This window comes from Cryptomeria japonica, chromosome 9 (assembly GCF_030272615.1).
Source record: "Cryptomeria japonica chromosome 9, Sugi_1.0, whole genome shotgun sequence".
In the NCBI taxonomy this organism is placed as follows: Eukaryota; Viridiplantae; Streptophyta; class Pinopsida; order Cupressales; family Cupressaceae; genus Cryptomeria; species Cryptomeria japonica.
In genome coordinates this window covers 275,976,900-276,048,988 of record NC_081413.1, presented here as the reverse complement: position 1 = coordinate 276,048,988, position 72,089 = coordinate 275,976,900, and the positions used below count along the sequence as shown (strand labels likewise).

Sequence of the window (72,089 nt, the reverse complement as noted above, 5' to 3'; positions counted from 1 at the left end):
AAGACACACAAATGCCACTAAAGAAGTAGTTCTATGAAAGAAGCTTGAGATTTTATTTTTACTTTGTAGGAAGTTCCATTGAAATAAAAAATATAACTATATAATTGAAATGAATTTTTTACTTAAAATTGAAACACCACATTTATAGTTGTAAATTTTCAACACATAGTATAGAGGTGGTTTGAAAGTTTCCTCCACCTACTCATCAATTTTCATGTTTATGTGACAACTTATTGACATTTAAAAAAAAAAGTCTATTATTATTTAATTGCTATAATTTCTTATTTAAAGATTTTTTTTGATTAATTTTTTTAATTGAAAAAAAAATCACGAAATACCTTGCTCTAAAATAAACTCTTTAACAATTGATACTTCGGAATTTTAGTTCTATGCTTGTCCATACGACCATAGCCTAACTCCACAAGTAAAAAAAAATCTTTTTACACATAAAATCAATAAAAATTCTACATTATCTCCCTTGAATTAAGAATTTCAATTTGACATCTAATCTCTTCAAACTATAGGAATTCCAGTCTGATATCTAGTTCCCTATTATCTCCTTTGAATTATCCTCCTATAATTAACACTAAGGACAAACTCTTCTCCACTAAAGACATAAAAGGAAATAAAAAATTAGCTAGAGGAAAAGCTCAAGACATAGATGGATTACAAGTTAAATTCTTAAAATGGGGCATGCATGCTCTTGCATCACACTTAAAAAATATTTAACTAGGTAATCTAGGATAACTTTCTAGCAAATTGGACAACTATTGTCACTCCTCTCCTCAAAACCGCTGATATAATCAATCTAGCAAACTAATGCACTATAATAATCAATCCCCTTTTTGGTAAGCTCTTTGGAAGTCTGGTGAAACATAGGATTAGACTTTGGGTTGAAAGGAAGGAAAAAGGGTGAAAGGTCAAGTGGTTTTTCAGGCCAAGGCACTCTATTATTGACCATTGCATCACTCTCGAGCATTTGATTGAAAAGGTTTGGGAGAAGCAAGGAGAAGAGGTTTTTTGTTATTTTGTTAATTTCAAAAATGACTTTGACATAGTTCTTAGAAGCAAACTCTAGCACATAATGGAAGAGTTCGGAGTTCCAGAACAATATAAGGCATCAATCCATAGGCTTTATGAGTAAGTTCAAGCCAAAATAAAAAAATAGGATGATCTTTTAGAGAGTTTTGGGGGTGCATCTATTTGGTGTGGAGCTTGATTAGTCTCCAAGTGGGAGATTGTTGAGATGTGGCGACTGATCAACAAAGTACTGTACACTCAGCACGTATCCTTGCCGGGGTTTGGGGCCAGGTCAAGCCCCGGACAAGGGTTCGGGGGCGGCAACCCACGAGAAAAGTGGGGGTTCGAGGGTGGGAGCCCCCGAGAAATTTTCTTTTTTCGTTTTTCATTGATGAAAACCGACATTGTAATAGAACCCTAAAAAGGCCGACTTTGTTTGTTGCCTTAAAAATGCATGTTATAAGCGGCTGGGATGCTTATGGCATTGTAAGGTTGATGTACTATTTTTGCTGGATAATAAGAAAGATTGGATGGCTGTGTATGGTGGATGTAACCCATTCTGGGTGAACCACGTTAAATCTTTGTGTTATCTGTGTCCTATTTTATTTCTTTATCTTTTGTATTTAAATTTGCATATAATTGTTAGTTCATATTTGCTTCGGATCTGCTTGAAACTCTAACAACATCATAGTCAAACAAAGGTGTTTGTTGTCCCCCAATTTGTTTAGGATTTATAGAGACAAGTTAAAGGATTGGTTAAACAAGTCATGTGTCATGGGTATGCGTTTAACCATCTTTGTGATAAAAATAATGTTGTATGTTGATGACCTTGCTCTGTAAAAACAACACATTGTACTCAAGATCACCTAAGAGCACCAGAGTTATTTTGTAAAGAGGTAGAGATGCAAGTGAACATTGGAAAAGACAAAGTCACGATCTTTACTTTGAGAAGAAAAAATGAGCAAGTAAAATTTGAGTTTGATGGAAGCCCCTTTCAAGTGGTAAATGCATAAAAATACTTAGGCCTTGATTTTCATAGAAACCTTAGTTGAGAGGCATGAAGAGAAAAATGATACAAGGATGTTGGAAAGCTATTTTTATGCTTTGAAATAGACACAGATCAACTGAGTTATGGGATTGGAAGTCAAAGAAGATATTATATGGGTTGCTAGTCACACTGGTGGTGTTTCATGTTTGTGAGGCATGGGTCGACAACACCTCATTATCAAGATGGAAACAAATATAAAAATGAAAATATATTTCATCACAATAAATTTCAAAATTAAAATCATAGTCCCTTGTGAGATCATCTTAGTCAAGGTCAGACGCTTCCCAATTGAGGCAATGCCAATTAATTTGTTAGGATATTTGAAGAGAATAGAGGGTATGGATGGTCAACATTGGCCCAAAATTGTACATAGTAGAAGAAAAGATAAATAAAAGGAAAAAACAATTGGATGAAACAAAATGTCATGTATTTGAATAGATGGGGAATTAATATACAAGAATGCCCAAAAGTTAATGTAGAAATCCAAAGGTATGTGAGAGAGAAAGTCAAAGTGGCATTGTAGACGAAGCATCAAGGACAAAAAATGAAATACTATGTCAAGAACATTAAAACCACATGGGATCATCAACAAAAAATTTAAATAAATGTGGATATAAAATGGAAAGCTAAAATGTTAATAGCCCAACTAAGAACTAGCTCCAATAATCTTAGGTGTGAAATAGAGAGGTTGTAAGCCAAGAAGAATAATTTGGAAACCAAATAACCTTCACACAAAAAAATATCTAAGCAACCTTAAAGATGTTATTTCACCAATATAAGAAATGAAATTGAGATGATACAAAATGTACAAACATCCATATAAATAACAAACCCGTGTGATGAGGTATGAGCTGGCAACCAATAACTAGCAATTACAAAAAAAAAAATGCACTAAGCACAATGTTAAATACTAAGTGACTAATATCTAATAATGGGATATGAATCTATTATAAAGATAATCTATAATTTCATCTAAGTAAACTTAATCCATGTGATTGGGACAAAACCACATTCACACCAACACCCTTCCTTATGCGATATGGGCCTTAACAACTAGGTCATGCTAGATATCCATGTACAACTACAATGCAATGAAATCTTTCACAAAGAAAAGGAGAAAACCCCATGGGAGAAAAATCATCTCCAAATGAGAGAACATAAAGGACTAAAAATCCTCCAACACAATGTCACAAAAACAAGAGGAACATGAAGAACATCATTGAAGCATGAAGAAGCTGCAAACAACTGTCAAAGAAGACTGATATGGTGTTGTAACTGAAGATCAATTGAAAATATAGATGAATGTTGGTGTAAATTATGTCTCATAATTATAATTTACTTAAGTTGACTTAGGATAATGCATTCATTGTAGTTTGCATATGAGACACTTAGGGAATTGCAGATCTAGGGAAGATGGTTGTAGGAGAAATTGCACCTTTAGTGGTGTTATCTTTTATCACATTCCGCCTTTGGTGGGTGATCCACTTTTAATGGAATATTCTATTATTTCGCCTAACTATCCCTACCTACCCTTGCATCTCAGTGAGCCACATGTCATGATTGTGTGCTCTCATTTTCCTATAGCCCTGCCTTTATAAGAAGGCTCATGTACATTGTACTTAGTTGGGCATTTTTGCATCTTGATGAGAATACAATTTATTCTTGTCTATTTTATTCTCTTACTTTTGTGCTATTCATTGGCCTCTATATCTTGGGTTGCTATAGGCAAATTATCACGTTGTATTAGAGCCATTACAGTGCCATTCGTTTGCCATTTGAGATAAATTTGATGCAATTTGGGGTTTTGTATTTTGGAACTTTCTATTGTAGGTTATTATTGGAGCTTGTTGGGTCAAATCTAAGGTTACCAATGGATTGAGAAGGTTCAAGAAAGTTAGAATTGCCTTTTGTTTCATCCAAATCCAACACCAAAGGCCAAATCTACAATCGTTTGAAAATGGAAGGTGGTTACCTGTCCCAAGAGCAATCTGCAAATTTGGAGCATTTTTGGCAAAATCTAACATTGCCATCGCCCTTAGAAGGCTAAAAAACCCCAAGATCACTTATTCATTCGTCCAAATCATAGTTCATCATCTTGAGGTGAAACCCCCCCAGTCGTACAGACGTTGCATGTAAGATTTATTTAAAAAAACTAATAATAATTTTTTTAATTTTCTGCATTTAAATTTTTCGCAGTTTTTTTAATCATTTAAAGAAAAAATAAATTGCATTTTGGAGGGGGATTCATTTTTTTTAAAAATTTTGTTTAATTTTTTTTTTGTTAGGCATTTTTTGGGGCCCGTAGGCCCTGCTCACGCAAAGTACTATGTGGTTTTTTAATTTTTTAAAAAACTTTTAAAATTAAATTTATTTTGTTTTTAATATTTTTAATAAATATATGTTTTAAATTAAAAAACCAAAAAATGTTTTTTAATAAAAATAAAATAAATTAAAAATCTAAAAAACATTTTTTTTTTAAATTTTTTGAATTAATGTCAAAATAAAAAAATGGATGTATTTTTTTTTTTCGAAATTCAAAAATAAAAGAAATTTCAATTTTTCTTTATTATTATTTTTTAATAAAGTTTTTTTATATGGCTTTTTTAATAATATTTTTATTGAGATTTTTTAATATCTTTTAAAAATAATTTTTTTTATGAAACAAGCAAAATTGGAAACAAAATATTTGTTGTCTACCATACCTATCTTGCAATGTTCTCCAATTAACAGCCAGGGGGGGGGGGGGGGTGCGTAGGAGCGCAGGAGCTATGTTGTAATGCACTGATACAAAGTGCCACACTTCTTTGTACTTTGTCATTGATGACATATTTAATGTAATTCTCTTGTACTTCGTAGATTAGAAACTATCTTGTGAGACTTGGTGCATGGCTTCAATTGAGACTTAGATTGTACACATTGCGCATGGCTCCAGTGAGACTTGGATTGTACCAATCTACCACTAATGAGTATCTAGTCAATGCTCAAGCAAGTGTCTCTATGCTTGATCTTCATTTTGTTGTAGTGAGTGATTCATTAGTCATTCTTCAACGACTTTGGTACTTGGTTTTGTCACACTTTGACATTCTTGGTGCGACATTGGCTTTATTTCTTCCTAATTGGGAGGAGTTTTGGTCAACATTATTGGACCATCCTTATAGGAGATTCTACATTGAGGGGGGGCTTCATGGTCTCTCTTCTTCTTTCTTATGGGGGGGACTTTTTCCTCACATGGGGTTTTGTCCTTCTCATTCTTCTTTGAGATTTCTTTTTTATTTTCATCTCTCTTTTGGGGGGGAGATTTTTCCCATGTGGTTTTCTCCCTTTCTCCATTTGTGAGAGCTTGCATTGCATTTGTACATAGGCACCTAACATGGCCTAGTAGCTGAGACCCATCTTGCATTGTTAGCTTGAGTCTACATCCCCCTAAGTTGCACTTATGGGGGGGTTTTGGTGTAAATTATGTCTTATAATTACATTTTACTTAAGTTGACTTAGGATAATGCATTCATCATAGTTTTCATATGAGACACTTAGGGAATCACAAATCTAGGGAAGATGGTTGTAGGAGAAATTCCACCTTTAGTGGTGTTATCTTGTTATCATATTCCACCTTCGGTGGGTGATCCACCTTTAGTGGAATGTTCTATTATTTCTCCTACCTACGCCTACCTTCCCTTGCATCTCATTGAGCCACATGTCATGATTGTGTGCTCTCATTTCCCTATAGCCTTGGCTTTATAAACAGGATCATGCACATTGTACTTAGTTGGGCATTTTTGCTTCTTGATGAGAATATAGTTTATTCTTGTCTATTTTATTCTCTCTTTCTTTTGTGCTTTGTGCTATTCATTGGCCTTCAGATCTTGGGTTGCAATAGGAAAATTCTCACAATGACAAATGAATTTGCACGAGTGACTCCAATGACACTACTCAACTAATGAAGTTGCATGAGTGATCTCATCATCACTACTCAACCAAAGCAAGTAGAAAATATTGGTGCAATAGTCTAAAGAACCAAGATCAAAAGAGGATAGAAGGTTGCCTCCATAAAATAGGAATGCAAGAGTGCCTCAACTCACTCCAATCAAATCCAAGGAAACATTAGCATGAATAATATAATACCCCCATAATGCTGAGTAGGGAGATCAACATGACAAGTTCACTAAAATGGTGTGTCACCAAGCAATATATGAAGGAGATGATATATCATTTGAAATGACTAAAAGAATACCTAAAATCGAAAAAAGGGTGTGCAACAATAAGACACACATGCATGAGGCAAGAATCCCAAAGATCATATGGTTGTCGTGGAGGGATGCTCACTTGACAATGTTGTGATTGACAAACAAAAAAGACTACACAATCCCCCATGACACTTTATAATACAACGAGTAAAAAAATATGACACAACCCCCAAAATACATGAATAAGATGTGGCACTTTAGCTCAATGTGCCTATAAAAGAAAGTGCTTAAAAAAATGCTCAAATGATCCATAAGGACACAACATGTTGTATATACGTATGGTGCAATCAAAATGAAGCCAACCTAAATGTTTCCAAGTGCCAAAACAACTGAGTAATTAACCAATGTCAAAACACAAAATTTATAATTAATTGTACCTAGGGAAAAATTTGTAAAATATGCATGAATAAACTAAAAGTGCTTTGATACCATGCACATGTAACCCAAAAATAATAATTTGCAAACCGAACAACTTTCACACAACAAAAGAGAAGTTGCTTGAAAGATGCCATTTCACTAATATGAAAATGAAATTGAGATGATACAAAATGTAGAAACACCCCGTATAAATAACAAAGGTGCAATAAGGTATGAGATAAAAACCAACTAACTACTTATGACAAAAAATAAGTGCACTAAGGACAATATTAAATACTAAGTGACTAATATCTAATAATAGGATATGGCTACATTATAAAGATAATCTCAAATGCCACCTAAGTAAACTTAAGCCATGTGAGTGGAACAAAACCACATTCACACCAACAAAAAATATCCAAAGAGGAATGGGTTGATATGGTTTGTTGCCTTTGCACTTCAAGGTCAGTGGAAAGAGAATGACATTACATCATGGAGTGTTTGACATATAAGAGCAACATCAACATTTTCTTGCAGCGATGTAGCAGAGAGTGACCCAGGGCATTACAGGTGAGAAGATAGAGGTCACAAAGAATAGTGACCTCAGATCTAGTAGAGAGGGGACCCAACTTTATCGAATAGGGTCTTTTTCAACTCTCAACGTGTTTGTTAGACCCAAGTGTACCAAAATTGGTCTCACTATTTCTTTTCTTCTATCTCCACTTATTTATTTTGCATTTTCTTCCAAAATGGGGTAAAACAAAATTTCTACAAGTCAATATAACAACAACACACAAAATAGTATGGGGATTAATCTTGGTGAGTTAGAGGGAAACTTAGTATTGGTTTGTTAAGAGCCCAATATGAAGGGGTCTCATTTTTCAGCAAAAACCAATTTTTTTGATCACCCAGGGGTAATGGTGGGGGTAGGGGTCAATAGTAATATCCAAGCTCAATTGATGGGCTCAATGCTAAACCTTTGTTACTAAAAGGGCTAGAATCATTTTGCAACTCGACCTGAAGAACCTCAGCCTATGGCATCTTAAAAGGTTTAATAGGGTCATGGGAATTTGGCATGGCATATTTTCTCCAAAAACAAGTAGGTTACACATATGAAAGATTGATACTGGTAAATGTGAAACAATATAAGGGAATTTTAAGATGTAGACAAATTTGAAAACTAATGCAAACATATAAGAAATGGTTTGCAATGATTTTGTCAAGAGTGAACAATATATCTTGAAAAACTTACCAAACCACTGTGGAGCAATCGGTGCAAAAAGAGAACAGAAATGAGAGGTTACAAGAAAAAGCAAAAACTAATGAGAACCCCAAAACAAATTTGTTCCAAGCAGAAGTATGGACATCAAACAAAGATGACAACAGGGAAGATAAACAAGGTAAAACAATGTTTATAGTCCAACATCAACACCACTATTGTGGTCTTTTGAGTTATACATGGAGGAGCTCATGGATGTAAAAAATGGGCTCAATACTCTAGAAACAAGAAATTAAGAAGAAGAGAACAAAGTGTATGAAACAATAGAGTATACGAGAGCGAGAGAGAGAGAGAGAGAGAGAGAGAGAGAGAGAGAGAGAGAGAGAGAGAGAGAGAGAGAGAGAGAGAGAGAGAGAGAGAGAGAGAGAGAGAGAGAGAGAGAGAGAGAGAGAGAGAGAGAGAGCAAAATCTCAAACATGCAAATCAAAATGGAAATAGGACAACAAGAGTTGGATGCCATAAAACAAGAACTTGAACAATGGAAATCAAATAGGAATAAGGGACCAAAATTGATAAAAGGAGAGGACAGAACACAAGTAAAGGAGAATCAATTAGCCTTAGTTGACATGAAAACTAAAGAGTCTAAACTAAGGGAGCATATAGAAGAGGCTAAATCTTGGTCACAAGTTGTAAATGGATTAACAAATAAACAAAAGGGAATTGTTGAGCAACAAATCAAAATACAAATAAGGGAAGAACAAGACAAGCGAGGCAAGGCTACAAATATCATTATTAAAGGAGCAGACTTCATAGAAAAAGAGAGAACTGACATTCGAACAAGGGACTTTCTTAGAGATAAGCTGGAGTGGACAAGGAGTATCAACAAGAAAATATGATAGGAAAGAAGATAGATGGAGGAAGAGATAGGCATAGTAGAGTTACCCTGAGAAACATAGAGGATAAGAATATGATTCTTGGAAATAGAAGGCTAGTTAGAGGTTCACAATTCTATTTAGATGAAGATGTGACATTTGCTTAGTAGGAGGAACAAAGGAAGGAGTGGGATAAAGTAAAGACAACAAGAAATGAGGGAAAGTGGACATGGTTGAAGGATGGGAAAGTTCAAATTAGAGAGTGTTTCTTGAATAATAAATAGGAAATAGGGGCCCCATAGGACTGCTTAGGTGTAGTGAGTTGGAACTCTAGAGGCTATCCATGGAGAAGAGGTCCTAGGATGGGGCCCATAGTAGAGGGGAAAGATATTCATTTTTGTTTAAACTCGTGAGCATGATGGTTGCAAGGTCTCGAATTTTGAAGGTTACAAGAAATTTTCAATTTGGAACAAAGGGAATGGGACAGGTGAAGGACATGGTGGAATCATAGTGCTTATAAATGAGAAGTGGTATGGAATCATAAAAGTTGAAAAAAAGGACCCAAATAAACAATACATTTGGCTGGAAATAACAATGAATGAGATAATTTGGAGGTTGGTTGTTTTTTACTTCACTCCTAAAAACTCTAAGTTTTACAAGAGAGGGAATTTAGACAATGAAGACCCATTTATATTTAAAAAAAGATATCTCCCTATCAATTACCTTAGGAGAAATAATGCTAATAGGTGACTTCAATGTAAAGAGAACTAATAACCGATTTTTACAATTCAGTAGTGGTGAAAAAGGAGAAAATAATCCTATATAGTTGGAAGAAGGTGGGGGTCAATCTTGGGAAAGAGCCTCACAAGATAGTAATGGGGATGTCTCACACTTTGGGGTAGAATTATAGGGGATGTGTAGTTTGCTTGGCATGGTTATTTGCAATGATATGAAAGGTTGGCTAACTTTAGGGGGTATCACCTACAAAACCTATAATGGTTACAGTGTGGTAGATTACATTATTTGCTCTCAGAACTTTACATCTAGAGCGTTGGAGTTTGACAAACAAGTTCTTCATATGCAAAAGAAAACAACTATTAAAGGCAAAATCCTCATAAATCACGAAAACAATGACATCTTTATTGTTGTTTTTAAGCAACAATTTCATGAAATAAACAATATTTTGGTTGATGAAAGGATTAATAAGGAGAGGGGCCATGTTCATAGTAGTTTGTTGATTCCTATAATTCACAAGGCTTCAAGTGCATGTAAAAGGACTTGCAGTAGGAGGAGGGTCGCAAATATTTTTCTGGCAAACCTATGGTATGATGAAGAATGTAAGGCAACCAAGATATCTTTAAAGGGGAAAGATCCGAGCAAAGAAAACAAGAAGTATGCAAAATTGATTCAAGCAAAAAAAAGAAGATTATGTAAGTGCAAGAAGGAAGGAATTTATCTATCTTGGAAAACATGATCCCAGAGATTTTTTGAAGGAACTACAACAAAGGAGAAAACAAACTGAGAACATAAGTATAGATGTTCAATAGCTAGAATATGCAAAGCTTCTTTATGAGTGGACACACAAGAAAAACCTTCGTCCAATAGTGAACACATTGGTGGAGCTATTCACGGTGGATGATATTAAATAGGGAATAAAGAATTTAGCAATGGGTAAGGCTAGTGACATTGATGGGCTTCAAGCTAAATTTTTAAAATGGGGAGTTGATCTTTTTGCTCCTCACATATAGGGGATCTTCAATAGTGTCATTTGAGATGGTTTCCTGACAAATTGGACAACTAGTGTGGTCATTCCCCTGTTTAAAACTGGGGATATCAATAACCCATCTAACTACCGCACTATTATGGTCAACCCCCTTCCAGGCAAATTTTTTGGGAGAATGGTGGAATGTAGAATCAGTAGTTGGGCAAAAGATGAAGGAAAAAGAGCAAAAGGTCAAGCTGGTTTCAGGCCTAGACATTCCACCATTGATCATTGCATCACTCTTCGACATTTGATAGAGAAAATATGGTACAATCAAGGGGAATAAGCTTATTGCCATTTTATGGACTTTAAAAAAGCCTTTGACATGGTGCCTAGAGACAAACTATGGAACAAAATGGAAGAATTCCAGGGTATCCCTGACATGTATAGAGCAGCTGTGCATAGACTATATGAGAAAGTTAGAGCTAAAATTAGAACTAGTGAACGAATGTCTGAATGTTTCGGTACTGACATTGGTGTTAAGCAGGGATGCCCTCTATCCCCCACTTTGTTTGGTTTATACATTGATAAATTAGAAACATGGTTAAACAAAATGGATGGAGAAGGTGTCCAAATAGTAGGCTATGTGGTGAAATTACTTTTATACGTTGATAATCTTATCCTAATTTTAAAAATAGATTATGGATTAAGAGATCATTTAAGGGCCTTAGAGCATTTTTGTCAGGAGGGAGGGATGCAAGTGAACATTACCAAAACCAAAATCATGATTTTCTCTTTAAAGAGGAAAGAAAATCAAATCACCTTCCTTTTTGAAGGTAGTCCGTTGGAAATTGTGAAAGAGTACAAATATCTTGGGATTGACTTCCACTATAAGCTCAGTTGGGAGACTTGTAGAGCGAAAAGGCTATAGGGATGATGGAAAGCATCATATCTACTCCAAAATAGGTGCAAAAAAGCTGAATTATGAGTCTGGAAAACCAAGAAAACTCTTTTCGGTTTACTGGTCACACTAGTTGTTCTTTATGGTTGGGAAGTTTAGGGAGGCAGCATGTCAAATTGTGGATGGAGATAGAGAGAAATCAAAAACACCTAATCACAAGCAATATCAAAGTTAAAACATTAGTACCATATGAAATCCTTTTAGCAGAAGTAGGTACTTTTCTGTTGGAGGTGTCAGTGATAACACAATTAATAAGTTATCTAAAGAAGGTTGAAAACATGTATAACCAATGATGGCCCAAAATTGCAATGGAAGAAGGTCTGGAACGAAGGAAGAAAACTTGGATGAAACAAAACAAAAAGTGGTTGAACAAGTGGAACATCAAGTTGCATGAATGTCCTAATACCAATGAGGAAATAAAAAAGTTTGTCATAGAAAAGTTTCAGACTGCCATGTGGACTAACCACATTGGATGTAAAAAGGCGTATTACATCAAAGAGTTTAACCCAACTTGGGAACATAAAGAGAAATCATATTTAGGGGTAGTTATTAAAGGGAAAGCAAGGTTGTTAGTGGCGCAATTGAGGACTGGTTCACATCATCTCAAGTGCAAAATAGGTAGGTGGAAAAGGCCCAAAGAGGTATGGGAAGAGATAACTTGCTTGTTTTGTAGGATGGGTGCAATTGAGACATAATGACACTTTCTCATTGAGTGCATAGCATATGTTGATATTCGTGCTCAACACAAGATCATCTTCAAGGCTGACAACATGCACCATTTATTTGATGAGAGTAAGATCAACCAGACTGCTATCTTTCTAGTCAAGATACATAGCAGGAGATCGGACATTAAAAGGAATATTCAGATAGTTTAAGGATGTGAATCCTTGGTCCTATAAACTGATCGATCTCATGAATGTCAATAAAATCATTCATTCATTCTAAATTGAATATATTGATATTCTAAAAGTTGAGTCTTTGATTGCTTTGTTCTTTTCTTAGAAGAACAAATAACAAAGATATTAGATTACTTGGTCAAAATTCATGAAGAACCAAGATTAACAAATAATAATGGTCAAAATTCAAGAAGAACCAAAATTAACAAATAATAATGATCATTCTCAAATTGTAGTTGAAGTTTTATAGATGATTCTTTTGAATCCATACTGTTATTTACGATCATGAATCCCATATATTGCTTGATCTTATGATCATCATTAAGATTTTTCATTTCATGCCTACCAATAACCAGTCACTCCTTGTACCAAAAACAAGAACTTAGTTCTAATTTCAATAAAACAATCTTTCAGTACATTTCATTCATACAACAGTTAAAACCACAAAAACCCTGCTTGGGGGGTTTTCCTGCGTGATTCATTTGGCCCTTAAAAGTACAAAAAATGGCTGCTTCGTATGCAAAAGTTATAATTGGAAGGATGCAAACGACTCCACAAAACATCTCATATGTACTCGCATATCCGTTATCGTCAAGATTTCAATGGCTTCTAAAATCCCGTGATTACAGCACAGCAGCAGCAGAAGAATCGAGAATAGACAGGAACAATAATTCGGACGTTATATACACCCCACCCTCTGCACTTGGCGAATCATTTGCTACCGTGCCCATCACTTCAGCTAGTGGATCCATCATAGGCAAAAGGTTTTACAAAAAAGCCACAATAAGGGAAGCAGAAGATGGAAATGGATGGAATGTAATGTTGGATTATCGGACACTCAGGACGCCCTCTAAGAGGCCTCTCAAGTTGCCCACATTGGCCTTGGCTAGTGCTATCGCTGCCGAATGGGAATATCAGGTACTTTTTTAATTTGATAATTGGTAATTTCCCTTTTTTTCAAATCTGGGCTGGAACACATTATGTAGAAGCAGGGCTGTTGCCCCAGTCCCCAATATTCCCAGCAAGCTTTGGATTTGGATTTCTCTGGAAAAAGCCCGAATAAATGCCAACTTCTTTATCAGCACTTGTCAAATTATAATTAATCTACCCGGAAGATGTTTTTTATAAGGACTTCAATGCATTCTATCATTTATTATTTAAACCTGATGTTGGGTTTCAAAAGAGATTCAACTGGTCAAATGTCATTCGTCGAACCTTAAAATCATTAATGATTATATTACTATACTTGAAGGCCTCTGATACTAGTTGTAAAGATTATCTTTCGATCAATAATTTAGTTTTAAACAAGCACTACACAATCATGAAACTAATAAAATTGCTTCACTTATACAAAACACCTAGCTTAGACCCTTACATAATCTAAATTTTTTTTCACATAACGGTTGGTACTCCCGATTTTTTTGTTCATACTTGGTTCCTTTGTGTCCTTTTGTGATCTATCTCTCTGTGGCAGAGCCAATATCAAAACTTGTCCGAAGCCTTATGAACTGGAAGTCTCTTCTTTTAATTACAGAGAAGCCTGAGATCTATTCATAAACTAAAATTTGATTTTTTTTACATATAATCTGGTACTTTCAATGTTTTTGTTCATTAGTTGGATCGTTTGGTTCTCTTGTTCTGATGTAGATTTATTCGGTAGAATCAATATTAAAACCACCCAGGCCCAGAGTTGATAGTAAAACTAGTCAAGACCCATGCAACTAGGACTATGATAGTTGAATAATATATTTTTTAGTAAGTAGTATTCAATGTTATTATTTATTGGTTGCCCCTTATATATTTTGTTATTGATTTCTTTTTGCGGCAAAAGTCAATATTAAAGCTAGCCCAAACCCATACAAACTGGTGTGTCACAGAGTGGTTTATTTTAGTCCATAGGTTGTATTTTTAATGTTTGTTAAGCAAATATTTTTCTCAGGAATTTCTTAGCATGCCAAAAGATAAAGATATTTTCAATTCCTTGGGATATTATTGGGAAAGAAACCAGGAACATATCAATAACCCCCAAAAAAGTGAAAAATTGAAATAAAAAAGAGAGATGATGTTTTTTACATTAACGCCATCCTAATTGCATGGAGAGTGAGAGTGAGAAAGTAAACAAGTGTACATGATAGATTATTAGTTTGAAATAAGGATTTTTCTATTTAATTTTGAGATCACTGATCACAGCTAATACAAATCTTTAACATTGTTAACAAAAACTCTGCCAGAATGATAATGCACCCTCCATGCGATAAAATACAATAAGGTAAATAAGACCTTTTAAGCATACCATTCTTATTAACTATCGATTCCAAGAGTCTATGTCTATACACAAAACGGTAACTACAGTGTTAAAATTGACAGCAGCAGTTTCCCTAACCTCTTCAAATGACTTTTATGTTTACAGCAGTGCCAACAACATGCCTAGCATTTCAGGACTGCAATGGTCTGTCTTAACAATAAGGTTATCTATTAATCATTATGATCAGCAGTACTTCCTCTAATGTTATGACAGCAGTAGTGACACACATATTAATTGATTGTAGTACTAATAACAATGCTACCAATTACTGTAATAATCAAGAATGATACAGATCACACTAAGGACAGAATGTTTCTGATCAGTGATCATAAGAAGATTACTAATCACATAAGGATCTTTATTTCAAAAGACAATAATGATAACAACAATCTCAACTGAAAGACATTATTGACACTGATATGTAACAATGAAAATTCCCTGTGACAACAATATCCATTATAAGTAGAAATGACAGCAACTCAAGAACAGCACTAACATCTGTGGTGCAATAATAATGACAAGTCCAACGAATAGCATAATCATTTCACAGTTTTGTCTAGTAATGACTATGCTCACAAATCATAAATAATGACAGCATTGCTCGCTGTTAGTTTAAACACTTTCAGATTAATATAAACTCAGAAAACCAGATTTTAGTTTCTAACTAAATTGATTAGATGAAAGATTTATAGTTTTCCAGATTTAGGCATAACAAAGAAATGAACAAAATAAGAACAAGACACGGTTACCCTAGGAAAACCTCCTAGGAGGAAAAACCCAGCCAGAAAAGATCCTTAGATCTGATTATGAATTATGTTCATATGAGGGTTACAACACTTATCTCAAGTACTTGAAGGTGTTTGTACTTAGGACTGATAATGTCTTCCACAAAACTGCACTTTCACAAGCATCAAGTAGTCACATCTGCACCTTTAACCCCTCCAACAGCAATTAGGTCCAAACCCTAGGTTGGTAATGTATGAAGTCTGCTCTTTGATGGACAGCAACCTTATCCCTTAGTTCACTCTCTTCATTAATGAATTTCACACCACAACTGCCATGTGTAGTTCACTGATATGACAGGGATAAATCCCTTTAATTGCGGATGTAGTCTTCTTCTTGAATTCGCATTGGTAGGCACATATATTTCGTATGGATGAAAAACTGAATGAGTGAATGATAGAGTGAAGTTGGAGTTTATTTATATGGGGGATAATAATCTTAATCATGTCGGCTTGCATTATGATTTAATGACTTTAATTTATTTATTTAACCGAAAGCATTAGGATAGGGTTGGCCCAATACATGGTGGCGTGTTGGCTTGAGTGTAGCGTGGGATCTTCATTTGATGCCGTGAGGTATAGGGCCCAGCCCTACACGTTGGGGAAGGGGCTGGCCCCCTTGGGTGGATTCCAATGTTGCCCATGGCAATTGGAATCCGCCATCCCTAGTAATGACTATGCTCACAAATCATAAATAATGACAGCATTGCTCGCTGTTATCAAAGGCAACGGTCACAATCAGTAATCACAATAAGAACAGTTACGTTCCCTATTTACAAGGTTTTGAATCCGTAGATAACTATGTTCATTTTTTGAAATAATTACAGCAGTAATTGCCATTGTCCTGTGGCGACAGACCTGACTACTATTCAATAGTGGCAGCTGGAATTTTAACAGCTACTTACACTATTCAATGCATATAACCTGTTTATAAAAAGTTCCTGAGAAGAGTGATTAAATAAACTTAGGCCTGAGGCTTCTCAAGAAAAATGAATTTATCTGATGTAACTGGTGATATATTATGATAAATTCAATATTGTGATATATTGCTGATAGTACTGTGATAAATATTGGTGAAAATTTTGGTCAAATTCATGGTCAATGACATTTTGAAAAACTTGTGATATTTTCAGGAAAATGTCTGGAACCCTGCCGAGAAAAAAATATGTTGGGATATTTTAAAGATATCTGCTTATATTCACTTTGTTTGTTGGATAGGCCCTTTGGTTGCCCTTTGAACATTTTTTCCCATACATACACACACATTCTCAATGGGTGATGGTTAAATTATTTTTGTTCCAATGCGTATGGTGATATTTGTCAAATTTGTATTAGCATTATACTTAGATGGAAACGACACAACAAACTGAAAGTGTAAATGGGATTCAATTACATGAGTTTAAAATGAGAAAAACACAGCAAATTAAAAGACACTAAAATACACATAAAAAAATGGGAAAAAAATTGCAAATGTTATTTCATGCCAAACATAGTGCTTAGAAAGAGAAACAAAGTCCAAACTTCAATTAGAAGACATAAACTAAGATTCAATGTCGCCAACTCTCAAATTCTCCTTGACTATTCAGTCTTAGACTACATATTGTCATAGAATTCTTACTCATACAAAACAAAACTGGAGAATTCAAAATTCAAATAGCCTTTAAGCAGAGTAGCCAGGTATGCCTCTGCTCCTCCCCGGGTGTGCGTATCCCCGTATCCAATATGGATACTGATATGATATGGCATGGATACACGTTGGATGCTGTACCCTAAGTCACAAGGTTCGAATTCGAATTCAAATTCGACAGTCATGAAATTCGGATGAAATTCGACAAGGGAAAAATTCAGATAAAATTCGCCTTTATAATTTTGTTTATTTTTAAATATATATATACTGCTAATAAATTATCAGAATAGCGACCCTTGTTGGAGAAAATCCGAGGGCGACCCAGCAGTTGCAGACACCCATGACCCAATAGATACAAAGCATATACAAAGAATACCCATGAACAGCTGAGTTGTGTTTAGAGGTGGATAGCAGTGCTTTATAGAGGAAATTCGATTAAATTCAATTTTTTTTATAGAAGTTTGAAATTCAATTAAATTCGAACCTCATCCATGAAAATCGTCGTATCCTGTGACTTAGGTTGTACCCATGTGTGCCCAAAAAACCTTGATTTTCCAACTGTACCAGATACTATGTGATTTGATTTTTTTTAAATTTGACATAAATCTTCCTAAACTCCATTTTAAAAAAAAATTCAATCATGCAATTTTTTTTTTGGTATAAACAAAACCTGAACCAAATGAGGAAGGCAAATGAAATGTTTCTCTATTTCAGCGACCCACTTTTTTGGGTTATCTTCCATGCAACTCTACTATTTTTTGCATATTATAAATTATTAAATCAATTATAATTCTTTATGAAGCAATCATGTGTCTATATTGCTTTTAAAGTAATGGAAATCGCCTATAACTTAGAAAATTGTGTTAAATATATGTGTATTTGATTTTTATGAATGTCATATTCAGCTGTATCCATATTGGGGGTCTTAAAAAATGGATGTATCCGTTTCCAATACCATATCTATATCCATATCCATGTCCATACAACTTTGCTCCCAAGGCAGCTATGACTAGATATGTGAAATGGAAGTTGATGCCCCTACATCAGCAACCATTTGCTCCAAATGAGCAGTTATGATCATCCATAACCTCATTCTATATATCTGGGTTTGAAGGAGCAATACCGAATGTTTCCCTCTGCACCCTCGTTTGACGATCACAAAATGTTTCAATGTTGACAATTGCCCAAGAGTGAAAAAACCCACCACTAAAGTATTCCTCGTGCTCTTTCTTTGTGATTTGGCTTTTATTTTAAAATTTAGAAACAGTCTTTACTCTAAACTTTCAGAACATTGTAAATTTTATAGCTACTGAAATCTTAAGATTAAGTGAAAGTACACTATTTCAGTTTTTTTAGCTTAAACTGATTCATGCAGACATCAGAAATTTATGTAAGTACAAGTTTGGAATTTGTAATTCATTCCACAGAAAATATACATTTGAGAGATCACCAAAAAACAGAAGAAAGTCATTGTTTTTTGTTTGTGAATAGAAAACACTTCCCTCCCAAATTTATTTACTGCATGGTGGAATGCATTGTTAAGCAGAGAACACTGTTCAGTTTAGAAACCACATTCATGAGTATATGTTATTTTAATTCATCAACCAAGGGACTCTTACCCCTTTTTAGGAACAGACTTTGGGGTGAAAGTCTCTTGATTGATGTGCGAGCAATTTATTTCTATCCAGTACTAACATCACTTAAAGGTGCTTGTGTAATTTGTGGATACCCTTGCCTTTGGATTATTTCCAATTTACATTTGAGAAGAATCATAAAAGAAATGACTAATGGAAATTTGTCATCAAAGAGATGAGCTAATATACATGATTAAGAATCCCACAGAAGTCAAAGTATCTAAATAAAATTGACCATGAAGCTTAAATATCTTATATAAATTTTCATATTTTCCGACAGTGCACAAAAAACAAATTAAGAGAAGAGGAATAAATCAGAAAAATCAATAATAAATTAATATTACTTAAGATCTGTGTGATGAATTGGTCTAACATGTAAGGTTTTTACACATCATAACATATGAGAAATGTTGAAGCATCTATTTGGTCTTCAAGAATACAACCGGATGGAAGTATTTTGCTTGACATATTTATGTATTTTGGCAGCTAAAAGATGGAATAAGGCCTTTCACAATGCCACTGATGAGGCTATCCTGTACAGCACTGGAAAGGGTTCCACTGACTCGTGACAAGATAGTTCAAAAGTTGCTGAATCGCTTTCACACAGATCTTGTTTTCTGCCGTCCTCCTGAGGACAATGTTTTGACCAGTGATGTTCATGGTTTGTATATCTCATAATCAATTCAAGCCTTCTTTTTCATTGCTTTCACTTCTTGATTAGAAATTCATCCTTCCAAATTAAGATGAATGTTTGCTAAATAACTTCATTACAGTCACTTTCTTTCATGTTTGAGAGCAACTAGTGTGTATTATTGTTACGTGAGTGAGTGATAGCATTTTGTACTAAAAATAAGAAGTCACTTCTGCATTTGGTCAATATAAGCCCATAGTTAGGGTCCATATGCAGCTGCTTACCCATGGGTGGACTGTATGAGTATTTTGCCTGCTTTGTTTTTTCATCTTATGATAAATCATGTGCATGGCTGGATTGATGGATATTTTATTGGTTTTACTTTTATATTTTATTTAGCCTAAGAGAATAGTTAAGGTAGTAAACCAAGAGTCCAGTCCTGTAATGCCCACAATTTTAACCTAAGGAAAATATATGAAACTGGTCTAACAATTTTTTTTTGAAAGTGATTACACGTTTTATGTTTAATTCCCTCCAGCATATATTTTTCATTCATTATTTTTATTTTAAAACTTATCACACATTCAGGTTTTTGCCCGTTTAACAATAACATTGTAGCAGTCCATTTCTACTATGGCTCTTAAGTGCTGGTTAAACCATAGTATCAATGGATCCTACAATTCAAGTCTTAACCTGGTTGTTCAAGCAATTTTGTGTAGGTTCCCTCCAGTTAAATCATCCAATCCAAGCATATTGCGAAACCATAATTTTCTTATTTATTAACAATACTCGATTTATTCCTTGGTTGACTATTTCCAGATTATGCTGCAAAAATTAAACCTGCCATCTATCCTGGGTAGGTTTCCATCATCTCTTTTTGTTCGAGCTTCTCAATTCCGAGTTGAGGGTCATAGTTGTGTTCAAGGCAGGCATGAAAAACAGGAGATTCTGAGATTTATCCTGACAACAGACTTCAAGGTTGACCACTAAGCAATCAAAACCCGACTTCCAGCTTGACATAGTCTCACACATACAAAGGGCAATGATCTTCCCACAAACACAATTCCCTGAGAAAGGAAAAACACTGACCATAAATAGAAGTATAAGGCATCTCAAATTTTCAATTAACTTGCCTGATCATCCATCCTCCAAACTTCTTTTACATCCGATTGATCTTTGTAGGTGCTGTTCCCCACATGGCTATATTGCTTCCCATTTATGATATGGAAGGTTACCTACTCAACCAACTTGCAGACACTGGAGCAGCATATTTGATCACTTGACTAACAGCCTAGGACCTAATAAACTCAGGAATACAGACATCTCAAGGTAAAGGAAAGCAATAAAATGAAAATCAGATATACACATCCACAGACATGGAAAAACCAAAAGATAGAACCCCGTGGAGATCATGAGAGAAATACCACTTAAGACCAGAGTTTCGTGACTCGCGGCGAGTCACGCGAGTTAGCGGGCCAGGTGACCCCTGCCGGCTCATGGTGACCCTGACCCGGGCTCGGACGGGTCAGGGGGCGTGACTCGCTTGATTCGCTGAGTCAGCGAGTCACTCCCTGACTCTCCAAGTCCGAGGTCGTGACCCGACCGACGTCACTTAAAAAAGTGCAGTCAAAAAAACAAAAAAAAACAACATTTTTTAATTATTTTTTTTGCCATTTTTTAATGATTTCTTTGTTCATTACAACCTCCGTCTCAGGACCAGACAGATTTTGGACATTGACTCCTCTCCGATCACTCTAGAGGAAGTCGACCCCGAGTCCGATTGGCTCATTGAGGCCACCGATCCAGTCTTCACTGATGAGGACCTTGAGTGGGTTGACCAGGCAGACAGAGCAGCTGAGGCTATGGCTATGGCAGAGGAGGAGGATAGAGCATGATCAGGCAACAAATTGCTGATTTGTAAAACCAAATAATAATTCCAATGCAGATCCAAGGAACTTACATCCAACAATGATGCCAAACTGAAAGGTGAATAGTGATCATAAATCAAGAATACCTCTAAGGCTGAATACATGCATTCCTTACATTCCACGTGGGATGTACCTGCTGCAAAAGGCAGCCCTAAGGCTGCAAGGATCAGGCCCAAGTTGAAGAATCAATCTGCCATGCTGAAACCCTTACTCTGCAACCTGAATCCACAATGAAGAATGGCGTACTCAATTTTTGTCAACAATGCACTCTGTTTGAAGAATCCAATGCCAATAACTGCTGAGGGCTACGTCCCACCCAGTCCAGATCTTGGGGTTTGCATCCCAGATGAAGGATCATGGTATAGACATGTGTAGTAGCTTTCTTTCGTGGATCCTACATGGGTTGCTTCACTTCAGATGTATAGATGTAGTGGTGTATAGTGGATGTTGACACTTGGACGGTATGTTCGGAATTTCACGAGGATGGAGCTGGAGTTTACCCACTATCCATCTCAGTTTATCGAGTAGAGTGGGACGACAGTTGATCCACAAGTTGATTGTCATCAGATAGCTGACGTGGATGAGTTATGTGATGTTACTCCTAGTGAGTCTACTCAGATTGGCACATCACAGGCAAAGACTATGGCTACTCAGTCATCCAGGACCTACCTTAGACGCCTTTCTAGGAGGTAGATAGACGAGGCTGAGCCAGAGCCTGAACCATAGACTTGTTTTTGTTTACACTTTACAGTTACATATATGTTTGGGAACATTTAAAGTCATGGATTTTATATACATTGGACAACATTTATAACTCTATATATCTATGTTTTCTAATTCCTTCAGCTACAATTTACATTTCTACGCATGTGATGGATGTATGTTTATGTATGTGATCAAATTAGGTTCTATTTGATGATGTTATAGTGTCTTTAAGCTTAATTCAATAATGGGTGTATGAAACAAGTTTTAAATCGTTAAAAATCTCTAAATTTCAAGGGTTTTCTTATTTTGCCGAGTCGTTGCCGAGTCATTGCCGAGTCTGAGTCGAGTCAGCCTTGTCGAGTCAGAGCCGAATATGAGTCTGGGAAGGGTAAGAAAAGATATATGGGAATGGTTTAGTTTACATTGTACAATGCTTACACAGAGATTTTCACACAAAGATAATCGTTACAATCTCAGCATGGTACCTGGGTTAAAACATGGCCTAGTCGATACATGGCTGAGGTCTGAAGGTCCAAGTGATTATAGGTCTTAAACATAACTGGTTTTCTTTCCCATACAAAGTTAAGAAAATGGGGTACTTTTGGCACCTAGCACAAGCTCCCATTACTCGACTTAACCCCACATATGATCTGCATGCTCAATTCACCGACCAAATACATCCAAGATAAAATAGCTATCACATATCATTCAGTCACATACAGACATGGTGAAACCAAGCATACAATTTAACACATAAATTTTGTAGTTCTTTAGAAGTTCAGCATTTTAACTTAATTATAATTTAGTCATCTAGTAAAATATAAGGTTAATCTTATCATCATTTGCAAATTTAATGGATCGAATTTTTGATCATAGTAAATAGGTCAATATCCAGTTGCAAGTGTTCTTCAAGTATAGATAAACAAAATAGTCGCCAAAACACCACAAGGAATCCATAACTGTGTTATATCCTTGCAAATCATGGCAATCTCTTAGGAATCTCACTAGGTCTTGGATTATCTGCAAGATAGTCTAATCCATAATGTAACACCACTTGAAAGTCTTTCTATCAAGATAAAAACAAGAACAAATTGTGGAGGTGCAGTAAGCTGGGTGGCATGACTACTCACAGCAATAGGATCCTTTTGCTCTTTTAAAGTTACTAGTATCATGCCTAGCATAAAAAAGAAAGAGGATATATGTTGCATAATTACTAATAGTTAAAAACCTTTTTCAATATTCCATCATGCAGTAAACGCAGATATTTCAACTCCATACAATACATTTGCAGCAAAAATTCCAACACCTAATTCACCCTTTCAATTTGACCATCTGTTTTTAGGTGAAGTCGAACTGATATTCAACCAAGTTCCCAACATTGAAAACAAGGTTTGCCAAAACCTCAGTCAACCATGCATCTCAATAATCTTTTTTACAACTCCATGGAGTCCAAAGATATCTTGAGCGAATATTTTTGCAAGGACTGGTGCACCAATTAACAAGTTTCCTAGTATTAAATGAGCAACTTTCGTCCACTAGGGTCATATTGTGGTGTATCCTTGACATTGGAAGACCTTGGACAAAATCTATACTGATCACTAGCCATTTCCACTTTGGTACATGATGTGGATAGAGTAATCCTGCAAGGTGCATGCATTGTTTCTTAACACATTGACACTCTAACATCTAAACATCTAGCCACAAAATCGGCTGTATCCTACTTGATTCCTTTTCAGAAATATTGTGGCTTTGGATTAGCCATCCACTTGTTTACAACTAGGTGTTCGGAACAAGGAAAACAATGAGCTTCTCTTAGTGCTAACGTCCTCAAACCTTCACCTCCTTGGTTTGGAACATACATTTTGTCTTGGTACCTCAAAAAGCCATAGGCTCAAAATGATATGCATCATATTGATAATCTTGCAAATTTTTTGATAGGGCTTTTTGGAAAGCTGATTGAATAATAGCCATTGGAACAATGTGTCGTTTGTGTCTAAGAGCATCAGCCATTTGGTTTTCTTTGCCCTTCAATATAGTTGATTTCAAAGTCATAGTCCGACAAAAATTCCAGCTGTCGCCTTTGGTGTGCATTCAGGTAAGGTTGTGTTAAGATATACTTGATTCCCAAATTATTTGTTTGTAACTCAACGGCTTGCTCAACAAGTAATGCCTCCAAACTTGCAATGTGTACACTATCACTGCAAGTTCTAGATTATGTGGGGTGTAGTTCAATTAAATTGGATGGAGCTTCCTAGACTCATGGGCCACAACTTGACCATCCTACATAAGTACACCACCAAACCTCACTCGATCCATTTGTGATGACTACAAAATCATCTTCAAGGTCAGGAACTTTAAGAATTGGGGCTGAAGTCAATATTTTCTTTAGGATTTGGAAAGCTTCTTTACACTTATATGACCACACAAATGAACAACCCTTCTTCTAAAGTGATGTGATGGGGTTGTCTATTTTATAAAAGCATAGCACAAATTTCTTGCAGTATCTTGCCAATCCCATGAAACTATGCACCTCATGAACATTTTTCAATCTTGGCTATTCCAAAATTTCTTTTATCTTTGTCAGGTCAACATAAATTCCCTCGATAGAAATAACATGATCTAAATATTGCACTTCCTTTTGAAAGAATGCAAACTTGGAAAGTTTACTATACAACTTATGCTCTCTCAACCCTTGCATCACTAACTTTAAATGATACAAGTGTTCTTTCTCATTTCTGGAATATATCCAAATATTGTCCAAGAAGAATAACACAAATTTATCTAGGTAATCTCTGAAAACACTATTTATTAAGCTCATGAATGCAATTGGTGCATTTGTTAATCCAAAAGGCTACATTGTGAACTCATAATGAACATACCTTGTTCTAAAAGTTGTTTTAGGAATTTATTTTGTTGGATATTAGAGTTGTTGGAATGTGTTGTTGTCATTGATGTCAACATATTCCTGTGTTGTAGAGAATTGGTTTGTTGCATAGAGTTGTTTTGGGTGATTTGTTGCAGATGTGTTGATGTGGTTTATTGGGTTTTGAGATGCTTATCTCTAGTTGATTCAGTATGAGTTTTATGATGCTATGAGGTGATTTGCTTGAGTTGTGTGATCCGGTGTAGTGGTTGGTTTTTCTGTTGGTTCGGTGTTGCAGAGTTGTGATTTCTGGATTGGTTTGCTCTGGAATTGATTCCTTATGAGTTGCGGATTTTGGAAAGTGTTTGGGACGTTCATGCATGTCCTTAGATTGGATGGTTCATGATTTGGTACTTTGTGTTGAAAATAGTAGCTAGCTCAGATACCTGACTATTGCATTTTAATGTTGTCAATGACAATTAAAATCCATATGTATTATCTCTCATGTAATTCGAAATATTTAGGACTGGGCCCAAACACATGTAATGTGAAGGCAAATGATGTAACTTATAAAATGGCAATGTAATATAAATAAATTAATATGCAAGCCGACTTGGGTGATTGGCGCCAAAGGATGGATATAAAACAAACATCAAATGAAGTCATTATTCATCATCTTATGCGAATGTAATCTGCTCTCCAAAACAGCGATCTCTCCTTCACTTGTGCGAACTTGATCAAGTCAATTGTGTGAATTTACTAAGGCTGATGGTGGAGTGAATTTGTCGAGATCATCATGCGAATTTGATGAAGACTCTTCTTGTGCAAATCTGGTCTTCCTTGAAGCGAATCATAAAGATATCCATGCGAATCTGAGAGGACTCTCATGCATAGGCTGGAACATGTGAATTGGCCTACATTGTATGAGAATTCATTGTTGATCTTCCTTTAGCCACCTGCTGTTGATAAGGGCTGCAATCTACATTGTTAAGTAAAGAAAGACTTTGATCTGCTACCTCGCTGATTGGACAGCAATCTGAGATAAGTTCATTGCCTTGTACTTGCCTACATTTGAGATTATACATATTGAATTTTGAGGCTGGGTTTTTCACCTCCAAGAGGGAGGTTTTCCCAGGGTATTGTTGTGTCTTTGTCTTGTGTTTTCATTGCAGTTACTGTTTATCTACAGTTTGTTATAATCTGATTGTTAAAATTAACACTTCGCAAGTGTATCTTTCAGTTTGTCAGTTAGTGTTCTTGAGCTCCGGTGATGAAATAATGATGATTCTTATTATCTGAGTTGTTGCGGTGATTGTGGTGGAATTCACGTTGCTTGTTGATGTTCTCTAATTGTGTCCTATGCTTTTTGGTGGTCTGCGTTGATTGTGGTGCGGGTTATTGAAGATTTTATTGATCTGGTGGTATTCTTCGTGTTATGCGACATTTTCGGTGGTTTAGCGTGTTGCGGATTATCTTGGCGAATTATTTGATGGTGTTGCATGTTTGAGGATTTGATTTGGGTCCATGCTATGGCCTTGCCGACATTGTATTGGTCCGGTTATTGATTTATGTATCGCGTGGCATAATTTTGTAATTAGGTCTTATGTGCTGAGCTGACCTTGTGGTCAAGGTTGATGATTTGTATAAATAGGTGTTGTAATCATGTAAGTTGTGTGTCTGTGGTTGTGTTTATGATCTGAGAGTATATTGTATGTGCGAACAAGCGAATCTATCATTTAGAAGTGTGGAAGAGCAGAGAAGTGTTGTTGTGCAGACAGTGTGCTTAACCAGAACTGTAATCAGACATTTGGAGATGCTATTCTTTCAGTTCATGTAATTCAGATTGTTGTCCAATTTTTGTAAGGCAATGAGCCTTCCCAAGGTTGTAGCCCTTTGTTGTTTTGAGCAGTGAGCTCTAGGCAGTGTGCTTGAATGCATGTGCATTCCCCATTGTAATATTTACACATACTACTGCAGAGTATCATCTTTTTGTGGGTAGGTTCCCACCGTGGTTTTTCCCTTAACTGAGTTTTCCACATCAAAAATCTCTGTGTTATGTGTATTGTTGATGTGGTGATTATTTATGTTATTGCTGTTTATGATCAGATCTAAAGTTAAGGTTAATTGGTGAAAACTGATTCACACCCCCCCCTCCCCCCCTCTCAACTTTGCTGCCAACATATTCCTCTCTTATTCTCAATTGGTAATATCTTGTTTTGAGGTCAATTTTATAGAAAAGAGTTGCAACACAAATTTGCTCAAAAAGATCATCGATACAAGGAAAAGGATATTTTGTCTTAATTGTTGCTTTATTGAGCAAACTACAATCTATGCATAGATGGAGGATTTTGTCCTTGAAAAAAACCACTTGTGCTCCCCACATAAACATTCTTGGTCAGATCAATCCTTTTGAAAGCAGTTCTTGCAAGTGAGCCTTTAGCTCCATAAGCTCTATTGTTGTCATTTTGTATGGAGCTTTGGACTGAGGTTCTAATCTTGTGATTATATCAATTGAGAAATCAAATTCCCTCTGATGATGTAGTCCAAGTAATTCTTGAGGAAAAATATCTTGAAAATCTTGAAGAAAAGGGTAAGTTTTCCATGTGGGTTCCTTGGAATCTTCCAATTGGTCCACTCTAATTCAATACAACTCATAGCCCTTCCTTTTGGCTTTCTTAAGCTGCAAGGATTAAATTTGCTTTAGTTTTACTTCTTATTAACTCTTTGAATTTGAATTTGATTTCCCAAGTGGTCTAGGCATTTGATAGTTTTTGTGAAGCAATTTGCTTTTCCCCTATGGTGCCAAAGCCAATTCATCCCAAGGAGTACATCATAAACCTAAAGATGCTACATATAGGTTCACCTTCATGAAGGAGCTAGGTAGTTTTAACTTAGCTTCAAAATGACATTGCTCTACCTTAGCTTTTGCTTAATTTGCATATTGTACTAACCATGAATTAGCCATAAAACTTGCTCTTCTAGGAATCTTACTAGCTCTCTTGGTGCCACAAAATACTTAGTAGCTCCAATATTAATTAACATGGAAATAGGGCAACCAAAAAATGTGCCCGACATTTCAATTGAATCAATTTGGTAGTTAGCTTGGCGATTATCAACTACCACATGAATTCTTTGCTAAAAATCTATTTGTTGAGAGGGTAGAGGAGTATTTTTGAAATGATTGTGATGATTATTATCTATAAAATATTCGCATATTGATTGCCTCCACAAGAGAACCAATCAGGTGGTCCTTTATTGTCAAACATTCTATCCTCCCTATTTTCATTTCTTGCTTTGGACTCATTACCCCTTCGTTTGAATCCAGAATCGTCGTTATTTTTTGCACCTTTACCATTGAACTTTAGTTTAGAATTTTGGCTACAGTTCCAACTTTTTTGTTTGGATGAAGATTTCTTCAAGTTCCCATACCTTTTGCAGAATTTGTCCCTCAAGGTGACGATAAACAATCTTTTGCTCTTGCTCAATGGCCTTCTTGAACACTTGATCCGTGGATGAAGGTACATGCACATCCACCTCTCCTCCAATCCGAGGATTCAATCCCATGATGAATTTCTATATGTGGATTTGCTCATCACATTGATACCAAGGAACGTAATTAAAAAGTTTGTAAAATTTTCCCAATATTCTATTATGAACATGTCTCCTTGCCTTAAGTTCTTAAAATCAGTCAATTTTTGGTCATGTAATGCCCCCCTTTTTTGGTCCATTCCAACATTCTTGGAAACTTCAACTTTCTTGAAGAACACCTAGTTTTTTGGAAGGAACTTTTGTTAGCATTAGTGAGTTCTTGGAAATAGATATTCACAACAACACTTTCCGTGTGTGAATTTGACATTTTGAAAACATTTTTTGCGGAGGTACATCAGACTTGTGTTTGGTGCCAACTTTTTGTGGACTAAAGTCCTTTACACTTAAGGAGTTGGTGGACTTATTAGGACAATTTAATTGGTCTATATTAATATTTTTCATAAGACCTTGAGATGGTTTAAAGGGGAAATTTAATTATTTATTAAATTTGTAAAAAACATAAAATTAAATGACAACTTTTATTTAATTATTTAAAATGGTGTTTTAAGTGTGCAATTAAAGTGTCAGTAGACTTAAGGTGCTGAAAAGTGGTCATAAGGACACTATCTTATTTATCAAGGAAAAAGTGGTTTATCAAAAGAGCTTTGCTACCGGGTTTTGCAGGGGGACCTGGTTGGTCCGGTCCGTCCTAGGGCTAGTTCCTTGTGGGTTCGGACAAGGTCCGACCCACAGCCTGTGGGTTCGGCCTTGTTGAATCAGGATGAACCTGGGGAGAATTTCAATGTCTTTCAAGGAACCTCGCGCAAAATTTGACCAAAATGCTTTATTTTTGACTTTTTCAAAGTTGCTGGTCTTGGTTTGGGTTCAAGTTTGGGCTCATGAGTTTGGTGAAAGTTTTTTTTGGGGTTTTAGGTTCGTTAGTACAAAAATATATAAAAACAAAAATTATATACATATATGCAGCAGTAGTTAAGTTCAAAATACACCACCATATTAATAGTCAAAACTCGACTGTCATGATGTATATAAAAGTTTTAGTTCAAATAGTCAAAACATACCCAACTCCCAATTGTTTTTTGGTATATTGGCATACCCCTTAGAAACCCCATACCTCAACTTGAACTGTTAACTTAGAATTAAATGACTATAATATAAACCAAAGGATCAATATCAAATAATTAAAAATAATCACATAAATTTGTGAATAGGACAACTATGTTTCAGCACTAAATGGATAGTAATAATTCATCCAAATGGAAGAATTCTACACTCTCACCATTGCATTTTAAATTTTAAATCCACAAAGCCTTGAAAAAATGTCTGCTACATTCCATTCATTTCAAAGTGTAATGTCCCCACTTTGAAATATAATTAATGATAAATGATAATAATAAAATAAAAATAAAAATATAAAAGAATATAATTAAATATAATTAAATTTTAAATAAGTGAATGGTCAAAGGCATGAAATGAAAAGTTGCAACTCCCTCAAACATGAGATATAAAAGGGAGAAGAGAACCTCATTTGAGGGGGATAATTTGGTAATCAGAAGTGCAGATCTGATTTAAATAAGGAATGCAGATCTGATTGTGAAATATAAATATGGTATGTCTATTCCATAAGTGTTACAGAATTTCTGCTTCTTTCTATGAACTGTTCTGCAGTTATATACATTTATAATAAAGTCTGAAATATAAATGAAGATAGATATGTGTGTGTGTGTGTGTGTACACATATACATATAATGTTTGATCAGACAAATAACAATATTAGAATGTAAATCAGAAAGAACTCTTAAGTTAATAACTGTAAGAAGAATATGTCTATATATAATGCTTGTTACTATTGTCAGTATTTAAGAAAGTTGGGATGGAGTTGTTTTCAAAGAGGGGCAGTCTAAATCCAATCAATAGGATGATTCCCAAGATAGGGTAATGGCTTGGATCCGTAAACTTTGAGGGAGCCCATTGTATTTTTGTCTCTAAGCGCTTTGGTAACATAGACATCCTCTTCTTCCTTAGGTCTGAAGTAGTAACAAAGGTTGACACTTGCATTAAGAATTATGGATGATAAAACTAATTATCTAGCATGATAGAATTAATTATCTAGTATGGTAGATGAACAATTTACTTATTAATAATTGATAAATTAATTGAACTATGGAATATCATAGATTTGATTCATGTTAAGATAGATTTGTCTCCTATTTTAGTTTAACTCATAAGTATATCGAAATAGATTAATTATGGTTAAAATAGGCCTAAATCTAGTAGGGGACATTACAGTGGACCCAAACTCTCTCCTTTGGAAATATGTGGAAATGGTAGAACAACTTTTAGGTGGAGGAAGTTTTCTTTGGATTTGTTCTCATTGCAAAGAACCATATAAGAGCTCATACAATTGAGTGAAAGCACATTTGTGCTTTATCCCTCAAAAAGGCATCAAATTTTGTATAGGAAAGCCAAAAGGTAAAGGCCTTCTTGTAGATGCACAAGTATTGGCATATATTGAAGAGTAAGCAAAAGCATATGAAGTAGCTAGGAAACTGTTGGAGTAAATTATATTAACTCACATGCTTAAGTTTACTTAGGCAAATTATCATTTCTTAGGTGTTAGGTAAGGTTAATATTATTTTATTAGTTACCTGCATTTAGTATTTTGTGCCAATAGTTGGTAGGTAGTTGTACCTACCCTTGTACCTCATTGGTGCTCTCATAACCGCTCGTGCCTTTATAAGAAGAGCTCATATACATTTTATCTCATCTCAATACATCATCATTTTGGTGAATTATCTGTCTTTTCTCTGTGAAGGTTTATTTTGCACGTTGTAGGTCCTGGAGTGGAGTGAATACTCCAACATGGTATCAAGCTTCCTTCTCGCTACTCCTTTCATATTTGAGAAGCATTCATTAGTCAATTTTGAGGTTAGATTGATTTCTACAGTCAGAGCATTTGTTTACTAATTATTTGCCATTATCATTTGGCAACAATTGTTTTGCTCCTTGTGGTTTATTGGGCTGTATTAATTGCGGCTCCATCACTGTGCATTTGTTGTTATCGCTGGTGCCTCGATTCTTGGTAGAGAGTTCGCATTTTATCGGTGCTAGCCGTGTATGATGGATCGGCTTGTGAAGTTTTGGCTCAACATTGTTCAAGATTCCCATTGTAGCAGTTCTTTTGTATTATACTAGCAGGATTATTGTTGGCAGCCACCTCCATTCTCGCAGATCGGAAGTGCTTGGCTGATTTCATTGCAAATAGATCTGAGTCAAGCACATTCATTCTGAGGGTGGTCGAATTTGTTTGAGTGCATTCTTTCCCCTTGTGATCTGTGTTATTTTTGGCTTGTGTTTTTCATTTGGTGGAGATTTTATCAGCGATTCATGCCCTTTGTGATTGGTTTGTGGGCTTATATCTTCTGCGAATGTATATGCTTGGAATCATGGAGGCTCTCACATATTAAGGAGGAATTTTTCTTGGTCTGTGACTGCAACACAGTTCGTGTAGGCTTACCTTCATTATTGTGTGAGGGCTTATTCTTTGCGTGGGCCATATCATTTTTTGTGCACATCTCTTCACGGATTTGCAGCTTCAATGTGATTGGCGGATTTTTATTTGCCTTTGTAGAAACAATGAAGTCTTTCCTCAAATATTGGAGGCTGGGGTTTTGTTTGCGCTGAGCGGTGGGCCCGATTGCACATTGGTGGAGAACTTTATTGGGACTTTAGTCCCACATACTTCTTGCAGAAAAGTTTTTCCTTTTTATATTGCTCCATGCTGAATCAAATAGTGTGAGCACTTGCTTGGTCACTTGGCTGGTGGTAGGCTTGTGCTCGTGAGGCCGTGACGTGGATTTGTTGTGGAACCCGCTCAAAATTGGTTATCGCCTATTGACTTTGTGCCCCATGTGCATTGGCTGCTTGGTGATTGGTTGTGGTGTTTGGCACAGGTACCCACCAACGTATCTTCTATCAGCCTTAAAAGGGCCTGCAATTTTTTGCTCTAATGCTTGTATGGTCACATGGGCGACTTGATTTGAGCCCCCTTTGCCTCTAAGTGCCTTTTATAGGACTTTTTTTTATTCTTGCACAACTTCTGCATACAGAGTTTGTTTTTGGCACATAATATATCATTGTGTTGGTGTATGTTTTATCATTCACCGAACATTAGAATAAAATGTCAAGGACACTACCCTCTCTTGATGAAAATCACTACGTGTGCCAAGATTGCAAAGAAAGACCACACGACGACTCCAAGGTTTATATGTGCGAACGAGCGACTTTGTGTGGGATAGCTTCCTTGGTTATGCATGCGGAAATACAAGGGGGACTTATGCTTAGGAATTGTTCACAAGTTGGGACTTAGACGGATTTGACAATGCATGCTCTCTTTTTTGGATTTTTCAGTTTGGAATTTCAAAAAAGGATAAAAAGGGGAAGGGTTAAGAAGTTCTAATCTATTCATAAGAATTCAAGAGACGGTATTGAGCCATGCTAGGACAACTACACAAAGTGGGTGCAATCTTCAAGGGATGTGCTTATGATTTTCACATCATGAATAACTACCATCAAATCAAACAATATTTATCCAGACAGAAGTTAAGCATCCACAAAGTAAGCTCAAACCAACTTTACACAATGAACAAAAATCATCTGTTCATCAAAAGTATGAGCGGAAGATTCACCATAAATCAATACTTATTAGATCTTGCATTCGTCTAACATACATGAAATAAAATCTAAACTATGATGAGGGATAAGAATCATGCAAACTCCAAAATAAGAGAAGCAACCACCATCAATTCGAATAATGCATTACTTATTACTTTGGCAGTCGTAAACAACAATTTGTTTATCTCAACATGTTGTGCAACATGCTCCCATGATTTACAAATGAGGGGTGAGCTCAATTTATAGGCTCTTCAGTTACAATTCAATGGCCAGGATTGATTTCAAATCAACAATCAAGATTATAAAATTAAACCCTAATTAGGGTTTGTTACTACTAACTACCTCTCGACCAATGAGAAAATTACATTTGGGGATGAAAAGAAATACAAGAGCAAGGAAAGAAAAACAAAATTTAAGTAAGTTTATTGATGAAGTAAATGTTACCAAGATAAATGCAGAAACCTTGGAGCAATCACCCAAATGTGAAGGAGGCACAAGAACTTTTGAAAGGGGAAAAGCAAGGAAAAACCCCTTGTGTTATTATGAATGAGGCAATGCCTAAAATGTGTGTGTGTGTGTGTGTGAGAGAGAGAGAGAGAGAGAGAGAGAGAGAGAGAGAGAGAGAGAGAGAGAGAGAAGCTCTTTACAAGAATGTCATTAAGAAGAAATGAGAGAGTAGACATCTCTTAAATAGAGATGAGGAGAGGAGTTACAAAGTAACTCCCAAATCTATGAATGCCATTATTTATAAAATGTGTGTGCCATGTGTCCACATCCTCTTAAGGAGGAAATCCAAAATTCCTTAATAAAGGAAAATAAAAGAAATGACTCGTCCTCACACATGTACAAGAGAAAAAAATACATGTAGGGATTCCAAAGGAATATCCTAAACTAAATACAAATAAACCTAAGCCAAGTAAAGATTAAATATTATAGCATCCCTGCTTAAGCGTTACTTGGGGAGTTTACATCAAACCCTTCAATGGGTTGCAAACCAAGATTTTTACAATGAAATTGGAACTTCTCTTTACAAAGTGGCTTGGTCAAAATATCTACAACTTGGTCTTCCCCCTTGCAATAGAGGAGTGAAACTTGTTTGTCTTCAATTTTTTCTATAATAAAGTGGTGTTGGAGAGCAATGTGTTTTGTCCTTGCATGGAAAACTGGATTTTTAGCCAAGGCAATGGCACTTTGGTTGTCACAATACAATGGAGTTGGTTTGTGTTGAGGTAGATCCAAATCTTCAAGTAGTCTTCTAAGCCACAAGGCTTCTTTGGAAGCATTAGTGCATCCTTTGTACTTAGCTTCAGTGGATCCAAGAGAGGTGGATTGTTTCTTTTTACTATTCCAAGAAATTGCTCCTGAACCAACAAAAAAACAATGACCACAAGTAGATTTCCCATCATTGGGATCTCCACCTAGATTGGAATCAGTAAAACTTTTTAAAGTAAAATCAGAATTTGCATCATAAAACAAACCTACATTAATAGTTCCTTTAATATATTTTAAAATTCTTTTAGCAACTTTAAAGTGTGTTTGTTGAGGTTTAGACATGAATCTTGAAACCAAACCAACACTATAAGCAATATTTGGCCTAGTAAGAGTTAAACAATTCAAACTTCCAACTAATTGTCTATACAAAGTAGGATCAACAAGTGGAGTTTGCATATCAAGCATTAACTTAGTGCCTAATTTAATAGGAATTGAAACATGGTTAGCATCATTCATTTTAAACTTATCTATGAGATCTTGAGCATATTTACTTTGAGATAAGAAAATTCCTTTAGAAGTTTGTCAAATTTGCATTCCTAAGAAATAATGTAAAAGACCTAAATCAGTCATTTGAAATTTTTGATTGAGTTGAAACTTAATTTCAGAAATCAAATTATTGGAACTTGAAGTTAGAATTAAATCATCTACATATAAAATAATAATCACAATGTCATCTTCACTATGTTTAGTATACAAATTTGGATCATTTTTACTTCTAATGAAACCTTGAGAAAGAAAGAATGCATTAATCTTAGAATACCATTCCCTAGGAGATTGCTTCAAACCATAAATTGATTTCTTTAACTTGCAAACTAAATGTTCATTACCTTAACAAAACCAGGAGGTTGAGACATAAATTTCCTCATGTAAATCACCATTAAGAAAAACACTTTTAACATCCATTTGGTGAATAGGCCAATTCATTCTAAAAGCTAAAGCAAGCACAAGTTTAATTGTAGGCATTTTAGCAACAGGAGCAAAAGTTTTAGTATAATCTAAGCTTTCAATTTGAGAAAAACCTCTAGCAACTAATCTAGCTTTAAATTTACTAATTTGATTATTAGCATTCAATTTAGTTTTATAAAGCCACTTGCAAGAAACAAGATATTTACCATGATGCAAGGGAACTAAATCCCAAGTTTGGTTAAAAATTATAGTATCATATTCTTCCTTCATTGCTTTTTGCCAATGTGGTTGATTTTTTGCTTGATCAAATGTTTTAGGATCATTAGAATTCATAATAGTAGACATTAAAGCATAATTACAATAATTAACTCTTCTAGCTTGAAGTCTATCCATTCTAGCTAAGTATTCATCACTATCTTGAATTAAAGATTTAAACCATTTAGGTCTTCTTTTAGAAGTAATGGATTCATCACTAGAAGAAGAGTCATGAGGAGTAGAGTTATTATTATCATCATCACTATCACTAGAAGGAATAGAAAGAGATGCATTAGGAGTAGGTAAAGAGAAGGAGGTTGGTCCTCCACAAGCACAACTTTGCTTTGAGCAAGTTCATCATCCTCCACTTAGAACAATCATGAATGCCTTTTTTTGCAATACAAACATCTCTTGCAACTTTTACCTTGTTAGTAATAGGATTGTAAATTCTATAACCTTTAGTATTTTCATCATAACCAACAAAAATAAAAGGAGAAGATTTAGTATCTAATTTTTGTATTTTTTCCTTAAAATTTCAAATAAGCATTAAATGCATTATTGACATATTCTCTTCCATTGTCAGTACGAAGAATTTTAATTTTAGAACCAGATTGCCTTTCTACAAACATATGAAATTCAGTAAACACATCAAGCACTTGATCCTTACTATGAAAGAAATATATCCATGTTCTCCTTGAAAAATCATCAACAAAGGTAAGAGCATATAAGAGCATACCTTGAACCTTGGATGGAAGGATTCTCCATGGGACCCAAGAGATCACTATGAACTAGATGCAATTTAGTATATGCCCTCCAAGATTGACCATGAGGAAAGGGTTCCCTATGCATCTTACCACTTATGCAACCATTGCAAACAATCTGAGAAGGAACAATAGTAGGCAATCCATCAACCATATTTTCTTTTTGCATCAACAAAATATAATCAGAATTGAGATGGCCAAGTCTTTCATGCCATTTAGTAAAATCAATAGTAGTAAGCAAGGAATACTTTGTAGGAGCAAATTCATAGAACTTGAATAAGTTATCAGTATCCATTTTAGTAGTAGCAATAACATGATTAGTTTTTGGATCAATGATATAACACATGCCCCTATAAAAGTTAATATTATAATCTTGACAAAGTTTAGGAACTGAAAGCAAATTTGATTTTAATTTAGGAACATAAAGAACATCTTGTAATTTCCCATTAGGGACATTCACATCACCAATAGTTTCAACTTTGCAACTATGATTATTAGCTAATTGAACAGGAATATTGGGAGTACTAGGATGCAACGATTCAAAACATTCTTTATGAGAAGTAACATACTGAGATGCACTAGCATCAATAATCCACTCAAGTGGTTGAGAAACATTATAAGTACATGTAAAAGCATGACGAGATGAATTACCATTATTATTACCTTTCTTATAATGAGGTTTATGTTGTTGATTATTTTGGTTCATGGGCTTTTTACCATTTTGCTTCTTAAAACAATTTTTAGTTACATGACCATCCTTACCACAATACGTACAATGGGGTCTCTTAGAGTAATTATTCTTTTGATTATTATTAGAATTGTTATTATAGGATTTGGAATGAAATTTATAATTAGATTAATGATTATTATTATTGGATTTAAAATGATTATTATGATTTTGATTTTTAGACATTAAAGCATGTTCACTACTTTTAAGAGTACCAAACTGAATTAATTTAGCTTCCTCTTGACGTAATAAATTACGAAAAATATCATGTTAATTAAGTAACTAAAACAGGAATGGCAAGCTGAGCATGAATATTAGTAATAAATTGTTGAAATTGACAAGGAAGATTAAGAATAAAATGAATTAAATGTACATTAGCTACTGTAACTCCTAAACCAGTTAATTGACCATTAATAGAATCAAACTTTAATAAGAATTCATCCATGGTTTTAAAATCCACATACCTGAGATCTTCGAGTTGATCTTGAAGCTGAATTTTTTGGGATTCATTTGAGCTATCATATGCTTTTAAATACCAATTAAACCAAGTGCTTCCTCATTTTGAGCATCCCATCTGTCTTGGTCGGCTTGAGGAGCAGTTGTAGCAAGCTCTGAACGAAAAATAAAAGAAATATGTGTTTTCCATGAATGATAATTAGTGCTATTTAATTTAATTTCAGGAATTAATGTAGACATGATAGCAAAACAATGAACACATTATGATTAGTATTGAAAAAAAAACCCCCTTGAATTAAAAACGAAAAATTAACCTCCTTGATTAAAAAATAAACCAAATTTGAATAATATTTTTTTTAAAATAACAATTTCTTTTATAAAATTACAAATTTAAAAAAAATAAAAATGTAATTTCAAAGTTTTAATAACAAATTTAAAGTTTTAAAAACTTTTATAAACTTTGTAGTAAAAAAAAAATTAAACTTTTAATAGTAAAACTATTTATATTTAAAAACTTAATTAAAATACTTAATATAATAATAAAAACTTAAAAAAAAAAATTCATAAACTTTTTAAGCTTTTTATATATTAAAACTTTATTGGCTTTTTAAGGAAACTTTTCAACTCAAACTTTTAATATAAACTTTCAACTTTTTTAATATATTAAAAACTTTATGAAAGAAGTAAACAAATATATAGAAATTAAGAACTTTTAAAGGAAAGATTTTAAAGAATCGTATAAAAAAGAAGAGTCTAAGCCAAGTGTACAGGGTGAAAAGAAAAGAGCAGGGAGCCACGGGCAAGGATAAAATACAGAGAGACGTTACGAAACGTGAGTGCAGGACAAGGATAATTGGGGCGTTATTATGCAGTTAACAGGACACAAAGCAACATTGAGAACAATGAGGTAGGTGTGTCAGTCCTACAACATGAATGTGAAAAGAATAAACTTTTTTATAAATTTTACTTATTAGGAGAATGATTTAAATCTTTTAAACTTAAAAAAAAATAAAATTCTAACTATTAGTGAATAATTATTTAAAAGAACTTTTTACTAATGGAATTGCATGAACCGTAAAGGAAAAAATAATGATAGAGATAAAAAGAGAGAGGCGTTAAGATAGAACAAAGCAAAATGAAAATATTACAAACAAAGAGAAAACGGAAGATGCAAAGGACATTTTGCAGGATACAGAGCAAAAGAAACGTTACAGCAAAGACTTTTTAATAATAGGAGAAACAAAAAATAGAATCGAATAAAAAGAGGACGATATAATTACAAAATACGTTAAGACCAAAGATATTAAACTTCCGACGAACAAAGGATGCAGGTAATAGGAACAATGAAAGAAGTATGCAAAATACTTTAGAATATTAAACTTTCCTGGAAATCAAATCCAACAATATTAAAAAAATTGGAGAATAAAATATGATTTATTACACAGAGATCAATATGACACTTCTTTTTTTAACAAAATCCTGCAAACACGAGAAATGTTAGAACCTGCTAACAAATCAGAGAATGTCTTGGTGGCAAGCCTTCCAAAACCAAAACTCAAACCAGAAAGAAGACTTTGGCGGCAAGCCTTCCAAAGCTTTAAAAAAAAAAATATTTAAACTAGAATCAAAATGGTTAGACCTGCATGCAAATTTGTTAGCAAGTTTGAAAAAAAATTTAAACTTAAATCATAACTTGCACAACAAAACGTTAAAGAATAACCTTCTTCTCTTCTCTAAAATAAAAATGCCTCCAAGAAAGGCGAGCTCCACAAAATGGTAACCTTCATCAATCTCAACTTGAAACAAGGATTAGAACCTGCTTTGATACCATGAAAGGAAATACAAGAGCAAGGAAAGAAAAACAAAATCCAAGTAAGTTTATTGATGAAGTAAATGTTATAAAGAGAAATGCAGAAACCTTGGAACAATCATCCAAATGTGAAGGAGGCACAAGAACTTCTGAAAGGGGAAAAACAAAGAAAAACCCCTTGTGTTATTATGAATGAGGCAATGCTTAAAATGTGTATGTGTGTGTGTGTGTGTGTGTGAGAGAGAGAGAGAGAGAGAGAGAGAGAGAGAGAGAGAGAGAGAGAGAGCTCTTTACAATAATGTCATTAAGAAGAAATGAGAGATAAGACATCTCTTAAATAGAGATTAGGAGAGGAGTTACAAAGCAACTCCCAAATCTATGAATGCCACCATTCATAAAATGTGTGTGCCATGTGTCCACATCCTCTTAAGGAGGAAATCTAAAATTCCTTAATAAAGGAAAATAAAAGAAATGACTTGTCCTCACACATGTACAAGAGGACAAATTACATGTAGGGATTCCAAAGGAATATCCTAAACTAAATACAAATAAACCTAAGCCAAGTAAAGATTAAATATTTTAAAAGGGGACACTTGTCCTTCTTGTTAAATATAAATCAATAATAAAATAGAAGGTTGTTGCATTGTGGAGTGTGCCTTCTAGAAGCCTCAGTGGATAAGTCATGTTCATTGAACTTGGACATGTTGACTTGGAACAATCTGATTGGTTGGAAGATGACGAGGTGCCACCTCAGTGTGTTGGATGTCCTCCTGCTTGAATTGGATATGATGTTATTCCTTTGAATTCCAATTTGTGTCAAGAAATTGTCTAAGTATGAAAATTTGTTTGGAATACTCTTCTTGTCACCATTTGATTTTGATTGGGAGCTTGTTTTTAATTTTTCAAGAGATGAAATCCTTCAAGACGTTGCTCTGATTGCTTCAATAGGTCTAGGATTGTAGATGAAATCCTCCAAGAAGTCCAATTTTTTTTCTATATTTTCATCAAGTTCGAGGACTTTTCTTTCTTGATGCGTTGAAATTCCTCCTAGCAAAAACTTCATTTGTGTTTTCCTTGACGATCCTGCCCCCATTGTCATCTACACTCTGCAAAAATTAAAGAAAATAAGTTAGAATCCTCATTTTGAGTATGAATTTCGAAGTTTTGACAACTAAGTGTGCTCTGATTTTCTCAACACTTTTAGCCTTCAACAAGTTGCGAACACAAAGAAATTTTGGAAAACCTTGAAAACTCAATCTGATTTGAAGATTTTGAGACTGAAAATGAATGATTTTAGTCCAAAATTTATGAAACGAATACCAAAATCAGAGTTGAATTTTGGAAATGACTGAAAAATATGACTAAGTTGTGAAAATCAAGTACATTTTCGTGAAAATTCCATTTTAAACTTAAAATCAGTTTGAAAAACTCAACCAATCTGCTTCGAATACCCCTGTCACCTTCAAAATTTAGATAAGAAATGGATTGAGAGAATGCTACTTGGTCTGGAAATCTTCACTTTGTCTCAGAAAATTTCGAATCTGCTCTTGAAATGCCTTAGAAAATCCTTGAAATAATCTTTTCTTCAAATATTTTGCTCTCCAAATTCGAACAGTTGAAATTGTTAGTTTTAAGCAATCAGATGTTAATCTTAAATAATCAGGTTATAACAGAACAGTGACAACAATGAAAACACAAGACAAGACACACCAATACCCTGGGAAAACCTCCCTCTTGGAGGTGAAAAACCCAGCCACAAAGTACAATATGTATTATCTCAAATATAGGCAATTACAAGGCAATTGAACTTATCTCAGACTGCTGTCCAATCAACAGGTTAGCAGATCTGAATTTCTCTTTATATAACAATGAAGATTGCAGCCCTGATCAGCAGTAGATGACTAAGGAAGATCAGCATCAAATTCGCACAAGGCGAGTCTTCATTAACTTTGCAAGATGATCTTGATAGCATCACCTAACAACCAGCCTTAATAACTTCACACAGTAGATGAGAAGCAAGTTCGCACACGAGCGAGAGAGCGAGAGAGAGAGAGAGAGAGAGAGAGAGAGAGAGAGAGAGAGAGAGAGATCATCAATATTGGAGAGCAGATTACATGCCATGAAGGAGATGATAATGACTTCATTTGCTGTTGGTTTTATATCCAACCTTTGGCGCCAATACCCCAAGTCGGCTTGCTTATTTATTTATTCAAATTGCATTGTTATTTTACAAGTTACATTTAATTGCCTTCATGTTACATGTTTGGGTCCAGCCCAAAATTACATTTGCTTGCCTCCACGTTACATGTTTGGGTTTAGCCCAAGAATACATTTTTTTGTCTCCATGTTACATGATTGGGTCCAGCCCAAAGATAATTCGAATTACATGAGAGATAATACATTTGTCTTTGACAACATTAAAGTGCAATAGCCAGGTCTCCAAGCTAGCTATTAATTTCAACACTCCCTCTTAGCTAGAGAGGATATCTGCCACTTGTCATGATCCATTCATGACTTTCATCTTGCATTGCCTGCAAAGATGAATGTATAGAGTATACTTGCAATAAAACACATAAATATCATGAACTCATTTCATGATGTCCATCTTGCATTGCCTACAGAGGATGGATCCACGTTGCATTGCCCGCAGAGGGTGGAAGAGGTCTTACACCTTAGCCTTCTCCTAGAGAAGGGTACAATGTCACTTTGCATTGTTGCAGAGGGTGGAGGATGCAAACTAAATTTCATCACTAAGATTGAGGCTCCCTCTCAATCAAATGCCGTGTTCTCCACAATTCCAAGCTTCTCTCTGAAGTACTCAAACTTCACTCCAGCTAGAGGTTTGGTGAGAACATCTGAAACTTGTTCATCAGTGCTGATATATTTCAGCTGGATGGCACCTCTCTGTGCCATATCACAAATACAGTGATAATGAGTTTCCACGTGTTTTGACCTGTCATGAAACACAGAATTATTAGACATTTTAATACAACTCTGATTATCACAATAAATAACAGTGGATTCCCAAGGTTGTCCAAACAACCTAGCAAGAAGCTTGCGAAGCCAAACTGCTTCTCTAGTTGCCACACTTGAAGCAATGTATTCAGCTTTTGCAGTACTCAATGCAACTGAGGACTGTTTCCTACTGGCCCAAGAGATCATAGCGGAACCCAAGCTGAAACAGATTCTTGAAGTGCTTTTCCTGTCAGTAACACTTCCGGCCCAATCGTAATCAAAGTAGCCTTCCAAATTGATTACTGTGTTGATTGGATACTTCAGTCCATAGCCAACTGTTCCATGCAAGTATCTCAAGATGTGCTTGGCTGCCACCAAGTGAACATGCTTTGGCTGGTTCATGAATTGGCTAAGTGCACTCATTGCATAGCAAATATCTGGTCTAGTGTTGACTAGATACATCAAGGATCCAATCAACTACTTGTACTCTGAAGGATTTGCAAAGTCAGAGTTAGCTACAGAAATACTCAACTTCTTCAAGTTAGTTTCCATAGGAGTAGACATAGGTTTACAATCCATCATACCAAATCTTTTCAATATATCAATAGTATATTTTCCTTGACTTAGAATAATTTCATTAGGTCTTTGCCACACTTCTAACCCTAGAAAGTAATGCATTAGACCTAGATCCTTCATTTCAAATTCAGTAGCTAATTCTTTCTTACACCTAATGATGAGACTATCTTCACCAGTTAGAAATAAATCATACACATATAAAACCAGAATTAACATTTCACCATTAAATACTTTAAAGTAAATGTTAGGATCAACATCATTCTTATAAAATCCTAAACTAACTAAGTACTTATCAATTCTTTCATACCAAGCTCTAGGAGCTTGCTTGAGGCCGTAGAGAGCTTTCTTCAATCTGCACACATGAGTTTCTCTATTATGAATCTCATAACCTTTAGGTTGTTCAATATAGACTTCTTCCTCAATAACACCATTAAGGAAAACAGTCTTTACATCCATCTGATGTGACTTCCAACCTTTGGCTGCAATAATAGCTATAATAGTTCTAATGGAAGTATATCTAGCAACAGGAGCAAATGTTTCTTCATAATCTATGCCTTCCTTTTGAGAAAAACCATGAGCTACAAATCTAGCTTTATATTTCTCTATACTACCATCAGCAACATGGTTAATTTTAAACAACCATTTGGAAGAAACAACAGACTTACCTTTAGGTCTAGGCACAATATCCCAGACATCATTCTTGATGATGGATTGATACTCTTCGTCCATAGCTAACTTCCATGCTTGCTGATTCATAGCTTCTTCTATGTTGAATGGTTCAGCCTCAATGATGTTAATTGAAGAGCTTCTGAGGTCTCTTACTTTCTTTGAAAGTGCCACTGGGAGCTAAACTTTTGTGCATCTTGAATTGTGCTTCTAACCCAAAGTGGACTTTTCTTGCTAATTGCAATATCTCTAGGTCCATCAGTTGGAACCAGAGGCTCAGGAGAATCATCATGCTCAATAGGTTTGGGAGGCTCAATAGACTCCCTCTGAATCTCAAGGTTAGTATCAATATCCATATTTTGATTATCATTAACTTCTTTATCATTATCAATAAGAGAACTTTTAGATTTCTTGAAAGCAATATTTTCTTCAAAGGTGACATCCCTACTTACCTCAATATACCTTTGACCGGGAATGTAGATGCGAAATGCCTTGGAAGATTCACTATATCCAACAAGGATACCCTTCTTTTCGGAAGGCTCTAACTTAGTCCTCTTTTCCTTTGGTACATGAACATAGACAGGACTTCCAAAGATTCTTAGGTGGCTGATATCTGGTTTGACTCCAGTGAAAGCTTCCTCGGGAGTTATGTTCTTTAGGACATGGTGAGGGCATCTGTTCTGAATGTACATTGCGGTCTTGGATGCTTCAGCCCATAAGAAGGTTTGCAGGGCCTGATCGTGAATCATAGCTTTGGCTGGTTCAACAATGACTCTATTTTTTCATTTAGCTACACCATTTTGTTGAGGATTGTAGGGAACGCAGAACTCCCTCTTAATTCTTGTTTCTACACAAAAGTCATTGAAGCCACTTGAGGTGTATTCACCTCCATTGTCAGATCTTAACACTTTAATCCTTTTACCATACATATTTTCAGCTAGAGCTTTAAATTCTTTAAACCTACTTAACACTTCATCAGATTCTTTAGATTTTAGAAAGTAAATCCAAGTTTTTTTAGAAAAATCATCTATAAATGTAACATAGTATAGAAATCCTCTAGGTGAAGGAACAAACACGGGTCCACATAGATCAGAATGAACAAGTCCTAATTTTTCCTTAGCTCTACTTTCACTTTTACGAAATGGACTTTTAGTGTTCTTACCTAATGCACAACCTTTGCAAGTATCATCATGAAGTTGATTAAGTTTAGGCATACCTTTAACCATCTTTTCAAGTGAAGGAAGTGCTTGATAGTGAAGATGGCCGAGCCTTCTATGCCATAGCTCGCTAGATTCAGAAATTTCATGAGTGAGTGCTCGAATGGGGTTAGTTGAAAGCTTCTACAAACTATCAAATCTATTTCCAATAACATGAGCAGATTTAATACTAGATTTCTTAGGCCATGCAAGTACTTTACCCTCAGAAAATGCTATTTGATACCCTTTATCTTTTAGGGCAGAAATAGAAATTAAATTCCTCTTAATTCCAGGAACAAATAAAATATCACTAAGATGCAAGGACATGCCAGATTCTAAATTTAAAGAAGTGCTACCAAAATCTCTTACCGAATACTGAGCATCATCACCAATTACCACATGAAGGTTGGACTCTTTCTCCATCAAGTCTAAGAGATGCTCTCGATATCCCGTGATGTGTCTAGATGCACCATTGTCTATCAACCAAGTGTTATTATTGGTTGGCACATTGCTGCTATCGGTTGGTACATTGCTGGACAAGGCAGAAATGAAGAGGTAGTCTTCATTATCCTCTGGGTTTGCAACTTCATTCAGGTTGGCCTCTCCTTGCATGGGCAAATTTTGAGATTCTTTAGCATAATGTCCAAACTTGTCGCATCTGAAGCAACGGACACGTGAAAGATCCCTTGGCTTCTTCCTTGAATCGTAAGCAGGAGGTCTGAAGTCTCTATCTCTTTTGAAGTTGTTCTTCTTCCAATGGCCTCCCTTTCTTTTAACATGTTGAGATGCAAGCACATGTTGATCTCCTCCATGAGTGCCTTTATGCATTCCTTTGGCAGCAAGGCGTGACTCCTCTTGAATGCAATCTGACCGGAGGTGATCGAAAGAAGGGAATTCAGCTCTTCCACTTATGCTTTGAATGAATGGATCCCAACAGTTAGGAAGACCATTCAAAGCAATCATGACAATATCTTTGTCCACAACTTCGCTTCCAATGGCGCTGAGTTGGTCCTTCAATTCTGAAATTTTCATGAAGAAGGACATGACTGAATCTCCTTTGCTCATTTTGACTTGAAGAAGTTGTTGCCTCAAAGTAAGTGTACGGCTGATGTTGTTGATATCATATATCCCTTCTAGATGTTTAAACATCTCTCAGGCTGCCTTCAGTTTGGAGATAACTGAAACAAGATGATCCTTCACGGAATCAATAAGGAACTTCTTTGCCTTGAGAGCATTCTTCTTGAATTGCTTTAGTTCTTCCGGATCCGAAGGTTCAGTCAGATCCTTGTCTTCCACAAATTGTAACAACTCTAATTCTTCAAGAGCAAGGAGGACATGAACCTTCCATGATGTAAAATTGAGGGCACCTTCAAGTCTGTCCTCTACTTTCAGACCTATAACCATATTGCAAAACTAAAACAACAAACTGAAAGTGAAGGACAACTAATAATTTGATTATTTAGAATGAACCTAAAGCTCCGATACCATGTTAGTTTGAAGCAATCAGATGTTAATCTTAAATAATTAGGTTATAACAGAACAGTAACAACAATGAAACAACAAGACAAGACACACCTATACCTTGGGAAAACCTCCCTCTTGGAGGTGAAAAACCCAGCCACAAAGTACAATATGCATTATCTCTAATGTAGGCAATTACAAGGCAAGTGAACTTATCTCAGACTGTTGTCTAATCAGCAGGTTAGCAGATCTGAATTTCTCTTTATATAACAATGAAGATTGCAGCCCTGATCAGCAGAAGATGACTAAGGAAGATCATCATCAAATTCGCACAAGGCGAGTCTTCATTAACTTCGCAAGATGATCTTGATAGCATCACCTAACAGCCAGCCTTAATAACTTCACACAGTAGATGAGAAGCAAGTCCGCACAAGAGAGAGAGAGAGAGAGAGAGAGAGAGAGAGAGAGAGAGAGAGAGAGAGAGAGAGAGAGACAGAGAGAGAGAGAGATCGCCAATATTGGAGAGCAGATTACATGTCATGAAGAAGATGATAATGACTTCATTTGCTGTTGGTTTTATATCCAACCTTTGGCGCCAATACCCCAAGTCGGCTTGCTTATTTATTTATTTAAATTGCATTGTTATTTTACAAGTTACATTTACTTGCCTTCACGTTACACATGTTTGGGTCCAGCCCAAAATTACATTTGCTTGCCTCCATGTTACATTTTTGGGTCCAACCAAGAATACATTTATTTGTCTCCACGTTACATGATTGGGTCCAGCCCAAAGATAATTCGAATTACATGAGAGATAATACATTTGTCTTTGACAACATTAAAGTGCACTAGTCAGGTATCCGAGCTAGCTATTAATTTCAACAGAAATGAATGAAAGATTCATTATAAGTAAAAACTCATAAAGAGTTCGAGTTCTGCAATTAGAAATACAATCAGCTCTTCCAAATTCAAACTTAGCTTGTTTCTATTTTCATCCCTTTCGTTGAACCTAGACATTCAGTAAATGATATTGATTTGAGTCTCGTAAGAAAGTTTCTATTTTTGAATTTTAGTTGAACTCAGTTCTTCGAGCAATCTCTGATTTTGATTTGAGCCAAGTTTAGTCTTTTGAGAAAGTTTCTATTTTCAGTTCAGTTGAGTTCATGAATTGAACTCTATCTTTCCCTTTTCAAATTTTGAAAACTAAGACTTTGTTCGAACTTTGAAACTTTTCATTTTAGTCCAAAATCGGACTTTACACAATCTTTTCCTTATCAAAGCAAACTTCAACAAAACCATTCCTTTCTAAGGCAGACTTTGTGAGAAACTTTCCTAGCTGCTGGGCGAAGTTGATAGATTTCTTTCCTTGCTCAAGGCGGAGTTTAAGAAAATCTTTCCTCATTTACATCTGACTTCAAGAAATATTTTTCTTCCTTGGGCGGAGTTTGTCCAAAATTTTTCTTATTCTAGGTGGACTTCATGGATTCTTTTCCTTCCTTTGCTGATCACATTTTCCAAGGCAGGGTGGACTTGGAGAATTCTTTTCCTCATGCCAAAATCAGAATTCAAGAGAACCCTTCTTCACCATTATCAAACTTCTTTAAATTTTGCCTTAATGATTTTGTTTTTTGAAAATTTCTCTCTCATTGTGCTTTCAAATCCTTTTGAATCTCCACAAATGTAGGAAATTGATGCCCTTTTGAATCAAACTCGAATTTTGAACAAGATTTTCAATCATTTTCACCAAAATTTTGAGCCAATTGAGCAAACCCTAGACCCCCTTTCCAAAAATAGAAAAAGCAAGATTCCCTAAAAAATAGGAGAAACTTTCTAAAAATAGCCATTCCGGGGATTGTGCTCGAAGTGCTAAAAATGAAACTTCCTACAAAATAGGAAAAAAACAAAAAGCAAAACTTTCCAAAAATAGAAAGTTGTCCAAATTGACCCAAAGTAATTGCGTTTTTCATCCTTCGGACTTCTTAAGCAAAGTGATGGCATCAAGACACTGTTCTGACCATGATTTCCTCAACTGACTCTAACTCCTCAAAGGACTAGTGATTCACAGTTGTGACGCCAAGGCAAAACCCTAGAAAGCAAAAATAGGGGGGGTCCCCATTTGCAATGGGGTGATGTGTGAAAAGGTCACAACATCTAGTGCCAACCCGAATAAATGTTCCTGAACATTTCAAAGATAAAACCAATCTATACCTAGAAACTTTGGAAAATTCGTTCCATTCCATCAAATGACTAGAAAACATACTCAAAAAGGAAGTAGAATCTCAGATCGGATCAAGACACTTCATCTCGGATTACCCATGTGTGTGCAATTGAGTTAATTCCAGTTCAAAGGAAGAGTAAGACTTCGAGAATCCATCATGGTGAACTACGCCAGTATCTTAACTTCAAAAGCATCCTGGATAGAGCCTTGCTACCAGCGAGCGTCCATAGCCCCGACAAGGTTATCGTTGTAATCTCACGAATATTGCTCCATTGCCAGTCGGGCGTCCATAGCACCGATGGAGTTACTCGTATGTTCCCAAAGCCAAGTAATTTGATGCTTTTCATTTCATTTTCTTTTCTTTCTTCGCATATTTTCTCACTTGGCTTGTAAACACTGAATTTCACATATGCGTTTGAGAATCACAGTGGCACTGAAGCAAGACTTAAGATTTTTCACCTACCATGACTTTTCTTGCAAACCTCAATGACCCAAAGCAATTAATTAATTGTGTAAAAATATAGTAATCATAGGATATTGTCGTCAAGACACAATAAATGATCCCCTTCCGAGTCAAGTACAAGACTTAACCAAATGATGAAGCTGAAAAGGAAGAACCTCAAATTCAAAAGTACTTCATAAATAATTATCCAAGAAATGGACTGAACATAGCTTACCACAGATGCTAGAGTTCTCAAGATACAACGCCCTTCACAAATGGGATCCCCTTTATTGAAAGCAAAACAAAACGGGCAAGCAAACTAAACCAAGAAAGCAAAACAACAAATCTAAAGCAAACAAAGCAAACTGACCCGAATCATGAAAGAAAACCTACTCTAAACGAAAACAAAATTTTTGAGCGAACAACACTCAAAATACCTAAGTATATACAACGCCTAGCATGATTTCTCAGGATGTGTAGGAACAGTAAAGTAGTAGTCACAATTTGAAGTTTTGCAAACTTATCTTTAAACTCGGAAAAATATTCTTTCAAAGTATAAATCTGAAACTCAAGCAAAACTTCGGGAAAGATTAGTAATTGGGGCAACTCACCTTGACCATGATTGATCGATAAACAAGTTACACTAATTTTAATCCACATCGGGTTCATCAAATGTGTTATGCTAAAATTCATCATTGTTAATTAGAATAATAGGAAAATCATGAATCCTATCTAATTAACGAATTTCATAACATCAATAAAAGCATGCAATCAAGACAATAAGGCTATAGATAAATTCAATCAAAACTCCCTATTGCATAGGCGCAAGTCGCTTCCATTGTTCTTTTGCTTCTTGTTGTATGATGGCTCTCAGTTTTGCGCTGCTAACCTGCATAAGATTGAAACTAGAACTCGAAGATCGTGATTATTGAGAATAGGAGATTGATGTTCAATTTATAGATTTTGGGAGAAGATTGATTGAGAGGTGGAATTGAAGTGAGCTAAAAAGCTGATTGATAGTTGAACCAAATTGATTGAGAGATAAACTCATTTGATTAATGAGTTAACTGAATAGATTGATTAGATGACTAGATAGATTGATTAGTTAACTAATTTGATTGCCTTGTTAGAAAAAGCTGATTTGGAGTTGAAAAATCTCATTCATGCCTTTAATGAACAAACAATCTCTCACGGGGGCATCCTACCTCCATCTCTTGACATACCGGGGCAAGAAATTTTTTCGTTTTCTTTGAAACAACGTTGTTCCAACATTGTCTCAAAGAGGCGCAAATGTAGACACCTAAAAATGTCTCATCATAACATGCTAATTATTCATCCTAATTAATTAAATAATTCTTTAATTATTTAATTAAGCTAATTCTTACTCTTTTGAATTGATTTAATCATCAAATCCACATTACTAATTATTCTAATTATTCAATCAATTAATCCCCTTTCTTATATTATTTAAATATTTATTATTTAATTAATTTCAATTTAATTCTTTTAATTAGGTAATCTTTACTATTTAATTAAATTCAAGTTCTAAATGATTAAATAATTTCTTTAAATTATTTAATTAACTAATTCATCCTTTCAAATTCAAATTCTCCGAATTCTAATTTCATCTAATTTCAATAAATATGCATTTCAATTTCATATTTTCGAAAATTTTAAATTCAAGTCAAATAAAAATAAAATTGAATTTCAAATCAAAATCCTACAACACATGCTAAAATCCTAACTGATTAATCAATTCAGTTTTCTCCCAACCATTTTTTCTAACCCCAAATCAACTCAGTTAACAAATCAATCTATCTAGTCATCTAATCAATCTTTTCAGTTGACTCATCAATCAAATGAGTTTATCTCTCAATCAATTTAATTCAACTATCAATAAGCTTTTTAGCTCACTTCAGTTCCACCTCTCAGTCAATCTCCTCCCAAAATCTATAAATTGAACATCGATCTCCCGTTCTCAATAATCACGATCTTCGAATTCTTGTGTCAATCTTATGCAGGTTAGCAGCACAATACTGAGAGCCATCATACCACGAGAAACAAAAGAACAATGGAAGCGACTTGTGGCTATGCGATGGGGAGTTTTGATTGAATTTATCTATAGCCTTATTGTCTTGATTGCATGCTTTTATTGATGTTATGAAATTCGTTAATTAGATAGGATTCGTGATTTTCCTATTATTTTGATTAACAATGATGAATTTTAGTGAACACAGTATGTACAACTACAAAACTATGGTGAGATGGAGCATATAATCCTTGATGTCTAGGAAGAATGGATAAGAAAGACCAGCCTGAAACTAGATAGGAAGGAGAATTACACAGGATTTTCACTTGAAAGAAATTAAAGGTTGGATTATTCCTGTCCAAGTTTTGTGCTGCTCTATTCTAGTCATATGGTACCTATGAGTATGGTAGGTTGAGATCTTGATAATATGTTTTGGCTACTTATTCTATAGAAGTGTGGTACATTCACATTGAATTGTCACTTTAAAAAAATCAAATGTCAGATTATTCCATATGAAAGCCTTCTAGTAGTTTGTAATCTTTTTTTTGGATGAATAATTTACCAACAAGCACCTTATTTCTTTGCAGTTGTGCATGTCCAATTGATGGATCCTTTACTTGATTGGATGGAGTCACAGCTGGGAAGCAGGCCTGTCATCTATACAAGTATTTTTGCTGGTAGGCAACCAAAAGAAGTGGTTGATGCAGTGGGACATCTTCTTAAGAAAACAAGTAACTGGGAATTGGCCGCTATAGATTCACTTGCAGCATCTGCAAATTCTTTATCAATAGCTATGGCTTTGCTTCATGGTAGGCTTGGAGTTGAAGAAGCTATGAAGCTGAGTCGACTAGAGGAAGATCTGCAGGTTTTTGCTATTATCTCAGCTTCTTTATGCCCTGTTAATGTTGTGAACGATACATTAAAGTTAACATATTGTCAATTCAATTTTGTGAAATATCATATCATTAACTTTGAAATTGCTTTTTATAATGATGAAATTTTATAACTTTTGCTTTGTAGATTGCTAAATGTGGTCTTGTTGAAGGAGGTCACGACATTGACATGGCAGATTTGCGTGTACAGATTTCTTCTCCTATTGTACTTGTGGATCTTGTGCAAAACTGACATGTTTAGTAATTTCCTGTATCGTATATGTAATGCCTTCCCAAGTTCCAGGAACACTTCTAGGTTGAGTTTCATGGAAGATAATGCTAGTTATTCATGACTCTTGGCAATTGCACAAAGATGAAGTTTCTGCTTCTGGGTTGCAAGAGGTGCAATTTAAAAAAATACTAATGGCCATGATGTAATAACTATTTGCTTTTTTGTACGACATATTCATTGTTTTAATAGGATAGCATTTCAAATTGCAGTTTTCTAATCTTACATTGAATGACATTTCTTTTTGCCCTCTTTTTGAGTACCATAGCTATTGACATGCAAGGTTGCCTTTTACCTCGATGTAATAAGAATCGATTGAGCAAACTTCATTGGGCATTTTTATGATCCAAGTGGAGTTATGGCATTTGCTTTGAGTTGTGGTGCTACTTGTGGGATTTGGCTCATACGAATTTTACAAATAACAATTCCTTAGTTTGCTAATGTGAACTATTGAAGCAGATTGATTTTACTTCTTGAATCCATATTATTTGTAATGTTTACAATAAAAATCTACATTTCTCCCATTAGCTTGCAATTTCTAGATAATGGAAGTGGTTTTAGGAGCTAGAAGCTTTTGGTTCTTGAATTCATGCTATGCTGGAAATTTTGTTTGAGCTTTCTTTTGTACTATGAGATTTCGTAATCTTATAGGCATCAGGTTAGTAGGATATCTCTCTGTAAATTATTCTACATTTTTCAGGTCTGCAATTTAATATGGTGACGGAGAGGTGGAGCAAAGAAGGTTTTGTGGTGTCGATAAGTTCATTTCTTTGTTGTATTGGTTGTTCCATGGCATAACACCTTAATCTGTCTCATTCATTGGGACAATGAATACTGAATCCATTTTAATCTTTACTCAAATACAAAGGCTTTCACATGAGTCTTATGTTTTGAAGTTATCTGGTCATTAGTAGTGATTTACAACAATTATACTAAATCTATTTAAGCCTCTTAGGGTTTCAGGTTTTTAGAGGACGACATATGTACTCTTTCATGCATGTTTCTCTTTATGATAATTTTAACAAAAATATTAAAATACATCTATTCAATATCTAGGCTAATGTTGCAAATATCTTTTGTAATTTGGCACTTGCCACAATTATTACCTTGCACATTCTCTACAGATCAAAGTAGCGGCCCATGAACTTAATATAATGTGTTTACCTTGATTGCAAAATTTCCCAGAGATTGGAGTTAATGGCACGCAGGCATTCTTTATGTATTATTCAATCCATAGTACTAGAAAACTTTTATATTTTTCAACACAGCAAGCGAATCACCATGCTAGTACAAGCTTAAAACAAAATGCATCTTGAAATTTGTTTAATAAGAAGTCGGTCTTTCCTCTAATGATTTACTTTTGTGAGTTTCTCTGATTATTATGCTGCATTCCTCCTACGACTAGCAAAATTTATAAGTGTGTTTCCTAGGCAAGATGTCCATCTTCTAAACTGCTCTCACCAAGGCTAGAACTGTTTTGGCATTGCAGCAATCATTTAAGAAAGCTCTTCATTTAACAACCAATACATGTCATTGGAAACTTAATTTAGTTGAATATTTAGAAATTCAGTCCCTTTTTTAATTTTTAATTTTTGTTTGCAATGTATCGAGGAATTACATGATTTCTGCAAAATACTATGTAAGAACAGAGACATTTCAAAATGCAAGCAGCGCATATATCTGACAATAGCTCTGACATCATAAGTTAAAAGACAATCCGTTAGATGTGCTGAGAATCCAATAGCAAAATAATGCACTGGAGATGTCATACCTGTTGAAATCCATCAACTTTAGAGTCCGAAATTGTACATTGTGTATTTGCTAATTGATCAGTGTAGAGCGTGTTGCATGTGATCCTTATAGATCCCTGCATTGGTGTTCCTTAGTTTTGAGGATGCTAAATTGTTTGAGCAACAACCATTTTCATTTAGATTATAGATTTTAAAACCATCTCTAGCTATTGTTCTCCCTCAATATCACCAAATATTCAATTGGTTCAATTGAATCGTAAGAAATTATTATATTGGTTTCTTGGACAGTCTATTTGTGTAATGCTGGTGTTTAATTACTGCAGCAGTTGATGCACAAGATGTAATTGGTGCTTGAGCTCAGAATTAATCCACCAGAACTTGTTTAATGGAATTGAGAGATCTATGAAGGATCATAGAGTACTATAACTTTATTATAAGCAATTGATTTTTCTTGCTTTCCATAGACTTTATAGAAAACGGTAGACTCGCTCAGAGGAAGACCTTCTTTAAACATAAAATAAGAAACATGACTTGGCCATATTCAAGAACTAGTAAAATCAGTAAATGAAGATGATGAGCTTTTCATTGCAAGTAATAATTTAACATTTAGGTTAACTGTTTTGTTTTTGAATTTATGAAATCTTTTCATTATGTAATTTATGATTTGAACTTAGTATTTAAGAATATTTTCTAAACGATTGGAAGGCAGAACATTAACTAGTAAAAATATCAAATATTCTATCATTAATTGTGTATACCCTAACTATCACATCTCCCACGTCAGGTACTTCCTCGGGAGGAGACATATTAAATGGTGGAGGCATGGGTGCCAAGAGGGAAGAAGTCCATCTACTGCACCATTACTAAAGCACGGGTCCTTACCCCTTTCCTCATTATCATGTCTTCAGGATAGGCTGACAAGCATATGAACATCCATCAAAGTATACACATGGGAAATTTATCAGATGAAAAAGGATTGTTATAATTGCCTTGGGAGGCATGTGTGCAAAATGTGTAAAGCTAGTTTCCAACACCTTCATCACCATCCTCCTTGCCTCTATTGAAATAAGAGCTTGGTAACATGTTATGTATGCCCATTAAAGAAGAAAGGATAGCGGAAGCTTGTGAGGCAAAAGGAGGGTTCAAGAGATGACAAGGGTGCACAAGAGCAAAAAAATGAGCAGTCTGGAAATAGAAGAATAGGAGGAGCAGCAAGCTATGAATTCAACTAACTCTATGTAGAAGAAGTGCCATTTAATTGCAAAGTGGGAGTTTAAATACATTCTGAATCGAGAGGGTTTGTTAGAACATCATCTGAAGATGGGGATAGGAAACTTTTTGGGCGGTGGCGTTGTTGCCCATTTGAAGGGTATGGGTTTTTGCATTTTTTTTTTAATCTGGATTTCCTGATCAGTATGTGTTGGGCATTTGGTATGCAAGCATTTCAGGGAATAAGACTTTAGTTTGGATGGCTAATAGGTATATTCATTTTCAAACTTCAGTTCTTGCCTTTCTTCCTTTGAACATGTGTTGTGATAAACTAATATGCTTCAGCTATCTTAAATGTTAGAAAGAATGAAGGAACACAAGAAGATTGTATGAAAGGAGCAAACGGAGAATGAAGTACATCATTTTCCAGTTTGAGTATATTAAAGGGTCTCGAGCTTTTGTGACTTCACATTTATAACATCTGAACTCAACAATAAATGTATTGCCTATCATATTGGAATCATGCTTATAAAGTTGTATGAATAAGCACCTAACAAAATTCATTATAGGTCAGGGTTTATGTATTGAATGGTGTTTGTCTACTAATATTTAAATAGGAATGAAACCTCTAGACCTACTTGACTATTGGTATTTTTATTGAATTTAGAATAAACATATAGGAACTCCCCCTTGGCAGCCTCAAGTGTTGGTGTTAAGCTCTAATGACATCTATTTAAATATATGTGGTAGCAACAAATTCTTGGATTAGTTTTAGAGAATGGAACAATTCATTATAGTAAAGATCTTTAAGCCTGAAAAATTTGCATAATAAATTCCAGCACATATGTGGGCTTTGATGACTAGGGTAAAGTATAATGAGTTTCTATGGAAATACTCGTCCTCTTTAAGCCTGAAAAACTTGCATAATAAATTCCAGTACATATGGGAGCTTTGATGACTAGGGTAAAGTATAATGAGTTTCTATGTAAATACTTGTCCTCTTGAAGATTGGTCACCAATGTCCTATGTAAAATCAATACTATTATACCTTAAGATAGGGATGCATTTATGTGATCATGCATATGGACACAGAACATGATATCATCATCTAAAGATAGTGTGCTGATTGAAGTGTGTGCTGACTGAAGTGCGTTGATAGTAGGGAGTGCAATGTTTGCATAAATTTTTTCTTAAGGCATATCAGATAGAGTTGTATATGTATTGTTAGCAAGGAAAGTGGAGGAACACAAACCAAAGATTTGAGTCCCAAGTATTTTGTACAAGTTGTATTTATACCCTTGACCCAGTAGTAGAAGAGGGATAGGAGCTTGGGGTATAATGTGCAGCAAACAAGTTAATAGAATAACATATATGTAGAAATTAAATAACCTTAATATCATAACATATATACATTAACCAACTTCCTTATGTGTGTGTATTGTTAGAGTGAATATAATGTCCTAATATCTTGTACTTAATTCTTTGTGAAGAGGACATAATGCACATGTTAAGTTTACTTAGGCATACTCGATAATTAGTTGTCATAAATTAGATTACATAAAGTTACTTTATATAAGTTGTTATTTAATATTGTTCATAGGATTATGTTAGTTGTCCTGGGTGGCATTCTAGAAGTTTTCTTATAATGAGGTTGTCTCATTATTTACTTTTAGATCATAGGCATCTAATATTATGCATAATCCATTCAATGTTTGTATCAAGGGTAGTTGTCATCCTACTTTATCACCTTGCTTATATAAGCAAGGCCTATTGTACATTGTAACATATCTCATGTATCTGATTTCATATCTCGTTGAGTAATATCAATCTTAATATTCATGCAAGCTCATGTTGCAACATTCTCTTATGGAAGACATGCTTCTTGGTTGATCCTTTGAAGTATGCATAGCTTCATTGTGGGTTCATTATCGTTTCAACATGGTATTGGAGCTATGGCCCCCTTTCCATATTGGAGAATTGAGTTATTGCTAGGATAGGGATTTTCATTGCAGGTTGATTTTGGCTAGCGTTGGAGGGAATTTGAGCTCATCATTGAGTCTAGGGTGCTAAAGAAAGTTTCAAGGTTTTGAAGAAGGGCTAGTTGCCAATTTCAAAAGGTAGTTGATTATCAGAAGCATTTTGGGCCAATTCTAACTTTCCCATTGTGTTCAGAAGGCTTGAAAACCCTTGAAATGCCTCTCAAATCATCCATTTTTGACACTTCTCAGAGGCCACACATTTTTTCGCTCGTGGGTATGATTTGCACAAAAGCTATACTGTATTGATCCTGTTAGCAACAATCAAGAAGGAAGACTAAGAGGGGGGAAGCGGGTGGGGGGTGAATTAGTCTTCACTGGAATAACAAAATTAACCACAAAACACAGATCTAATAAACTGCAACAATAAGACAGATAAGCAATTAACAATACAACACCAAGATTTTGACGTGGAAAACTCAGTTAAGGGAAAAACCATGGTTGGAAGCTACCCACAGTAAGATGAGTAGTATGCGAAAATATTACAATGGGGAATGCACATGCATTCAGGTACACTGCCTAGAGCTCACTACTCAAATAATATTTGCCCGAAAGGCTACAACCCTCAAGGAAGTCTCATTGACTTACAATAAGATTCAAACTACAATCCGGAAGAAATGAACTGAAAGAATAGCATCTCAGAATGCTTGATTACAGTTCTGGTTAAGCACATATGTCTTCCCTGCAACACCAAGCTCTCCACAAACTCAGCACCGAAGGATAAATCACTTGTTCACACACAAACCTCTCTTTGATAATGCAGACACAACAACACCCAAATTACATGAATATATCACCTATATATATAATTCATCAATTTTGAGGAGGGGGGGGTGTAAATTAGTCTTCACCAGAATAACAAAATTAACCACAAAACACATATCTAATTAAGTGCAACAATAAGAGAGATAAGCAAATTAACAACACAACACACAACACCAAGATTTTGACGTGGAAAAAACACGGTGGGAAGCTACCCACAGTAAGATGATACTCTGTAGTAGTATGTGAAAATATTACAATGGGGAATGCACATGCATTCAGGTACACTGCCTAGAGCTCACTGCTCAAATAAGATTTGCACGAAAGGCTACAACCCTCAGGGAAGTCTCATTGACTTACAATAACATTCAGACTACAATCCGGAAGAAATGAACTGAAAGAATAACATCTCAAAATGCCTGATTACAGTTCTGGTTAAGCACATATGTCTTCCTTGCAACACCATGCTCTCCACAAACTCAACACCAAAGGATAAATCACTTGTTCACACACAAACCTCTCTTTGATAATGCAGACACAACGACACCCATATTACATGAATATATCACCTATATATATATAATTCATCAATTTTGATAACAAGGTCGGCTAAACCCTCAACCCTCAATTACAACACACGATACAAAGATCGACCACTAGACCAATATAATGATTTACATAGCATAACATGGTCCTAAAACAAATTCCCAAACGCACAACTCCACCGGAAATCACACCAAGATCAATTGTAACACGTTACACCACCAGAAATACCGCATAACATGGAAATCAATACCGGTTGATAGAAACCACCAAAAACTTGCACAACGATCAATGTGGATCGCCAAAACAAATAGGACATGACTAAGAAACACCAACAAACACATTAGAATCATTAGGAACAACTGTACCAACACCACTTATCAAATCTTCATCGATCAACATCTGAAAGATCAAGAACACAACCAATCAACAACTGTCACGAAGAAAGATAACTTGCGAAGCACCAAATCATGAACCAATTGAAAGGAAGATACACAAGACCATCATAAGCAATATCCCAAAAAATCAACACTAGATTTGATCACACCGAAATATATCGGAGGATATACTAGATTCTGCAAAATAGTGATCAACAAAACAACACTACAAACTGGATCAAAAGATCCTCCCAATCAGCAATCACCAGAACAATACACAGGAATATGTTGACATCAATGACAACAACATATCTTAGCAGCAACAATGCATGACAATATCCAACAATCTCCCCCTTTGAGATTGATGGCAACCTATGGATATGAAAAACAGTCACCAACAAGGTCCAACTAACTCCCCCTAAGATCATGACTTAGAAATAAGTTTTTCACATGATCTCTCTCCCTCTTTGACAACAATTCCAAAGCTCACAAAACAGAAAACGAAACTCTCCAAAACAGAAACATGAATCTCTCTCCCCAAAACATAGACTACTCCAGCAGAGGAGCAACACCAACTCACCAATCGTGATAAAAGATAAAGCTTTGAAATCCACTGGATTGATGCAACTCAATGCATCTAGTTCTCATCAAGAGGGGTGGATACCTCTAACTTGTCTCTCAAATATAAAAATGTATCTGCAAGCAAAGGTTTAGTGAAAATATCAACTATTTGTTCCTTTGTAGATACATACTCTAGCTTCACCTTCTCTTCACTGACTTACTCTCTCAAGTAATGATATTTGATTGACACATGCTTAGTTTTTGAATGTTGCATCAGATTCTTTGACATGTTAATAGCATTGGAATTATCACAGTATATAACAGTAGGCTCATCATAAATAACTCTGATACCCTTCAACATTTGCTTCATCCAAACTACCTGAGTGAAATTACTAGCAACAACAATGTACTAAGCTTCAATAGTAGATAAGGACATTGAATCTTGTTTCTTGCTTGCCCATGAAACCAACTTCTTACCTAAAAAGAATGCTCCATCGGTAGTGCTCTTCTGGTCATCAACATCACTAGTCCAATCAACATCGGTGTAGGCACAAAGCATGGAATCATCATTCCTAGGATACAATAAACCATAGTCTACAGTTCCCTTCAAGTATCTAAATATCCTCTTCACAATAGTGACATGACTCTCTTTCAGATCAACCTGATATCTAGCAGCCATGCACACAACATGCATAATGTCCGACCTTGTCTGATTAAGATACAACAATCCACCAACCATAGATCTATACAAACTCTGATTAGCTTTAGGAGATTCATCATTCTTAGACAATTGACAATCAATCACCATAGGAGTTCCAACCGGTTTGGAGTCATCTAATCCAAACTTCTTCAGTAATTCCTTCACATACTTAGTTTGAGATATGAATATACCTTTTTCAGTATGTGCAATTTGCAAACCTAAGAAAAATTTCATCTCACCAATCATAGACATCCAAAATTCTTTTTGCATATCACCAACAAACTTCATGCTCAAGTTATCATCACCACCAAAGATTATATCATCAATTAGTAGCATAAAATATCTATCACCTTGCACACTTCTAACATTTGTAGGTCCACATAGGTCAGTATGTACAAGATCTAGTAGTTCATTAGATGTTTATTGTTTGCTTTTGAAAAAAATTCTTGTTTGCTTACCCAACTAACATTCCTTACATAAAGGATTGGCAGGCTTAACAGTCTTAGGTAGATCTCTAACAACATGTGTAGAATATGCGTAGAATAGATCTTGATCATTGAATCAAAATTTACATGACATATTCTCCTATGCCACAACCAACTCTCATCAATTTGTGCAATCAAACAACTTTTCTCACCAACATTCAAATGAAGAATGTTACCTTTAGTCTTAGTTTCAGATGCAATCTCTATACCAGAGGCATTCAAGATCTTGCATTTACCATCCTTGAATTGTAGATCATAACCCTTATCAACCATCTATCCAACACTCAAAAGATTATGCTTCAAACCTTCAACATCCAAGACATCATCAGTGTTAGGCTTACCATCAAAAGAAATAGAACCTCTCCCATAGATTACACAGGCTTTGTTATCTCCAAATCTAACTATTCCACTATCATATCTTTTCATTCTTACAAATTTACTTTTATCACTGGTCATGTGATGTGTGTTTTGCTCCGTGGGGTATCATTCAGAACATTATAGAATGCGAGCAAAACATAATAGTACACATGCATGAAATGTAGAGAGCTCATAACTATATATTCATTAATGCTAACATTACGATGTATCTTCAAAATAACATAACAACATCAACATAATCATAATACTATCCAGAGATTGGGATACACAGATATATATACATGGGTGTCAATCGGTTGCCGGTGCCAACCGTCAGCAATCATTGACCAATTGCTGACCCCTAAATATTTACTAACAAATACTAATTTTCCTGACAACATCATCCCCCCCCCCAAAAAAAGAGAGCCACCTCCGGACGACACACAACAAAATGGGGATACCATAATGACAACAACTACAGAAAAGAAATCAAGGAGTTGGGGGTCGAGAAAGCGTCCCTGAAGAAGGTGCAGGAGGAGGGGTCAGTGTAGATGCAGCCAACTGCTCTCTCAATTGACGAACTTGTTGCATCCTATACTGGAGGTCCCGCTCGAGTACTAGGTGCCGCTCCCATGAAGTCTTCACCATGAACACCACCTCCATGACTTCCTTATGTTTCTTGTCCAACTCCTCCAAAACTGAAGTGAGGCGAGTCTCTACTGTTTCTCATGTAGCCGTCTCCTGTGCCAATTCCACCTTTGCTTGGACCAAGTCCTCCTCCAATATCATCACCAGAGCCCTCTGCTGTAGGACCTCCTCCTTAATGGTCTGCAACTGAGTGGCTAGCTCCTCCCGAGCTATGATGGCTGCCACTCACTCTCCCTTCGCCCCAGATGCCAAATGTTGTGCACGTCGAAGCTCATAGTAGCCATCTCGAAATGCCTGCTCCACTTGCCACAACAATGTACCACTCTCACCAATTGGCACCTTGAACCTCCACTCCTCCAACATGGCAGGCGTCTCTACTATAGGCCATCCCCTCAAATTGAAACATCTAGAAAACTCCTCTACATATCCCCCTGTGGCAAATGCAAGCAGGTCCTCCATTGCAGTCTGTCCAAGAGCCAGTTCCTGAATTGAAGCCGCCATGCACTGGCTTCCACATCTACTAAGGCAACCATCCTCTGTGCACTGGCCTCCATCTTTTCCAGAAACTGCTCTACCGCACTTGACTCACTTTGCATAGAGGATGATATTTGCTGGTTAGGCTCAACAACCCTATAGTCTTCTCCAAACACCTTATCCCGGAAGACATGCATAGCTGACTCCTGCTGGTGGTGAGAACTCCCCTCCTCTAAATCTACTATCTCTGGCAACACCAGTGGCTATGGTGAAGGAGGTTAAGAGCCAACCGATGCCATGGGGGTTGCCTGGTAGCAGTCCAACCATGCATCCCATGCATGGACCATACTCTCCAACTCAGCCTCTTTGTCTCTAGCAGACTCCTGACTCGCAGGCACATTCTCCAACTTGAACCCTTGCTCTGTAGCAAACGCCTGGCTCATGGGCATTCTGTGTGCTGGTGGGGCGACACTAAAGGGTGTCTTCATGGGTGGAGGTCGCAATCACCCGAATCCTAACACTAGTATGGCTCCAAGTGTCATCCCCGAAGTAGGGAGTGGAATCAGTTCACCGTCCACCTATAGCAAGGTTGGAGAGAAAAGAAGTCGTCTAGTCTTCACCTCTCTCGAAGGTCTGAACCCCCTGGATGGTGCTACTCCAGTCGTACTCATACCATTCAAGGGTGCACCCATGACACCTTCTGCACGTGTACCACCAACAACACTATCCAACGTGTCCTCTCTAGGACTCTGTCCCACTTCTCGTTGACTAGCCAGATGAAAGGCATCATTGGTGCCATTGCTTTTGGAAGAGGTATGTGTCGACTCTTCCCCTGCCCTGCTCTCCTCCTCTTCAACCGACTCTAGCTCACTTTGCAAAGCCACCACCTGTTTTCGCCTTCGCTTCTTGCTAGGTTGGACATCCCCACTTCCTGTGAAGGTATCTAGGCGAGTCCAATAAAAAATAGGTGGCCGTGAGGGGTCCACCCAGTTCTGCGGCTTCCACACATGTCATTTTGTGGGTACCTATGTTCGAACGACCTCTAGAAAAATTCCAATGGCATATAGAAGGCTTTATGTTTCATCATGAGGAATTCATGAATCCTATCCGACAATACAAACACCCAATCATACACTGTACCATTCCTAAACCCATTCATCAAAGCAATCATGGGTACGACAGTGTCTGAGGCTCGATTGACTCCCGTGAGTTTACTCTTCATCACATCGAGCAGACATTGCCATTCGCCTGACACAATGTAGGACTTCTTTAGCCCTCATCCCTTCGGTTCATTCACTCATTCCCATTCCTCTTCTATCAAGTCATCGTGACACACTAACTGTAGAAGTTTCTGCCTGTTTTTAGCTGACATCTTTGTGGCATTTTTATCAACTTTCTTGCCCTTGCTAGGAATGCTGAATACTCTGGTAAATGCTTCTGCTGTAAATGACACTGTTATTGTGCTTTGTTGGCAGGCGAATACAAATTCCCTAGCATTACGGTCATAAGCAGTAATCATCATCCTGAGACATGGCTCAAAATCTCGAATAGAAAACAAAGGCATTTGAATTGCCCAATGCACTTGTGCATGCCGAAGGGTATCCTTGATGGGGTGATTGTCTGGAGTCTCCAACCACCACATTCTACACACTGTGCCGCTCAACCCTTCAAAGGTGATGGTATTTGTTGTGGCCTTTGCCAACATTGTCTTTCCTTTCCCAGCTTTGCCTATATCCGTCCTGCCTGCAACCCTTACTCCCGACGACAATGTTCTTTTCACTTTGTCCATGGCTGCACTTCTGGATTCTGCCATTGCCGCTTTCCTGGATGATTGTTGTTTCGAAGGCTCCAACTATTGTAACCGTTTTCTCCAATCTAGCTTTGGTCTCCTAGACTCCATTTAATTTATTCATTTAATTGCCCACAACACTTATAAATTCCCAAATACTGTTATTTTTATCTTGGTATGACTTTTCTTGCTTATGGTGGCTTTGGCTTGTATGACTTGTACAAAATTCTCGTTAGCTTAGTACGGATTTCGCCCTTCGACGACCTCTGCAGTTTTAATTATGGTGGCTTTGGCTTGTACGACTTGTACAAAATTCTCGTCAGCTTAGTACGGATTTCGCCCTTCGACGACCTCTGCAATTTTAATAGCATGGATGGCCTGTGCAAATTAGTATGGATTTGAAGCTGCACTCGATGTACGGACACAACTGTACGGTGAGTTCTCCAATTATATATATATATTTTAAAATAATTACCTTTTCAAATTGTCTCGCTAGACCCCACCTTCGGACAAACTGGGTTATTTCGCTGCAGCTTGTGGTGATACATTTTTCATTTAGACCCGTTCACTGTCTCCTTGATAGGTTGGTTGTCCAATGTTGATAGCTTGATTGCTTCATTCTTCGCTACTTCTTGGACTTTGTAGGGACCCAACCATCTCACTTTCAATTTCCCAGGTTTTATCTCATTTCGACCGTTGTACTTCAAGACCCATTGGCCTGGACATAATTCCATATGTCTAAGATGCTTATCATGCCAAAACTTCCATTGTTGCTAAGCTGTTTTAGTGGCCCATTGGGCCATCATTCTCCATTTGTCCAACTTACCCAGCGCGTATAGTCATTCCCGTAGACTCTCCATGTCTCATAGTTGGTTCTCAACTGCTATCCATAGGCTGGGTACCTTGAATTCTGTCGGTACAATGGCCTCTTGACTGTACATCAACTGAAAGGGTGTCTGCCCTGTTGTCACTTTGTAGGTGGTCCTGTACACCCGTAGTATGAATGGTATCTTTTCCTCCCAGTCTTCTTGTTTGACCCTGCATGATTTATAGATTACCGATACCAATATTTTGTTAGTGGCCTCTACCTAGCCATTGGCCCTGGGATAGTATGGGCTTGAAAAGGAATGAAAGATCTTGAACTCCGTCGTGAGCAATTTAACTATGTTGTTCACAAAGTGCCCACCTCTATCACTTGTCAATTGAATAGGAATGCCATACCTCGTAATGATTTGTTCATAAATGAACCTTGCAGTATTGAAAGCGGAGTTATCCGGAAATGCCTGTGCCTCTGCCCATATTCAGTGGCCACCACAATGTACCGACACCTTCATGCACGACTGGCCTTCAATGATCTAATGAAATCTAGACCCCATCGCTTGAACAGTTCTTGGGCATGAGAAGGATTTAGGGGCATGAAGTCCCTCTTCAATGGTTTTCCTGCCCTCTAGAAAGTATCACAACCCACCACCCATTCACGCACATCATTATATAGGGTAGGCCACCATAGTCTAGCAAGCAACACTTTCCGCGTCATGGTGTCTTGTCCCATGTGACCACCTGTGGGTCCTTCATGTGCTTCCCTTAGCACTCCTGGGATCTCATCTTCCATAACACACCTTTGCAGTACTTGATCAGGGTCTATTTTGTAAAGTAACCCATTAATCAATTGAAATGTCCCGCTTCACAGAACCAACTTCATTCTTTCTCCTGGTAGCATATCTACTGGAAACTGCTGACGTACCATGATGGTAATGCAACTATTTGAAATAAATGTGCATTGGGAAAATCATCATTGACTCTGTCTGGTGTCTCTCCGGATTTAATCCATTTTAGTTGATCGACAATGACATGGCTCTTACCGGGACACACAATAATTGTGAAAGTGAACTCTTGAAGTAGGAGAAGCCACCGACTGATCCTCCCCTGAATAATAGGTTTGTTCACGAGGTACATCAATGCCTGATGATCAACATAAAATGTAAGCGGGGTCGCCAGCAGATAATGACAAAATTTTTGCACAACATAAACCATCCTGAGGGCTTCCCTCTTAGTCGTACTAGAATTCTTCTCTGCCTTCGACAGTAACAAACAAGCAAAATAAATGGGGCGGTCGATCCCATGTCCTCCCTCTTGTGCTAATGTAGCACCAATTGCATAGTTAGAGGCATCCACATGGACGTGGAATCCTCTCTCCCAATTCGGGTAGGCAAGAATGGGTGCAACCACTAGTCTCGCCTTTAGTTCCTCAAACGCTTCTACCTTCACCATCTCCCATATGTACGAATCCCCCTTCCAAGTGAGTTTGTTCAGGGGGTAAAAAATTTGCGCGAAGTTTTTAGTAAATTTTCGGTAGTACCCTATGTGGCTGAGGAAGGACTTGATTCCTGACACATCTGTTGGATACTCCATCTCCACTATTACCCTTACCTTATCCGGGTCTGTCTTCAAACCAACCTTACAGACAAAGTGGCTGAGCAATTTTTCCTGAGGCACCATAAACCTGCATTTCTTAGGGTTTAAGGCTAGTCGGGCCCTCCAACATCGTTCCATACATTCCCGTAATGCCACCAAGTGAGTGTCTTGTCCACTATAGATGGACCAATCATCCAAGGCGGCCTTGAAATTCCTTACAGACATTTTGTTGAAAATATGGAGAACTATTCTCTGGAATGTAGCAGGAGAATTGCACAGTCCAAATGACATTCGATTTTACACATATACACCATTTTCTACCATGAATGTGGCTTCAGTTTGTTCTCCTCAGCTATAGAGATTTGGTTGTATCATGAAAAGTCATCCACGAATGAGTACATCTCATGTTCGACTACCTTCTCAAGGATACTGTCTGTAAAGGGTATAAAAAATGGGTTCTTTATGGTGACCGCATTGAGACACTGAAAATCCACACAAATGTAGATTTGGTTGGCCTCCTTTAGTGATATCACGATCGGTGAGATCCACTCACTTGTTTTGACCCAGAATATGATGCCTTTCTCTAGCATCCGCTCAATCTCTTTGTTCACTTGGGTAGAATAGTTTTTATTCATGCGGTACGATCTCTTCCGTACCGGTTGAGCTCCTGGTACCAATGGGATCCGGTGGACACAGTTCTGGAGGAACTCCCTTCAGGTATTTATAGGTCAATGTGAACACGTCCTTATACTCCACGAAAATCTTGAAGGTTGTTTCCTTCAACACTAGGTCCCCGTCATCCCCAACTAGAATATTATTGGGACTTGTTTCATCCCCCAAATTCGTCTCCTTTAGGTTGGGGTCCTCGTACCTTATGGGTTTGTCTTTAGCAAATTGGTGCTCTGGGGTGTCATTAACTTGAGCGACCCCTTCCTTATATTCTCTATACTCAGGTGGGAACATGTCCTTTTCCTCTGGTACTTCTTCTATCTATAACATGTGACATGTAGGATGGAAGACTTCATAATCCTCCATCTGCCAATGGAAAAGTCCATTAAGTGAGACTGCCTCATCTTCAGAACAACCCTCTAGCTGTAAAACACCTTCATCATCAGGCTCCATCTTCTGTTTTCCCTCATCGATCCCAGAAGGTTCTTCTTCCGATTCGGATGCCAACTCCTCACTCACCATCTGCGTCCTCAGGTCTATCACAAATTTCTGACCCCCACTTTCCATGGATAGCATATTACACTTCCAGTTGTGGTTTACCCTGGCCGCGATGAGCCATCCTCTCCTAAGGATTGCATCATAACCTTTCTTTTTAAGAGGGACAACTACAAAGTCCAGAATGAAGGGCTGAGTGCCAATGGTTACCCGTTGTGCCATGAGAGTCCTGATTGGCTTAATGCCATGCTGATCGGACCCTACCAGATTAAATGTTGATGACCACAATGTCGGCTTCCCCAATTTCCTCCATGTTTCTTCAGGGAGAACGTTCACCCCGGATCCTCCATCGACAATAGTGTCAGTGAGGATCCTACCTAGTATTCCCATTTCTACTATAACAGGGTGTCTTCCGCTATTCACAACTAGTAGCATTGGGTCCATTGAAGGGCTGACCGAAATCTCCATGTGGAGTGCCGTCATACGGATAGGCACATCTATGGCACTGGTATTGGCCTCCTTCAGTCGTGGCATAGTTCTTAGAAGGTCTCTAATTTTTATGGACACCTCTATCTGTAATACTTGTCTGAGGATATTTTGTTCGGATTCTGCATAAGTGCAGGTGGCCTCATTTGTTGTTTTCCTTTGCTCCTTCTTCATCTCCCTTTCAACGTCAGCCTTAGTTGCCCATACCCTCTCCTTTTCCGTACAGGGGTCTAGGTCTGTTGCCTTTTTTGCTTGCGCCTGTGTGATTTCTAGCATCTCCTCTTCCTTTGGTCTATCGATGGTCACTAGGTTCACTCTTGACTTTGGGTAGTTCCCATCGATATGATCACTTGGACCATACCATCTGCACAAATGTTGTGAACTTTCTCCATTCGGGCAATCCTTGGCAAAATGGCCCCATTCGCTACATGCTCGACATTGAATCATTGGTCGGCCTTTGGCATCATACTGTATCCGACGACTTTTATTGTTTTTTTTCCTCCCCTCTGGTTATTTTTATAGCCACTGGATGATGCAGTTGTGTTGGCCAGCTGCTATGGGGTGGCCATTGTCGCGGCTGTTGATGGCTGGTCCTGGGTAAAGAGTACTTGTGCACCTCTGGTCTTCATGTTGTATGGGCACTCCTTGGTGGAGTGTCCCAACACTTGACAAATATCGCAGAAGGCCTTTTTAGGGCATGTGCCTTTAGTGTGACCTTCTTCTTTGCAATTGGCACACCATAGTTCCCCTTCATTTTTACTACTACTTCCCTTCATAGCTTTAGGTTCCTTCATCATTCGATGCATATCTTTTTGTAGGGCTTGTACCTTCTTGCTTGATTCCTCATCACTATTGCTCCCCTCGGATGAGTCATCATCCAGCTTGTTTTTCTTTTTTCGGGACATTTTGTCTTCGCTCTCAATGTCCATGGTCATGTTATAGGCATCTTCATAGGATGTAGGGGGAACCACCTTCAGTTTCCTCTTCAAGGAGGATTTCAAACCCTCTAGGAACCAACGCTTCTTCAATCCATTTGGCCGATTATACGCCCTCACACTTTCATGTTTATCCTGCTTTGTACTATAAATATTGGCTACGATCTCATTATCGTCTCGAAGCAATTTGAATTCAGCCTAAAACACTTTCTTCAGGTCAGTCCATGTATTGACCTTCGCTTTGTCAACTTCAGAGTACCAATCTATCGCTACTCCCCGTAGCGTACCAGGAAACTGGGTCTCCCACTCATCTTGGTTTGTTTGCCCATTGGCAAGCCAAATTGTTTCGCACGTTCTACAATGACGTATGGGGTCCTTCGTTCTATCCCCCATAAACTTTGACAATTTTTGCTTCTTTGACATTGTCCTAACTCCTTGTGGTAGCACGCTTTGAGTGCTCGGTCTGGTTGGAATCTGAGACCCACTCTGTTCGCTAGGTCCTATTGGAGTTGCTCCCTTGTTCGGTGCACTAGACCCGAACATAACATTCTGGGCATGGTGCTCTAGTGTCCTCCTGACACTCATCCACTCCTGTATCCCCTACGCCTCTGTCTCAGGTGTACTCATCACTCTGTGTCCTTCTGGCCTCGGATCCTCTTGAATCCCTTCGAAATGGTGAGTATGGTTCTACTCCGCTACCGTCGCCAATCTCTTCCAATGTGAGGGTTAGGTCCCCCAAATGACGTCGGGTGTTTTCAATCAATTTAGATACTTGGCCATCTTCGACTAATCTCTCACTGCCATGACGGTCTCCTTCGGTTGCTCCTTCGACAAGTCTCTATAACTACCTTCTTCATTCCACTTGCTCTTCCAACCTCAATGCTCTCTGGAAAGCCTCATGCTTGTCCTCTTGCCCCTTTGGTATATGATTCCTATCTTTATTCAATGTTACTGGCATCAATTAATTTCTCCGTATGGGTTGAGGATCCTTTGTCGTCATGTTCCTCCTCTTCCCATTGGGTCCTTTCCTGGAATCGCTGCAAGATGTGCTATCGACGATGATCACCATTGGTCTCTTCCCTTTGGTCTTGAGTTGAATTAAATTTCTTGCCAACAGCCTCAGGAGGCCCCCTAGAAGATCGAATACGGGTGTGTTGATCGTGAGCTCACTTTGTACGGTGTCTTCAAGAACGGTTCTCTCTCAAGCCTCCCTCTGCACGTACTGGGTGACAGATGCATCCCACAAGTCTACCAAATCCTTTGTCAATTGATTCTCTCGTTCTTCGGCTCGGGTTTCCTCTTCGTGTGTATCGCTGTCAGTAACAATCAACTGTTGATCAAATGGTCGGCCCATTAGTGCCTATCGCCCGCCCCCATTGATCTTTAACAGTCGAACAACAACGACGCCAAATGTTTTGCCCCATGGGGTATGATTCAGAACATTATAGTATGCAAGCGAGACATAGTAGTACACATATGCACGAAATGTAGAGAACTCGGAGCCATATATGCATTAATGCCAACATTACATTGTATCTTTAGAATAACATAACAACATAAACATAATCATAATACTATCCAGAGATTGGGGTACATAGATATATATACACGGGTGTCGACCGACTACTAGTGCCAACTGTCAGCAACCATCGACCCCTAAACATTTACTAACAAATACTAATTTTCCCGACAACAATGTGAACAACCACTATCAATTACCCATTCATCTTTCTCTTCAACTTTAGCAAGTAAAGCCTTCTCCTCAATAGTACAACTAGTGGAATCAACAGGTACAAGTCCATCTTCTTTAATAGCAATAAACACAACTTCATCTCCTTTAGATTCTTCATCTATAACACCTTCATCGACAACATAATAACAATTCTTTTGATTTCTAAACTTCCCGTTAGACTTGTAAAGCTTATCATACTTCTCATGCTTGTCATATCTATCATCCCTATCATTCTTATCAAACTTATCATGCCTGTCATACTTAGCCATTCTCTCCGGGCATCTAGAAGAAAATTGTCCTATCTTGTTACAAGAGAAACATTTCAAATGCAAGTTTTCATCATACTTACCGACACCTTTAGGCAATCTTTGGGCAATCGATGCTTCAAGTTCATCCAACTCCCTTTCTTGCTCTTCTATCTCTCTTCTGTCTCTTTCATATCTAGATATTTTGCACTCATCAGTATCATATTTTTGCTTACCAGATACATATGCGGATTATTTGAATGTTGTCTCGGACTTTCCATGTGATTCTCCAAATTCACTCAGCTTAAATGCAACAAGCTTTCCAACCAGCATATCTCTTCTTCGGATCTCATCAATAGCAACAACCTTATGTTTATAAGTAGGAGGAAAATATCTCAACACCTTAGCAACAATTTCATCTTCCTCAATGGTTCCACCGACACATTTGATACCTAGGAAAAGGTCATTCACCTTAGCCATAAAAGAGAGTATGTTCTCATCATCTCCCATCTTCGATGTCTCATATTTTCCTTTCAAACTTTGCAACTTAGCAACCTTCACTTGTTTATCACCTTCATATAATACCTCAAGCTTCACCCAGATCTCATGCGTGGTCTAAAGTCCCATCACATTTGTCATCTCAAAATTAGTCAGGGCACTAAGCAATGCTTCCTTCTCTCTAATATTATGTTCTTCTTCCTTGATCTCATCAGGAGTAGACGGTTCATTTTGAGGAACAACATAGACATTCTTTGTAATCTTCCAATAATCTTAACTAAGACATTTCAAGTGCACTTCCATTTGGTCCTTCCATATAGCATAGTTACTTCCATCAAACCTTGGACTATCCTTTTTAAAGATAATACCTTGAGTGACCATCCTGGATCTCCTCAAGCGGTTAAGCTTCTACCAGGTGATCTAGCTCTAATACCAATTGTTAGCAGCAATCAAGAAGGAAGACTGAGAGGGGGGGTGAATCAGTCTTCACCGGAATAACAAACTTAACCACAAAACACAGATCTGATAAACTGCAACAATAAGACATATAAGCAAATTAGTGGCACAACACACAACACCAAGATTTTGACGTGGAAAACCCGGTTAAGGGAAAAACCATAGTGGGAACCTACCCACAGTAAGATGATAGTCTGCAGTAGTATGTAAAAATATTACAATGGGGAATGCACATTCTTTCAAGCACACTGCCTAGAGCTCACTGCTCAAATAATATTGACTTACAATAAGATTCAGACTACAATCCAAAAGAAATGAACTGAAAGAATAGCATCTCCAAATCACTGATTATAGTTTCGGTTTAGAACAGATGTCTGCCCTGCAACACCAATCTCTCCACAAACTCAACATGGATTGAAGGATAAATCACTTGTTCTCACACAAACCTCTCTCTGATAATGCATACACAACAACAACACCCAAATTACATGAATATACCACCCATATATACAATTCATCAACCTTGATAACAAGGTCGGCTAAACACTCAACCCTCAATTA

The 72,089-nt window shown here is 36.6% G+C and overlaps 1 protein-coding gene across 1 annotated transcript; it reads left to right on the top strand.

Annotated features, from left to right (window-relative positions):
- Positions 1-12,616: 12,616 nt before the first annotated feature.
- LOC131033007 (uncharacterized) lies at positions 12,617-52,374 on the top strand. Its single transcript, XM_057964114.2, has 4 exons — positions 12,617-13,237; positions 19,154-19,328; positions 51,332-51,609; positions 51,765-52,374. The coding sequence occupies exons 1-4, from the start codon at positions 12,824-12,826 to the stop codon at positions 51,867-51,869; spliced, it is 972 nt and encodes a 323-aa protein (XP_057820097.2). The 5' UTR covers positions 12,617-12,823; the 3' UTR covers positions 51,870-52,374.
- The last annotated feature ends 19,715 nt before the right edge of the window (positions 52,375-72,089 follow it).

Excerpts from the sequence above, each read along its gene's own strand:
- LOC131033007 (XM_057964114.2), top strand. The coding sequence starts at position 12,824 with ATGGCTGCTTCGTATGCAAAAGTTATAATTGGAAGGATGCAAACGACT. Across the intron at positions 19,329-51,331 it reads TTTGACCAGTGATGTTCATG|TTGTGCATGTCCAATTGATG; the intron begins GTTTGTATATCT and ends ATTTCTTTGCAG. Across the intron at positions 51,610-51,764 it reads GACTAGAGGAAGATCTGCAG|ATTGCTAAATGTGGTCTTGT; the intron begins GTTTTTGCTATT and ends TTTGCTTTGTAG.